The sequence below is a fragment of the Genypterus blacodes genome, unplaced genomic scaffold, assembly GCF_046128005.1.
Source record: "Genypterus blacodes isolate CSIRO-AG114 ecotype Tasmania unplaced genomic scaffold, CSIRO-AGI_Gbla_v1 ptg000143l_1, whole genome shotgun sequence".
Classification (NCBI taxonomy): Eukaryota; Metazoa; Chordata; class Actinopteri; order Ophidiiformes; family Ophidiidae; genus Genypterus; species Genypterus blacodes.
This window is the reverse complement of record NW_027466945.1, coordinates 552,501-607,156: the sequence shown is the minus strand read 5'-3', so window position 1 is coordinate 607,156 and position 54,656 is coordinate 552,501. Positions and strand designations below refer to the sequence as shown.

The 54,656-nt window shown below is 42.5% G+C and overlaps 4 protein-coding genes and 2 long non-coding RNA genes across 11 annotated transcripts; 3 read left to right on the top strand and 3 right to left on the bottom strand.

Annotated features, from left to right (window-relative positions):
• The first annotated feature begins 1,517 nt into the window (after positions 1-1,517).
• hpcal1 (hippocalcin-like 1) lies at positions 1,518-14,833 on the top strand. The gene is made up of 4 exons (XM_076165256.1): positions 1,518-1,753; positions 9,470-9,967; positions 11,999-12,104; positions 13,489-14,833. The coding sequence occupies exons 2-4, from the start codon at positions 9,590-9,592 to the stop codon at positions 13,584-13,586; spliced, it is 582 nt and encodes a 193-aa protein (XP_076021371.1). The 5' UTR covers positions 1,518-1,753; positions 9,470-9,589; the 3' UTR covers positions 13,587-14,833.
• Positions 14,834-14,857: 24 nt separating this feature from the next.
• Positions 14,858-20,457, bottom strand: pdia6 (protein disulfide isomerase family A, member 6). Of its 2 annotated transcripts, none has more exons than XM_076165254.1 (13): positions 20,346-20,457; positions 19,857-19,998; positions 18,910-18,967; positions 17,939-18,065; positions 17,679-17,785; positions 17,432-17,574; positions 17,107-17,221; positions 16,494-16,634; positions 16,318-16,402; positions 16,130-16,202; positions 15,887-16,045; positions 15,711-15,807; positions 14,858-15,560 (listed from the first exon to the last, which is right to left on the bottom strand). In XM_076165254.1, exons 1-13 carry the CDS (start codon positions 20,362-20,364, stop codon positions 15,486-15,488), a joined length of 1,341 nt encoding a protein of 446 aa, XP_076021369.1. In that variant the 5' UTR covers positions 20,365-20,457; the 3' UTR covers positions 14,858-15,485. The 2 variants fall into 2 exon arrangements, with proteins under 2 accessions (XP_076021369.1, XP_076021370.1); XM_076165255.1 differs by having other exon boundaries at positions 17,432-17,571.
• Positions 20,458-21,661: 1,204 nt separating this feature from the next.
• Positions 21,662-41,262, bottom strand: LOC143012219 (hypoxia-inducible factor 1-alpha-like). 4 transcript variants are annotated; one of them, XM_076165257.1, is made up of 6 exons: positions 41,189-41,262; positions 40,018-40,088; positions 39,828-39,922; positions 39,628-39,743; positions 39,258-39,522; positions 39,086-39,174 (listed from the first exon to the last, which is right to left on the bottom strand). In XM_076165257.1, exons 4-5 carry the CDS (start codon positions 39,718-39,720, stop codon positions 39,268-39,270), a joined length of 348 nt encoding a protein of 115 aa, XP_076021372.1. In that variant the 5' UTR covers positions 39,721-39,743; positions 39,828-39,922; positions 40,018-40,088; positions 41,189-41,262; the 3' UTR covers positions 39,086-39,174; positions 39,258-39,267. The 4 variants fall into 4 exon arrangements, 1 of the variants encoding a protein (XP_076021372.1); XR_012965022.1 differs by lacking the exons at positions 39,086-39,174; positions 39,258-39,522; positions 39,628-39,743; positions 39,828-39,922; positions 40,018-40,088 and adding exons at positions 21,662-22,109; positions 25,593-25,857; positions 26,095-26,190; positions 26,286-26,356 and having other exon boundaries at positions 41,189-41,254; XR_012965024.1 differs by lacking the exons at positions 39,086-39,174; positions 39,258-39,522; positions 39,628-39,743; positions 39,828-39,922; positions 40,018-40,088 and adding exons at positions 25,407-25,509; positions 25,593-25,857; positions 26,095-26,190; positions 26,286-26,356 and having other exon boundaries at positions 41,189-41,254.
• On the top strand, positions 27,401-28,569 carry LOC143012221 (uncharacterized). The gene is made up of 3 exons (XR_012965027.1): positions 27,401-27,641; positions 28,059-28,174; positions 28,432-28,569. It is a non-coding gene; the product is annotated as an uncharacterized LOC143012221 (long non-coding RNA).
• Positions 28,033-31,731, bottom strand: LOC143012220 (uncharacterized). 2 transcript variants are annotated; one of them, XR_012965026.1, is made up of 4 exons: positions 31,583-31,731; positions 30,938-31,040; positions 29,391-29,535; positions 28,033-29,136 (listed from the first exon to the last, which is right to left on the bottom strand). It is a non-coding gene; the product is annotated as an uncharacterized LOC143012220 (long non-coding RNA). The 2 variants fall into 2 exon arrangements; XR_012965025.1 differs by lacking the exon at positions 28,033-29,136 and having other exon boundaries at positions 29,304-29,535.
• A 2,462-nt stretch (positions 41,263-43,724) lies between the features above and the next one.
• Positions 43,725-45,916, top strand: LOC143012235 (voltage-gated potassium channel regulatory subunit KCNF1-like). Its single transcript, XM_076165272.1, has one exon. It carries the CDS (start codon positions 43,971-43,973, stop codon positions 45,480-45,482), a length of 1,512 nt encoding a protein of 503 aa, XP_076021387.1. The 5' UTR covers positions 43,725-43,970; the 3' UTR covers positions 45,483-45,916.
• The last annotated feature ends 8,740 nt before the right edge of the window (positions 45,917-54,656 follow it).

The window sequence follows — 54,656 nt, the reverse complement described above, 5'->3', positions numbered from 1 at the left end:
GTCCATCTATTAGTATTTTTTACTTTTCTTTTCTGGACCAAATAGGACTTTATTCCATGAAAGGAAGTTCCATGACAAAGGCAACAAGACCAATTTTACACTGAATGAAGATGTGATAACATCACCGTCACATTGGTGGATTTGATGCTGCACCTACTGCAAGCAATGAGGATGAAAACCTGTGGCCTTATTTATATCCAATGGTTTTGTGTTACAGGCATCAGAGTTTGCTCCTATTGTTCTGTTTTCTTAAAGACATTGTGTCCCGCACAACTCATGCAGGTCCTACATTCGTATTCAACAGGGGCCTTTCTCTTAACATATGCACATCTTCCTCCATGTGCAGGTTAGATGACTGTATGTATGTATAGTAAATACTGAACAACAAGTGGATTCATACAAAGTCACCAATTGGGTTTAACGATGGAAGAAACCACAAAGATTCAAAGTTCACATAGGAGGTGGCCATTTCTTCGTGTTCGTAGGAGAGTTGTATCAGCTTTTTCCGTCCGCATTGCTCCAGCAGTGACAGCTGATAGCAGCCTCAGACTACTTTAACTATCACTGACTTTACTCCCCCGGCCTGTCATTGTGCTCACTCTTTGGTCGAGATAAAAACTGTGCTGTGTGCTTATAGAAACAGGTGTCAGGCTTCAGGAAAGACAGACACGCACACACACAGGAGAGGAAAGAGAGAGAGAGAGAGAAAGAGAGAGAGAGTTAATTATTTATCCACTCTCTGAAGTACTGACATACACACCACTCTGCCTGCAATACTTACTGTCACAGAGATGACCAACAGGTATGCATATTTGGAGGAGATGACACAGATGTTGACATACTTGGAGAGAAAGATGGAAATATGTTCATTTGATGAATTTTCTTCCACAAAAACACAGGAAAGTGTTAGAAAATATCAGTAGGTTGTTAACTGTGGTTGTCGTATGCACCTTATTGTTTTTCTCATGTAATGGGCTCAGTAAATAAAGCACTGTTCCTCTGAAGGTTTGTGGAACTAGTGTGTGTTTTTTTCTCTCTTTAATCTTCTCACTCATATTCCTCTTAAATCATGGCCTAAATGTGATGTTTATTTTAAGTAAAATCCCAAAAAAAATGTTTTTGCATATTTGGTGAAGAATGTTATTGTTTCCAATATTAGATCTTATATTTTCCTTCAAACCCCAACTGTTTATTTAAGATGTTGAGCTAATAATAGTCTAATGATAATTTTCCACAAGACTCTGATGCCAGTGTTACTACGATGGAAGTGTGGAATGGTCCACCTCTGTTTAAGTATGGGGGGGCAACATCCCAGTCACGTAAATGTGAGGAAAGCATGGTAAATTATACGTGAGCTACACGTGTTCTGAGCTTTAGTTGTCTTACTTTGTACCACAAACTACCTCCAGTGACTCATAAACCCGTCTCTATAAATGTATTCACCTTCGTATGACAATGCACCCCTTTGGTTTTAACTTGGGTTAGTCGGATGAAAACCGAGCTGTGTGCCACATCCTCCGCTTAAGCCGCTACACCGGGAACAGGAGCCAGTACCATCCCGATAAAAGCTTACAATTTGAGAATACTTTCAGCCTTTTGAAATATTTGTCATATCCTTCTTTTCATTTTCGTGTGTTCTCAATAAGAGAAGGTGGTTCGGGTCAGAATAAGTTGTGTGTTTGTGAAGCCATAAAGTAGGAAAGTGGTCTTAATCAAAGTGGACTTGAGATCCGGATCACTGAGAAACGAGCCGGTAAGTTTCCATGAAGTCTTTTAATTTTAACAAACATATACACTCGGGATGCTTAATTCAGATCAGACTGCACTGCTATGGCTGCTGTGCGGGTTCCACCCTAAACTACATTTCACCTTCACTTCACAATATAAACATGTTTCTGATTATAACCCATCATACGCGATGTCAAATTAGGGGAGAGAACGAACCTAAAACAAGCGCTGATTTTGATAGATTTTGGCAAAAGCACAGAATATCCTGTATATTTAAAACTAAAGTAACTGCGTTTTCACATTGGGGTAGTTATTATGACAGTGGTTCTCAATCTGAGGTTCGTTTACCATCAGTAGTCCTAGTAGAGTGACGCCCCCTGGTTGTATGTCAGTATACTGACTACCACCAGGGGGTGCCATAACGTCGCTTACACTGTGGAAGGCAGAGCTTTGTTTTGTTTTGTCATGTTAGTAGGTCTATTAGTAGTAAATTGTAGTAGTAAAGTATATAGATTAGTAAAGTATAGTAATTTCAGTAGTAAATTGCATTTTTAATCTAGTTTTTTCTTTTTTCTCTCTTGCTATTTCTTTTTGAGAAAAAAAATTAGCAGGCACAATAGAGCATCTCCGGCATCTTTGCGACACACATGCAGTTTTACAGGTGCAGGTTTCACAGGATGACAGCATTCCAGCGTACGAGCAGTTACAAATGGCATCATGGGCTGTGGGAAGACAAAAAGGGGGAGACAAAGGTTCAAGAAAGAGAAAAGAAAGTAGTGGAGAAACCCCATCCTTCTTAGTGGTGTCCTGAACGTGAGCAGACCCTCCCACATTAATTGAGGAGGAGGGAAAGCATCTGCAGGCAAGATATACAGATCTATAAGATACAGACTAAAAAAGCTGTTACTGTCATCTGAGTAAAATTCAAGAAATATTGTATACCTTTATGATGACATACTGAGAAGGAAGAGTCCAAAAATGAGAGACAAATTGAAAGTATTGAGAATCAGAGGGTTTCGGTGAACTTTGGGGAGGAGGACGCGGTTGAGGTTCCAGCGTACACCAGGCTAGGTCAGGGGAACCAATCCAGTAGCGCTGTCAATGCTTTGTTAAGTTCCACATCCATATTGTGTATAATCAGTGAACAAGCACACGCGGGTGGCGTTCTGTGGCTGCAAAAAAAGAATCTGTGGTGTATTAGCACCTTGCACTGTCAGGCAATAGCGTGACACACTGTGAGCTCAGGGCTTGTACTCAATATTGTAGCCGAAAATTTGAAGGTGTGCGTATTGTCATAAAAGACATAGTTTTGTTTTTGTTTGCAGGAAATATTGAAAACGTTTGGTGGCCAAAAGCAAATTCTATGTACATAATTTGAAATGTCATCTGCATATCAGTGGCCTTTTGATTTGAACTTTATTTCAGTTTAATTATGACCTCGCTACAGAAGAAGTATCAGGCTCATCTACATACATGCTATGGGACAATTCACTCGTTTCAACTTTTTTGTGATGATTTTGTGATAATTTTTTGACTCTCCGCTCTTTCCACGCTCTTGATGCTTATTTAATCTCACACTTGACACCAAAGACAGCCTAAATAAATAAAAAGATATGAATCCAAAGTTAAATAAAACCATTCAAACTCACCAGCAGAAATATTTCTAACAAATATCTTTTGCAAACAGACGGCTTGGATCGCTACGAAATTAACTAATTCTACTAAAATATGTGACTATAAACTTCATACAATACTGCTCTATACTGGGGAATTATTTCTGCATAATGATGCAGCAGGGCTGTATTCTCTTCTATTCTCAAAGGCTGTGTGTCTCCTGAGGCTTGACTTGTGTTTCCTGCTCTTCATGTGCCCCAGACCTGATCGTTATACAGCCTCCCTCTGATTAAGCCTTACCACTACTCTCCTGTTGCCTTGACTACTGGTGTGGCTGAGGGACTTCCCATCCTGATAGGATGATTTCTCTGACACTTCTTCAGAATCCACCATGAAGCAATGGTAAAAGCAATTATAGCTGGAGAGCTCAAATTCATTTTTCCTTCTGACCAACTGCCAACCTACCTGACACAGTCCTGCCATCTCCTCTCATTGGACAGCCAACTTGCAATGCTGTTCTGCTCATTTGTCACTCAGCGGGTGAACTCACCAATAACATGTGATGTCTGCTTTCTCAAGCAGAATGATACAGATACAGACACAGAGGTGTAAAGGCTGAGTGCACAATGGGAAATGTTTGCCCTGTATTCTAGTATGATTGAGACAGAAATAGTGGAAAATAGTTCAGTTGGGAGAGCGTTAGACTGAAGATTTAAATGTCCTCGGTTCAATCCCAGGTTTTGGCAGAAATCACCTTTGTCACAAAAATGTCATAGTAACCATGGACCAGATGGATCATTTTTGTCAAAGGCCCATATCTTAGACAAGGAAAGAGCGAGAGCTCCAGAATTTCAACCACATCATCTATGTGGCACTAGGATCATTTGCTGCAAGTTTGGGGGAAATTGCATTTGAGAGAGCGCATTTCTCTCTGTTGAATTAATATATTTGTAAATCTGACTTTGAAAGAGTCAGTGCTTCCCCAGCCACAAACCTCACCGCACGTCACTGAATAGCTTAGAATTGAATGCACCATAACAGGGTAGCTATGTTTATACGTCGCACTAGGCCCAGTTTGATATAAAACATAATTTTATACAATATATAAAGAAGGGGATCCCTGCTCCATCTCTCGATCAGTTTGGGGTTCCTTGCCCTGAAAAACGATGAAGACCCTCTAGACGATCACTCTGGAGGGTTAAACTCAAAGGATCTATTTTTAACCTGGATTTGATACAAACCAGAAGTGAGTGGGACCTAAACCATCAGTAGACATGGAGACATGGATATCCTTGGGTCTGGTTTCTCTCTTTGATTGTTTGCTGTTGTTACAACAGCAGCCCTAGATGCACATTGCACTTTTTATTATCCGCGCCATATTAGACGCCACATTGTCATCGTTCCAAAGAGGTTGATGCCCATAGAAATCCATCCAGTTAAACAAACCTGTAGCTCCTGAAGTGACCCAAAAGCTTTTGATTGGTCATTACTTCTGTGACATGTTGACATTCGCCGTCTGCAGTGTTTGGCCAGCATCTGTGTTTCACAGTGTGTGTGTGTGTGTTGTCAGTTTAGACACAATGCAGCTGACCAATCAGAGTTTTGGCTTTCCAGTAGGGTGCCTTAAAGAAACAGCAACTAAAACAGCTCATTTTCAGTAAGTGTGCACAAAAGTGCTGCAGCAAAAGAGAGTAGAAGTGGATCACTGTGTTTTTGTTGCAAATGTTTTAAAATAGAACATGGAAATCTGTCTAATACTCTACATCCTCCTGAAACATATTCAGCATTGCAGAACAGGAAAGGTTTTGCTGGTTGCTTTTAATTTTGTTTGCATTGGAAATAAACAAATATTGCACTAAACTGTGCGCTCATGCACATATTTGTTTACATACACGGTGTGTAATCTTGTGTTAGGCACGCACACTCACAGACACACACAAATGCACACCATCTGTCAGTCTTTCGATTTCTTATTTTGCTGTGTATATATAGTAACGAGAACATCTGGGAGTGTGTCGACATGTAGAAAGAATAAAGGATCCCTTTGTCATGACAAGCTATCACACAGGGAAGCAAACAGCAGTGAGACTCTCCTGATCAGAGGTTTGCGGGAACCTCAACTCGCCCTGTGATGACGGGGTGGGGGCGGTTCAAGCAAAGACGCCTGGTGCCTGTGTGAAACAGTCTCATTAGTCTCATCACTAGACACTCGTTGGAAAAAGCAGAACATATCGGCCTGGTTTGAGGGGTTGGGGTCGGGCAGCAGGGTGACAAGGTAGAGACTGTTACTGTGTAAATCGAGGGGGAATTGCAAACATCAATTGCGGGAGGAGAATCTCAAGGGGCTGCCATGCATCAAGCAACACTCAGACACTGTGTTCCTTTCACAAACTAATACAGCTACTTCAGCAGCTGGGGCTGGGAGTGTTCCGAGACAATGCACAATTTCATGCGGTCTTCACTGAGTGACGGAGGTCCATCTGTTATTTCAGACCTTATTTCAGTCACTGTGCAGTAACTAACCAGGATTGTTAAAGTCTCCAGTAGTCTGAACGCACTGCAGGTCTGATTGTGTTTGTTGGTATTGCTGATATTGCACGTGCACATATGGAATTGAATACAGCTTTCATTGTCCACGGTCAGTTAAGGTGATCAAGAGCAGTTGTAAGAGAGGAAATGATCCTCGGGCAGTGTATAATTGGCAGTGCTCTCTGCAACAAGCAGCAATGGCTACCACAGGTACAGGAGTCAATTCAACATGTTTCCTGCAATGATAGTTTCCCCCTCTGAGTAACACAAGTATGATTGAACACTTTTTACTTGATTATATTGAATGCACTAAATTGTCTTATTAGCCTCAACAAGGTCTTGTACGAACCTGTTGGTTTTTGCTTTTTGTCAGACATTTTAGGAACATTTTGCAGAAAGCTGGAAGTTGTGTCAAGAAGGAATTGTTTAGGTCAATCATAATGACAAATTCAGGCATGTGTATCATATGATGGATGGATTATCAACAGATACAATTTAGCCTAGGTCTAGATGGCCAAAATACTCTTGAATTTGCACAATGAATCTTTTCACACTTCAGATTTTTAGTAATTATGAAAGGTGAGAGGCTTTTTGCTGCTAAATCAAGTTCTAGTAGGTATTCAACACTTTTACTAGCCTAGACTCTGAATGCTGAAATAATGTGAAAATTAAGGACAACCGTTTGTGTGTCACGAGTTTCAGCAGATTGTGTTTGAAGGAAAACTTTGAAGGATTCTCTATGTTTTGCACACCACTCTAAGTCTACATATGTTGTTATTTTTACTCACTGTTTTCTATTCTCTCTCCCAGATGTCGGCTATCTAATTTTAGAGGCAAACCTTTATTTAGCCTCAGCGTCAGGGAGCACTCGTCAGTCTCCCAGCATGGAATCTTTTGGATTTCATGAGGGTTTTGTGTGTTGGGGGAAAAAATAACAACGCCCATATTTATGCCGGCCCTGGAAAAGTCCATGTGACTCAGCGCTAAAGCGGCCCTGCTACCCCCTCATCCTGTTGTATGTGAGAGAGGAAGGAGAATCATCCGGTCTTTAGGTCCGTCTGTCTCAGTTATGGTTCAGTTCAAGTTAGAGTTGACAAATAATGACAATGTTTCAGTGGAAATGAGTGAACCTGCAATTTTGCTTTTCATTTCAATTGGCTATAAAATATTACATAAGCAATTGTAAAGGCATCAAAGGTCCCATTTTACCACCTTGTACTAAAATGAAATCTCTGTTTCTCGCTATAGAGGGCAGATCTGTACAAAAATTGATATGAATGCAAAACGCACATGTGGTGGCACATTTGAGATGAGTGTAAAGTTTGAGTTTTCTTGTCGTGCCTTTGGTTGAGCACAGGCAGTCAACTGTGTGTCCAGGTGCTAGTACCCATTCATGGCAAGTCGCAACCCCGGCTATAAAATCGTTTCAACCAGAGCCACAAATGCTTCCCAGCTGCTGTTTTGACTGAGCACAATATGAACCAGACCAGTTCCATATGTGCTTATATTGCATTTCTTTTGCAATATATTCTGTGTGCATTTATGCCATGAATTACCTTTTTTTCCCCCTTTTCTGATCAATGTATCTTAATACGAAATGCATTTTATTGCAAATTCGGAGTAGGACCACAAAGTGTGAAAGACAAGAGTGAAGGTGTGACATTAGTTTTGGTTTGTTGACGTCTGAACAACATTGACATTGAATTCTCCATCTTCCCTCCTACTCTGATTTGTTGCCTCTAAATAAACAACAACCACAGGTAATGCCTCTCCACTGTCAGTTGTAAGACTCTGTCCTTGCCACCTCTGGGACTTTTATTTAGCAGGGATCATCGCTGCACACGCCAAAGTGTTGTAATCCTTCTTCTCCACCATACAATACAATTACATTGATGTGGAAAGCAACCGCTTGTGTCCAGCATGTTGTTGACGTCCGTCTCTCGAGCTTGTAGGTTATTCCAGGTTCCAGACTGCGTAAACAAGGGTATTGAATATAGGCCTAGCAAATCAAATCAGGTATTGGCAAAAAAAGAATCTAATCAGAACCGGGTATCAAGCCTACTGAATGTAGCAGACTGTGTGAGCTCGCGTCATTGTTTCCTCTGACCTGCCTGTCTCTCGGGTTACAAGCCTACTGCCACTTCCATTTATAAAACTGCAGGAAATTACACCCTCGTGAAAATGAATGTCCGTGTGTTGTGAAGACTCCATTCAGATCACACACAGCTCTCGTTTCTCCTCTACACCCGATAGAATTGTGTTAGTTTTAATCCATCAGCGGCGAGATTTCAACAATTGAAAAAGACAGAACGGGGACGGAAACATTTTTCTTATATCACTTGTGGAGTGTGTGGAGGCGTTCGTCATATGAATATGTAACTTAACCACTGGTATTAGAAGACCTGCTCACACAGTATGGCTGGAAATACTTTTCTTTTCTATGTGTCATACTTTTTTCCATTCTTTGGTGCTCCCTACCCCCGCTCATCTCTCCCTGTGTCCCTCCCACTCACACAGCCACAGATACATGCGGGAAAAGATTCAGTGTGGGCCTCAGATTTCCTGTCAAAAAATATAGAAACAGTAGTCATTGTTTTATATTCTCTTAAGAGTCATTGTGCTTTTAAGCTGAATTCTGTGTTGGGTTTTATATTCTAATATATTCTAATAAGAAGATACATTTATCTTTACGTTGTGTATTCTCTGTAAATTATTGAGATACAACCTGGAAAAAGACATGAGTTTGCGGCAGCCATTGTTGACAAAAAGGTACAAACACACACACACACACACACACACACCACACATTACATTCACTCGTGTCATAACCTTTTTGCTTAGTAACACGGCTATGTTTGTCTCGGCTTCACGAGTGATGCATGCACCAAGTATTTCATCCAATAGTTATTATGCTGTTGTGGGTTTACACTCAGTGTGCCCTCTGAGTACATGAATAAACAAATCATGTCAAAAATTACCATGGAAACTGGTTTAGGCAGCCTGCCTAAATTCTAAGGTGAGTGGGTTATGGTGTTTACAGTTTCCTCCTTGGTTTGAGATAATGTAGCCATCGTGTTTCTGCTGCTGTAATATGAACTTCATCCTCTAAAAAACAATCATCCTAAATAAATATTTAACAATGTATTTCTCATGGTTATTGTCTGGTCATCACAGTTAGAAACACAATATTTCCCTGCCCTTTTAAAAAGCACCTTTTTTTTGAGAATTACAATACCCTGGGACAGCAAGGGGTTGATAAACGATCACCATGCCAGAGGATTAATACTGTATCCACGGAGACCAGTCCAGCAGTCATCCCTCTCTCACACACACACACGTACAAACAGCCTCATCCTGGTCCCTCTGAGAGACTTGAGGTTCTCATAACATTTGACTTGTATGCTTAGCGCTATTTTTTCCTCAGACTCTTGTGTTATCCGTCCAGATTTAACAGCTTAACCACTTGGCTGCCTTGAGAAAGATCCCGGACGCAAGTTTTATTATAAACACTGCTGCATGCTGGGAGGATTTATTGAACTAATGAATCATTTATGTAATTCACACAAGGATATTAATGAGGGTTGTTGGTCTCCTGCAGGAGCAGAGGAAGCTGGGGAGCCGGTGACGTTGGGAGAGAGGAGAAGTGAAGGGGAAGGTAGAAACGCCAGCTGAAGTATCTGCCTGTATATCTTGTCGGTGACGGCAAAAGTGCCCTGTCATGGGGAAACAGAACAGCAAGCTTAGACCTGAAGTCCTGAACGACTTGAGAGAAAACACAGAGTTCTCTGACCATGAGCTCCAGGAGTGGTACCGTGGTTTCCTAAAGGACTGTCCCACCGGCCACCTGACTGTGGAGGAGTTCAAGAAGATCTACGCCAACTTCTTCCCATACGGAGACGCATCGAAATTTGCTGAGCACGTCTTTCGCACCTTCGATACCAACGGCGACGCCACCATCGATTTCCGGGAGTTCATCATTGCCCTGAGTGTGACGTCTCGCGGAGGTTTGGAGCAGAAGCTACGCTGGGCCTTCAGCATGTACGACCTGGATGGTAACGGGTACATCAGCCGGGCCGAGATGCTGGAGATAGTCCAGGTAAAGGGTCTTATGAATCTTAAGAAGAAGAATTTGTCGATCAACTATACAAGGCTCTTCTCTAGTTAGGATCAGCTGATATTTACAAAATGTTTCTTCAAGGCAAGTTGACTGTTATCAAATTTGGGAAAGGTTGCACTTAAATTCTAAAGGTTATTCCCCCCTCATTGGGATCGCTGGCATCTATGTCTGTTCGTCCAACCGTCTGTCCATCCCTCCGTCTGTCACAGTGATAACTTAGACGGCGGTAATCCGTTTTGGATCAGATTTGGCAGGTTGCTAGAGATTAGGGTCAGGACGTTTGCTATTGATTTGGTTTTCATTCGGCCCGGTGACGGTGTTGCAATAAGAACACCGTCACCGTTTGACATTTTTTCACAATTTCTTTTCTGATGTTCCTTACCGTTTTGTTACTGAGTGGGCGTGGCTCATCCTATAAAAACTGCTATGTCTCATGACGGCATTAGTCTGCTGGGATTACATTTTGTGTAAAGTGAACTCACACTATAGACATTAGAAGAAGATTTTTTATTGATTTATACATACAAAAGAAAAGTAAAAGAACAGAACAAAACCAATTAAGAGAGCAAAATTTGCTGCACACGTAGCATCTTTGAGCGCATTTATACTTTTTAATGTAAAATACTCTGGGTTTGTGTTGACACCAATAGAAATACATCCAGTAAGTCAAATCTGCTTCATTTTGGTTTGTCCTACTTCTTTATTATGGTTAAACGCCCTCAAAGTGTTTGGTCAGAACCTTCTTCAGCCTTCTTTCACTCCATGACTTCACTTAGTAGAGAGTTGAAGTGGATCTGCGTGTTGTTCGCACATTAAAGCATTTAAAAGGATTAAAAATTGAACCCTATATTAAAAAAAAAGTATGTGGAAATATTTAAAATCTGACAAAATTACATAAATGCTTCAAAGTGTAGAATTCAAACGTGGCAAAGAGGAAATTTAGATAGATTGTTTGGTTGTTTGGATCATTATAATATCTACAATGCAATTACATAAGAAAACGACAAATTGTTTCTCGTTGAACTAATCTAATTGTTAGTGCATTTTTAGCTTTTCGTCTAATGACTTGTCCAGATCTGATTAATATTTTCCTCCCATCATGACTGCACACTGCCCTTTCAGTTTCTTCCTTATCTGTGTGGCTATATTTACTCTTCCAATACGGTGAGCTCAGCGGCCTGCTCAGCCATATCAATGTAAGCTCCTCTGTCTGTTGTGTTAGAGAATAGAAACGAACGTGAACAAATCCGTGTTTTGGTCGCTTGCTTTCCAGTTTTCTTCTGGATGGATTTTCCTCGTCATAGCTTTTGAGATTTTGAGATCATTTGAGATGTAGAAATATTAATAGTATGAACTTTTGTATTCTGGGTATTATTTTCTCTTTTATGTAGAAGTAAGAAGTATTGCGTAACAACCTGGGTTAATGCATACATTACTGTCACGCATCCACATTGTGTATAATCAGTGCACAGCTCACAGTGGGTGGAATTGAGTTCAGTGGACATTAAATCAATTGCTTATGTGAAGATGTGAGGATCATTACTGACATGCTGTTACCTGTTACATGGTCTTACTGTTCATTAGTTAGTGCTAATTGAAGTTGATTCCAAAAGTCAGTTTGTGCCATAAAGTGTTTGGGCATCAGCCGTTATTTTTCAAGAACACAATCACACGACACATGTAGTTATTTTTGTGCTTTGGTGTGCAGGCCTACTTTATGTAATCCTGCCACTTGCAAGACATTGAAAACTACTCTGACTATGCCTTATTATGTTGTGAATTTAAATGTTTGGTAGACAACTCAATTTTAAAAAATTGCAAATACTCAAATCAAGTTTATTTGTATAGCCCAAAATCACATTCAATGTCCCTAAGGGCTGAGGAAAAAGGGCCAAGGGTCCTGGATGTAACAAACATTAACAGTGGGAACAATTATTCTTAATTTTAACTGCATATCAGCTGTATGTGACAGTAGTATCATGTGTTTTGGTCTTTCCATTCTCTCTGCAGGCAATTTACAAGATGGTGTCATCAGTAATGAAGATGCCTGAGGATGAGTCCACGCCAGAGAAACGAACAGATAAGATCTTCAGACAGATGGACATTGACAATGATGGTGAGACTGATATGACGGTGTAACTTTGTGATTACCTTTGAGCATGCATATGATTAGAGCTCACATACAGACCCGTCACTATTAATAGGAAATCCAGCAGGACGCCAAGATGGCCTCTTGTGATGAGTCAGCAGTGAACTACGTAGCCCTTTGAAAGGCTCCTTAATATGAATGAAGAGAACTCATTTGTGGTGGACAAGAGTGGTTCTTTGTTAATCCACAAGGAGCCACTTCAAATCACTTCATCTTTGACTCACCACTGGTCAGACTCATGACAATGTTGTCAAAATGAATCAAAGTAGCCAGACAGCTTGGCTCAGGAAATTTGTCTCAGTAATAATAGAAATAATTATGAACTTTATTTATATAGCCTTTCATACAAGATTGAAATACAGCTCCAAGTGCTTTACAATAAAGAAATAAGATGCACCAAGTGCTTTAGCTAAAGATAGATATGGATTGAACATAAAAACAGGGATAGAGTGCCATAGTTAATGTGAAATAAGAGAAGATTAAAAACCCACTTGATGATGATAATAGAAATAAGATTAAAAAAGAAGATTAAGATGAAAAAAAATATTAAAAATACATTCAAGAAGATGGGAGGTAAAATCCATTAAATAATAATTCAAAAATTAAAATAATTGTGATACATAGAATGAAACCAAGTAAAACCATTGACATTTGGTGGAGAATTGATCAGCAGCATCAATTGGTTCAGCAGAGATGTACAGTTGCGTGTCATCCACATTACTATGGAAACATACATACGCAACAACATGCGCCCTCTAATGATGTCACCAAATGGCGCTTTACAGTATAGTGAGAATAGTAGTGGACCAAGGCAGCTGCCCTGTGCAACCCCATAGCAGATGTCATGTTTCTCAGACACATGATCTCCAAGTCTGATGTAAAACTTTCCCCCCATGTTCTGAACCAGTCAGATTCTGACACACCCGATGAAATGCTGATGGTGAAACAGTAAGAGGTGCATTTATTGATCTGTTTTATGCTTTAATCCCAAGCAATTTATGCATCAGTGATTGTAACCAAAACAATTATTGCTTCTAGAAAAGTCTGTATTTACAGTTTGATCCAAGAATTTAATTTAGGCCGATGAAAAGGGAAAGAAATTCAGTCAGGGGAAAATAAAATCTTTTTTCATTTTATAAAATTCTTCCTTCCACTCCTGACGTGATCCATTCTGGAATCCTTCTCTTTGTAAACAACTTTTATGTTTACAGAGAAAATAAGCAATTGCTGTTCAGTCTAATAATGTATTTTTGTGGTTCAGCTCATTTCGGAGGCTCTTTTCCACAAGATCTCACTGCCTCACATGTGGAGGACATCGCTGGTAAACTGGCATTGTGTCTCTGTCTCACAGGTCGATTGTCTTTGGAGGAGTTCATTAAAGGTGCCAAGAGTGACCCATCCATCGTCAGACTACTGCAGTCGGATCAGGGGACATCTCGCCAGTTCTGAGGTGGACAGAGACAGATAACACATGCACGCCCACAGCCATGCAGCTTCTGGTGTTTCACTCAATAGAGGCCCCGGTCATCGTCACACCCCTCACCACTTTACCATGTTGTCTTTTGAGCAGCACTCCATGTCTTAATGTTTACATGAATGAATACTTCTCTAATTGATGTGGCTCCTTTTTCTGTCAGGTCAGTGGACTATGATGTGCTTCGTAGTGGAAAGTATTCCGTGTATATGCTTTTCTCCAAAGCATTATAGCTTTGAAATGGGTTTTCCATAAGTGAAGTGCCATATTATATATTTATACTGACTGGATTATTACACATGCAAGTATTATGACGCTTCACATGTTACTCTAAGAGGAAATTAATTAGACCAATATCACTTGGTAGAATTTCCAATCTACGTATATTACACTGCTGAAAAGTAGGGATGGCAATTTCAACACCTTAGATGTTCTGAAAATGCTAAACACTTATGATTAGACACAAGGTGGAACTAACCAGAGACCTCCTGATTTGATTTAACCATATTTAGTTGCCAATTGAATATGTATTGTGATTGAAAGTTTACAAAATATCTAGCCGTACTTTACTTTATGTATGTGAATCTTCCACAGCAATGTGAATTGAAAACAACTATTGTTGATATTTGCCATCTTTTTAGCTCTGTAACACAAAAGGTCCAGATGAACAGTTGAAGTCTGCATTGACATGGAAATGAAATCCGTGTGTTGACTAGCTTTGGACTGGAGTGTTTCTGTATGAAAATAACTTTGCTAATGTTCATTTAAGACAGATGACGTTCAAAAATTTTACTTTCATAGTCCAGCGGTCTCAAAACCTCGATTGCAGTTCAAGCCCTTCAGTCAATAACAGGGCAGTACTCATTTAAAAAGAGGGAGTTCAGTGTATGACAAATTGTGTAAAACTAAAGTAATTTCATTGTTTCTCACACACAAGAAATTTTTAATAAAATACAATCGTTTGTAGTGAAAACAGCTGTAACTGTACTGATCTGTTGCCGAGGCTGAATCTGCAACATATGCTTTATTCTCACTTTCAACACTTTGAACTTGAGACAAACTTTCCAAAGATTTGAAATTGCCATCTCTATATACAATTGGCTTGTTGTTGTTCAGGATATCAGCATTAGCTCTAGTTGCATAAGATGCTGTTCTGATCAAACTCTCTATGCCTTCATCATTGCATGTGCTCGGTGATATGCGTTTCCTGATAGTGTAACAGTTTTTGTGAATAAGGAGACAGTGATTATTTTTATTCCTTTTTATTTTTGTAACAAAACTGTAATTTTGTCTTCACATAATTGAAATAAAGTCGTGTAAGAAAAATCTACACAAGAAGTCCCACAGTATCCCTTTGTCCTGAGGAGACAGGACGCAAAACCCACCCAGATTTTTCTTATCCCCTGAATTTACGAGAAAAAAAACAAATATATATTGAGTTGATGCGGTCTGGACGATGAACTTTTACTTGACAAGTCGATATCTTAAAATAGGTGCTTTGAGGGGGAGGCTGAAGAGGGAAGAGGGTGGTTGAAAAGATGGTTGAAATACCACGTTCAGAATCTCTTCCCTCCTCAGCCCAGTGGGGGGCGCTGGTATAAATACGCGGCGTCTCGTGTTCAGCAGGCGAGTGAGGCAGAGTTCACTGCAGGGGCACTCTGCTCTGTTGGCGCCCTCTCGTCCCTGCGACTGACAAAGATAACGTGAGAAACTGCAGGTGTCCCCTCATGTCTTTTCTGGAGTATTTCAGTAACTGAGCGACCCCGGCCTCCCGTTCGTCCACGGGAGAAGGGAGGCGGGAGACGCAGGACCAGTCCAGACCAGACCAGATCCTTCCAGTCCAGTCTAGTTCACATCCTGCCTTGGTTTTGGGCTTATAGCTCATCCTTCTCAATGTCGTCACCATCCAGGTCAACATCACTGAGGTCGTACTCTTCCTCCTCTGGAAGCTGGAGGGGGGGGGAAGCAGTATAAAAATCTTAACGCATGGAAAACAGGAGGATTCACTCCCTCTCACTTAAATGAACTGTATTTACATTCCCCAAGACAACTAAGCCCTGACCAGAGAGACAACAGTAGCACTCGGACGTCCCACTCACCTGTCCATCTTTGCCGTCCCAGGGTTCAACAGAGTGGATCTTTGGCATGTTCCCACCTCCCAATGTGGCGGTTGATCCGCGGCCTACAGAAAGTTCCCTACCAAAAAGACATATCTGGTGAACTGCCTGTTTGTTTACTCTTCATGTTTGAAAAGGTAGACAACAGCGCCCCCTACCTGAGAAACTCATGAATGCCCGTCTGGCTGAAGGAGCCTTTGAGCAGAGCAAACTTCATCTTGCGGGTGTTGATGGCGGCCATGGCGGGGTAGCCGAACCCTCCGATACCCAGAGCCGCCTCCAGGTCCATCTGAGTTCCGGCCTCGGCCCACAGCCAGCTGGAGAACGGAGAGCGAGAGAGTTACTCGGGGGCCGTGACGGGTCATTGGGTCACAAAGACATCAGCTGCCTGTCATTCTTACCCCCACATCTTCTTCTTGTGCTTCTCAGCCATGGTCATCATCACCTCCAGATAGCCGTTTCTACCAGCTGCCCCTGTTGAGGTAAACAGGAAGGGACGGTGATGAATGGAGGAACAATACAACGCAAGTAAGTCATTTTTGAAGCCTCAAGATATCAGCTATGAGCCGGCGGTGGTTGCTTGTCTCACCGGTGTCCAGGATGTGGGGCAGCACACCAATGACACACAACTGGCTGTCCTCACAAGTCTTCTTCAAGACGTCTTCATTGATGATCTGCGACAGATTAAATGCTTTGTGAATCACCTTGCTACAAACTCAATTGCTCAACACGTCTGTAGTTATGTTGCCGTCGCACAGTTCTGACCTCCTGCAGCTCAGGCGGAGGTGCGTTGTCGGAGAACAGATCCAGAGCCCTCTCGATGATGTCGCCACGGGAGCGGCCTCCTTGGTAGTCCTCTGGCTGCTCACCTTTGCGGAAGACCTTGATGGTGGGGAATCCACGGATCTACGAGCACAAACACACATAACCTTCATCTCTTTGTGGGAAAGTGCAACAAAGAAACTTATTGATGACATGGATTTCTCTATAAGTCAACATCTGCCATGTTGACTTTAGAGCTGTGTGCAATTTGTGTGATCGTGTCAATCTAGTGTAAAGTGGACATGATCTCTAAATCCACTTTCACTTGATTTTACCAGCAATGAACCGCTTAGGGCTCAAAATTATCAACTATGCTATCAAAAGGCTGCAGAGAATTTAGGTCAGTTCCAAATTCCACTAAGCAGAGAATGTGACTGCATGACTTTGGCTCCTTCAGATGTCCAAATATGGCAGCTGGACGGCTGGATTCCAGACGTTTCTTGTGACGCTTACACAGACGTGATGGACATTTTGACCTTCCATTGTTTAATAATCCCCACTTTTGAACGACACCTCTGTTGTGCTGTGGAGACTTCTGCGTTTGTGTTTCTCTTACCCCGTAGCGTCCAGACACAACCTGGTGTACAGTGGCGTCCATTGCCCCGAGGCGAACTTTGCCCTTGGTTTGCTCCTTGACAACTGAGGCTGCGGCGGCCCACTCAGGCTCCAGGCTGGTGGAAGGGGAAGGGGAAGGGAAAAGGCCGGGGTTCAGAAACAGAACTGACTGTAACAAATGCATAATTTAAAGTACAATATTTAAAGCATGTGTTGACAATGTGTCTAACCCCAATGTGATGGCTGTAATGAAGGTTTAAGAAGTAAAATTAAGCGCCTTTCCACCTCAGGCTTAATCAAAGTGGCTCAAACATATGGAAACTCACTTCTTGCAGTGTCCACACCAGGGGGCAAAGAACTCCACCAGCCACGTCTCATCACCTTCCAGCACCAGCTTGTCAAAGTTGTCATCTGTGAGCTCCACCATGTCCTCCTTGCTGCCGCCGCCGCCGCCGCCGCCACCGCCCTGCTACAGAAACAGTTATAAAAGCTTATTACCCCGTGATTACTGTGACCCATCCAGTGAGTACAAAGACAAAGACGTAAAAATGGGGTTCTAACAACTTCCTGTACCTGTTTGCTGTATCCAGAGCTTCCAGCCTTGCCGCTCAGCCTGTCCTTCACCAGAGAGCGCAGAGCGTTCAAGGCTCCGTCCACGATGGCCTGGCTACTGCGTCCACCTGAGGGACATTGACGCGACAGTCGTGTCAGCATAGGTCCATAGGTACGTTACAGCTAAAACAGCATTTGACTACAGAGCCTCAAAGAAAACAAACTAAATAATTTGATCAAAATTCACAGTATAGAAAGAATGCAGTGCTCTTTTGACTGACCTTGGTATTCCTCTGGCTTGTTCTTATTGGCTCCAAAGATCTTGATGGTGGGGAAGCCTTTAACTCCATACTGGCCGCCCAGTGAGTTATGCTGATCTGCATCCACGGCACCGATCTTGACAACACCCTGAAGAAAACCAAAACATTACAGATTCATTACACACAAGGTGAAACATTTCAAGCCTTTATTTGTTTTAATGTTGATGATTATGGCTTACAAGCTCATGAAAACCCCAAATTCAGTATCTCAGAATATTTGAATATTGTGAAAAAGTTCAATACTGTAGCCTCACAGTGTCTCACTCTAATCAGCTCATTAACTCAAATCACCTGCTGAGGTTTCCTGAGCCTTTAAATTGTCTCTCAGTCTGGTTCAGTCGGCTACACAATCAAGGGGAAGACGACCAGATTCTAATTTAACGAGACGCACCTGTGTATATTGCACTATTTTGCCACAATTTCACTCGGGGTAAGCGATGATGTGGCATTGTCAGCTGTGTGATGCATACAGGATGTTTGTTCATGTGCTACAGCCGTGTAAACAACATCAACTCTTCAAATATTGAGACGGGAGACGGCTAGGATGAGTTCTCACTGATGTCCGTTCTTGTGGAACGTTCCGGAAAAATTCACAATACAAAATTTAAAAAAATGAACCGTTCCTCCACAAACCTTTAACTAGTTGCTGTTAAAGAAGTTAAAGATGGGATTTCACATTTGGAAACATTTTTAAACCATGACCCAGTGAACTGGATCAGGTCATCTAGTCATGTATCCTCCTGTTATTTTGATGCTACAGGTGCTCCAGAGGAAACTGTGATTTGTGGATGATTAACAACATCTTTTCATTTCCTCCAGATGTTATTTTGGCTGATCTGATGACATCACCTCTGGCCCTACCTACCCATGTTTCTCTACGACAAAACGCCTTAAAAAAAGTGTAAAAATAATCCCTGAGACATTATGTTTACCTTAAGGGCAGCGGCTGCTTTCTTCCAATCAGGGGCCAGATTCCGACAGTGACCACACCTGTAGTGACAGAGATACAGGCATAAACATTTAAATCTCTAAACAGCAAGAACAATAATGTGACCACTCAGTTTACAAAACAGTATGAAAGAAGTGGACAGGCTGTATGAGGACTGGAATGCATCACCATTGAATGTGTTTAAAACGTGTTAAAGTTCAGTGTATGATTATCTCATGTTTATTCCTGTGCTGATTTGCAAGGTTCCATCTGGTGCATGGATTACCATTAAGTTGATTATTAATAAAAAGATGTGAGAAGAAGTGATATAACACACAGGATATTACTTTAGTTTTCACACTATTGATGTGCTAAGCAAACAATCTTGGTGAGGTTCCTCCAACTTCCCGAGTCGGAAAGCCACCTTCAGGAGTGTTCCGGTTAAAAATTCCGGCTTTTCGAGTTCAAATAGAAAACATAATATTGTATTGCCTCAAGATGGCTGATGTCATATGTGATGTCATACTCCCACTACTATAATTGTGTTCATCATTCATGTTGTGTTCATGTCTCCCATTATTACAATTAACTCACTAATATAATAGATAAGGCAAGTAAAATGTGATGTTAAACACTGTTGTGTTTCTTTTAGGGTCAGTACACACACACACACACACACACACACACACACACATTTTGCCAAGGCTTGTTCACCCTTGGTGGAGCTGAAGTATGAAATACCATCACATCCATGTATGCGTATCCTTCTATGCATGTGTGTCATGTGTAACAAACAATATCAAAGTAACACATCTGACTGAAAACAGAACATTTGTGTAAAGGCGGAGCTGCCATATTTACATACAGGTCATCTCATCTGACCATAACAGAAGGACTTGTGTAACCATGACTACATGGCGGTTCTGTTCTGTCTAAGTTCTATAGACTCACCAGGGCGCGTAGAACTCCACCAGCCACAGACTGTCACTCTGGATCACTTCCCGGTTGAAGTTAGAGGTGGTCAGCTCAATGACATCATCACCGGCTGAGTAGAGGCCGTGGACAGTGAGGACCAGGGAGCAGCCCAGAACTCCTGGAGGAACACGACAACAAAACACACGCACACACACGTTTCACTCTGCTGGGAGACTCACACATGTACAATTAAACACTCGGAAAAGCCACTGCAAACTCACAACAAAGCCAGTTTACAAAGTACTTTAAAGGTATCGGTGATATTGTAAAGCCAGGCCAACTGGGGTTTGATATTCTATCCATTCATTGGTTTAGTTAACGATAATAGAGGCCTTGGCACTGCGAGTACCAAGGCTCATTTCGCCACTGTAGCTAACCTGACGTGCAAACAAACAGTTAAATTAAGACACCAATGGCTACAGATGTGATTCAAACAGACAAACGATGTCTTGTGTCCTTACTCACCGAGTAAAAGCGCTCTCATGTTTCAGCAGTTCTCTGCACGTCTCCTCAGTCAGCGACACACACAGTCCGCGGTTCCTGCGCCACTCACAAAACTGACCGAGTGGCTCACCGTGGCCCACGCTGATTGGTGCGCTGGAGACGACGTGACGGCTCCGCCAATCAGAGCACGCCGTGTAGTTTAATGGTGCCGGTAGGCGGAAGAAAGGACTCGAGGAGAGAAGAAAGCTCTAAATGCCGCCTTCACTGGCTATCGGAATTTTTAAGTTGTACCCGCGAAAAAGACAAAATAAATTGGAATTTTCAACGCGAAAAGGAGGTTTTAGTGTGGATTTTCTATGTTAGGCAAGTTGCTGAGCTGGCAAGTTCGGAAAAATAATGAATCGGCCAGGTGCAACCAAGTGCGACTGAATGATTGGCATGTTGTAGTGAAAATTTCTGAATTGGCTAAATGAAATTTACAAGGAGCTCATGAAGGCAGCAAAAAAAAGCAACAAGAGGAGCAACATTGTGTGTAAAACTTAACATGTTGAATATTGTCATTACGTGAACTACTGATGGGCGATACCAGATTTTTTGATCCGATACGATACCGATTACTTTTTTGGCAATTTTTTTTCGATACCGATACCGATTACTTTGGGTGATTTTTTTTACCCCAATAAAACACATGACAAATACTCGCAATTTAACAACTTAAATGTGTATTTTTCACAACATATGAGTCATAACATATTACATCACTGTATTTTTACACAATGAAACCTAAATAGTTTAATTGCTACCCTTAAGGGACAAAGATGTCCTCTTCAAAAACCATAATAATATTTTTAATAAATATTGATGAACTTCAGTCTTGATTATGATGGTTAGAATATTTGAAATCAAATATTTCCTATTAAATATCAAAACTGAAGTTGACTGACATATTTATGTATAAAAAAGTGGGTTACACCGTGTAAAAATAGAGTAATATGTGATTTGTGCTTGAAACATCACAAGCAGCAGTCTTGTTTTGTCGTGTCGTGAGCCTCGGGGTGCGCATTTACGGAAATGACGTTAGTTCCGGACCTGCGCAGAAAAAGTAAATCAGGGTATACGCAAGTTTGGACGAGGCAAGGACGTTATTCATACATTACGATCATTTGGCAGACGCTTTTATCCAAAGCGACTTACATTACATTACCACCCTTCGCAGAGGGGGGAGCAATGTAGGGTTCGGTGCCTTGCTCAGGGGCACCTCGGCAGGGACTCGAACCGGTCAACCCTCAGGTTCGCAAGCGGAAGCTCTACCCACTGAGCTACTGCCTCCCTCATAGCACACACATTCTTTGTTATGGGGCTTTCATAACATTACATTAACATTAACAACAATATTACTATAAATAACTACATCTAAATGTTAATAACACACCAAACTTAAACACAAATTATTTACTTAGTTTAGTGCTGCCCGACAGACGACTCGCCCAATCTGAAAGAGATGAAAACACCGATCATCACTGCGATTCTTCAAAGCTTTGCTGAAACATTGTCAGGACGATGGGTTACTTCAAAATCTTCTTGTGCTTTTGTTGGTCGTTGAGCAATGCTCCCTGGAGAAAACATCAAACACAGAGGCCCAAACCCTGCATGTGTAGATGTAAAGCCTGATGTGTGAACAATGTCTGGCTCACCTGTCCAAGACTTTCAGACAGTTTTATTTTGCGCTGTAGGTTCTGAGCTGCCAAGGTCCTGCGTGCCGCTTCTCTGTTTAACTGCGAGACCCTGCAACACAGTAACAGTGACTTAGCAACATAAATTAGATCTGCCGCAGGAAATGCACTAAAGTTTGTTGACACCTACAAATGACAGCCGCAATCATTGCGGCTGGATCGGGAACATACATCGACTAAGGCGGCGCCTGGCCGGTGATGCTGCGCCACTGCTTTGTCCGCTGAATGGCGAGCTGGGATAGGAGCTGTGAGCAGGAGAGATTTAAAAAGATAAGTGTCCACACGACATGGGCTCCTCCGGTGTCGGGCTGCGCAGCTGGAAGTCATCGTACAGGCATGTACTGGACTGTTACACAATTCAATGTCTTTACTCAGACTGATAACTGTTAAATGGAGAGAACATTCGGACCACTCAAGGTTTAAACAATAAGTTTATAATTGTGGAGTAAACACATTTGTTAAGAACAAGTACTACAACATACAATTACGAGGAAAATAAAATAAAAAGCTTGATATAAATTGCTGGTAATAGTTTTCTTTTTATGAAAATAGCAATTGTGAGACTTTAGCTTACAATAGATTGCTGTCAGCAGCCCCAGACTCAGTGGTGACCTGCTGGAAAAAGGAATCCTTGGCACCAAAACCCAAGACACTGCTGTAGCGTTTGTACCGTGGAATGCTGCAGATATCACATGAAGTGCACAAGCGGCAGCCAAACTAAGGTCAGACTCATACAGATACATAAATAAGGGGCGGGGCCTTAGAGAGGGACTGAGAATGTCAGGGAGAAACTGTAGTGTCCAGTCTGGTCCAGCAGTGAGCAGGCTGAGCATCGACTCAGTTAACATGGGCTCCTCCAGTGTCAGGCTGCGCAGCTGGAAGTCATCGTCCATGGGGATGTAGGGAGCCAACGTGTCCAGGTCCAAGACTCCAATTGCCTTTGAGACACAGACAAAGATACAATGAATGAATGAGGGATGAGGAATCCTTCCCTACATTAGATCAAGGATGTCCTCAGTACAGTAGTCTTAACAAGGAACAAGGAACAAGGGAAAGAAATCAAAGACAATATAGTCGTAACAGTGTAAACACATGGTAATATACATGAAAGAAACAAAAAAGCAATAGGTATAAGATACCTGTGTGGTGACTGGCGTCCTGGGTTGTGTATCAATGGCAAACAGCTTCTCAACAGGTCTAGTTGGAAATCTGAGCTCATGTCTGAGTCCATAGGCAGAGGTATATGCCACTGTAGGCCTAAAGGGCAGAGATGCTCACGTTAACAAATCTGTAAACATGCTAACCTGTTGGCTGGAGAGCCCATCATGACCCTGTGGATCAGGATGCTGTGAGCCACGTCCGGGAACATCGGGTCTCTCTGCTTTAGTTCGGTAACAATGCTGGAGTGAAATGACAGACACACAAAGCGCATCAAAGCTGATGGTGAGATATTGTGCAGCTCAGCCACCAGACGGCATGACTTCTAAGCATTTACCTCTGTGTCAGCGTCAGCACCATCACACCGATATACAGCCGCTTAGTCCCTGGGTCACCGAACCACCAACCCTGGAAAATGTGAAGAAAACAGACAGATGTCAGCAAAATGATCTGGCTTTATGCCAAAGCAGAGAATTTCAAGCTCAACATGCCACATGAAATGAAATAAATTTAATGAAAATAGTTATTTGAATGCAATTTCATCTAATAAAAGAAATTTAACTTAACACAAGTTTATACAATAAATTAAATTTAAGTTATAAATATATAAATAAATAAAAATAAAACAATGACATAACATTTTCTCCTTTGGATTTAGACCCTAAACACACACCGTATTTACAGGCACACACTACTAGACCGTCATGGAGCAGATATGTTTATGTTGTAGAGCAGGGCATGAATCAATGGTATTATACTGACCACCATTAACTGAGCAACTCACAAACGCTACTTAAGAACCGGTTCCCATCAGGGCTGCGTTCGACATCCACCCCGAGATGTCTGCCAGGCAAGCAGCGATGCGCGTCTCCACTTGGGTGTCAGAAGGAGGAAACGACAGAATCAGCTGGGTGTCATCAGCATAGCAGTAAGAACCGGTTCCCATGAGGGCTGCGTTCTCTCTCCTTTGCTCTTCTCCTTATACACCAACGCCTGCAGTCATGTGTCGGTTCAGCTCCTGAAGTTCGGGGAAGACATCACGCTCATTGGACTCATCTCTGATGGGGACGAGTCCGCCTACAGGCGGGAGATTGACCGTCTGATGAATTGGTGCAGGCAGAACAATCTGGAGATAAATGCTCTGAACACAAAGGAGGTGGTTGTGGATTTCTGATTCAACGCAGCCCCGCCCGCTATCATTCTGTGTGACTCCCCAGCTGACACCGCGGAGTCCTTTCGATTCCTGTGATCCATCATCTCCCAGGACCCTGAGCTCGACATCAGCTCCCACTTGCTGAAGAAGTTCAACCTGCCAAAGACAATGATGGTGCACTTCTACTCTTCCATCATTGAGTCCATCCTCACCTCCTCCATCACAATGTAGTTTGCACACAAGTAAAAGATGAATGAACTATGTACAGCAACACACTTACAGTAATGTAATAAAGAGACATGTACTGGACTGTTACACAATTCAATGTATTTACCTCAGACTGATAACTGTTAAATAAAGAGAACATTCAGACCACTCAAGGTTTAAACAATACGTTTATAATTGTGGAGTAAACACATTTGTTAAGAACAAGTACTACAACATACAAGTACGAGGAAAATAAAATAAAAGGCTTGATATAAATTGCTGGTAATAGTTTTCTTTTTAAGAAAACAGAAATTGTGAGACTTAAGCTTACAATACATTGCTGTCAGCTTGTATTGTAAGTGCACAAGCGGCAGCCAAACTAAGGTCCGACTAATACAGATACATAAATAAGGGGCGGGGCCTTAGAGAGGGACTGAGAACGTTGGGGAGAAACTGTAGTGTCCAGTCTGGTCCAGCAGTGAGCAGGCTGAGCATCGACTCAGTGAACATGGTCCAGAGCAGCAGCAGCTCCTCTCCCAGCAGGAGGTACTGCCGGCCCTGCAGGGGGGCGATGACCGTCGCGGGTGAGGTGCGGCAAGGTGAAGAGGGAGCTGCTCTCTGACGTGCTGCCCAGCAGACGACTCGCCCAATCTGAAAGAGATGAAAACACAGATCATCACTGTGATTCTTCAGAGCTTAACTGAAACATGTAAAGCGTTGTCAGGACGATGGGTTACTTCACTTGTGGGCAGCAGAAGCATGGTCCGATTGAAAACTTCAAACTCAGAGGCTCAAACCCTGCATGTGTAGATGCAAAGCCTGATGTGTGAACGATGTCTGGCTCACCTGTCCAAGAATTTCAGACCGTCTTTTGCGCTGTAGGTTTCTGAGCTGCCAAGGTCCTGAGTGACGCTTCTTTGTTAACTATGACACCCTGAAACACAGTAACAGTGACTTAGCAACATAAATTAGATCCGCCGCAGGAAATGCAGTAAAGTTTGTTGACACCTACTTTACCTCTTAGCGATCATTGCGGCTGGATCGGGAGCATCCATCGACTCGGGCGGCGCCTGGCCGGTGATGCTGCGCGACTGCTTTGTCCGCTGAATGGCGAGCTGGGATAGGAGCTGTGCACCTCCTGTGTGCTGTGAGCAGAAGAGCTTTCAATAGATGTGAGTGATCCACACGACATGGGCTCCTCCGGTGTCAGGCTGCGCAGCTGGATGTCATCGTCCATGGGGATGTGGGGAGCCAACATGTCCAGGTCCAAGCCTTCCATTGCCTTTGAGACACAGACAAAGATACAATGAGTGAATGGATGCCGGCGTCCTGGGTTGTGTTTCAATGGCAAACAGCTTCTCAACCAAGTCTAGTTTGAAATCTGAGCTCATGTCTGAGTCCATGGGGAAGCAGAGGTCCTGTCGGCCTAAATGGCAGAGATGCACACGTTAACAAATTAACACGTTAACAAATCTGTAAACAATCTAAACAATCTAAACAAATCTGTAAACATGCTAACCTGTTGGCTGGAGAGCCCATCATGACCCTGTGGATCAGGATGCTGTGAGCCACGTCCGGGAACATCGGGTCTCTCGGCTTTAGCTCGGCAACAATGCTGGAGTGAAATGACAGACACACAAAACGCGTCAAAGCTGATGGTGAGATATTGTGCAGCTCAGCCACCAGACGTCATGACTTCTAAGCATTTACCTCTGTGTCAGCGTCAGCATCATCACACCGATGTACCGCCGCTTAGTCCCTGGGTCACCGAACCACCAACCCTGGAAAATGTGAAGAAAACAGACAGATGTCACCAAATGATCTGGCTTTATGCCAAAGCAGAGAATTTCAAGCTCAACATGCCACATGAAATGAAATAAATTTAATGAAAATAGTTATTTAAATGTAATTTAATCTAATAAAAGAAATTTAACTTAACACAAGTTAATACAATAAATTAAATTAAAGTTATAAATATATAAATAAATAAAAATAAAACAATGACATAACATTTTCTCCTTTGGATTTAGACCCTAAACACACACCGTATTTACAGGCACACACTACTAGACCGTCATGGAGCAGATATGTTTATGTTGTAGAGCAGGGCATGGATCAATGGTATTATACTGACCACCATTAACTGAGCAACTCACAAACGCTACTTACATTACATTACATTACGATCATTTAGCAGACGCTTTTATCCAAAGCGACTTACAATAAGTGTGTTCAACAAAGGTGGATAAAAGAACTTCAGGTCACAAGAAATCGTAAGCGCATTTCCTTCCTAAACCAACAGCTAAGAGCATAACTAGAGCTAGAGTAGAAGTGCAATAAGTGAGGTACTGTGATGAATGAGAAAAAAGGACAAATTGGAAATGAAAGAAAAAAGGACAAATTAGAAATGAAAGATTAGAAAACAAGAGCATCAGAAGAGCTAGGACAGAGTAGGTGATGTCCTAAAAGGGAGGATCCGGGTAGTGTTTCTTGAAGAGATGGGTCTTCAGCCTGTGGCGAAAGATGGGCAGCGACTCCGCTGTCCTGACATCAGTCGGGAGATCATTCCACCACTGAGGTGCCAGAACAGAGAAAAGCCGTGACCGCATCGATCGCAAGCAGGGGCCGCTGAGCGCCGGGGCAGCCAGTCGCCTGGAGGCAGCAGAGCGAAGTGGTCGGCCGGGGGTGTAGGGCTTGACCATAGCCTGGAGGTACGGTGGCCGAGAACCGCCACCGCTGCAAATAAAAGAAGCGCTGCAAAAATAAAAAAGCTGGTGTGCAAAAATAAAAAGCTGGTGCAAAAATAAAAAAGGCGATGCAAATAAAAGAAAGTCTGCAAAAAAGAAACGCTACTGCAAATAAAAGAAAGTCTGCAAAAATAAAAAAGTCGGTGCAAAAATAAAAACGGTGATGCAAATAAAAAAGCCACAACGGAAGAGGGTTACCGGGGACTGTTTTTGCCGATGCACCTGTGTGAGTAGAAGACGACGCCGACGCACCTGTGTGAGGAGAAGAAGACGGCGACGACGACGAGAAGAAACTACGAATAGGAAAACGAACTAGAAAGTAAGTGAACATGATAGTGTTTAATGTCGCTACGTGTACTTTTTAATGTGTTATTTGGTTAGGCCAGGTAACCCCAGGTTTGAAGTTGAACTGGAGAATGCCGGTGTATTGTTAGCTTCGGCTAACACGGGGAGACCACTAACGAGAGTGGAAGCAACTGACGGCTACAGCTTATTACTATCGTTGTTGTTGTTGCTTGTATCATTAATAGTCATGCTAACAATAATCTAAGGCGTGGGTAACAATAGTTATTTGGATGAATGTGAAGTTTAAGCTGTGTGAGGTGGCCAGGGACTTTTGTGAAAATACCATGACCATAATGTCAGATTGAGGTATTGAACTGACGGCTAAAATGTTCATGCAATTTAAGTCCAAAGCAACCTAATGATACTTGTTTTTTTTGTTTGTTTTTTGCAGATCATAATGAATTGTCCTTTTTGTGGACACCAGCAGCCTCCGAAACTACTTTGTCGGATTCAGAGGTGATCATCATGAGTCCAAGCTCTGCAGAATTCAGTGCAGCTGATACATTGGTGAGTGCCACATTTGTTGTGTCTTACATTGATTATATTGTAAGTTCTGTCTGAAAATGAAAATGTTTCTAGATTTTACATAGAAGCCATGTTTCTGATGAAACGTGCCAAAATAGCATTTTAAATTACAGTAAATGTTGCAGTGTCCTGGCCTACACATATTTTACAAACTTCAATATTTATGTTCAAATTTGTTCAGCTCTAGTTCTGTCAATCAAATTTGAAGTGCTCACTGATATATTGTTTTTTACTTCCAGATATGGGAACCTGCAGATGGAGAGTCAAGCACTGATTCAGCAGCTCTGGTAATTGTAGCTCCGAAACATAGTCTATCGTTCACACTTAGCCTTGTCTGAAAATATTGTCACACAATCAAGGCTTAAACTACTTAAAAGAATGTGTCACGCTCTGACCTAGAGATCCATGTTTGTGTACATTATATTAAACATTTCATTTTTAGACTGTTGTCAAGACCGCACATTTTTATTGTATTTGATATCAGGAATGTGCTTGCAGCTTCAGCTTGTTTCTTTAAATAAAAAATAAATAAAAAAACTACAGACTGTTCTTTTTTTTTTTTTTTAAGATTTTTTCAGGCATAGACAACTTTATTACAGACATTTGTACGTTGCTTTGGACAAAAGCCTCTGCCAAATGACAGGGGAGAGAAGAAAATGACAGCAGCAATATACAGCAGCAGCAAATACAACACATAAAAAGAAGTTTGTTTTGGTGTTGTCACAACACAAATATGTCCCTAAAATTTTTACAGACCAGCCATGTTTTTCAGGGTGATGTAGTTCTCTACAGCTGATTCCCACTGCAAAGGAGCTCTTACACCACTCTGTCGTTGCAGTTCTCCAAAAAGAGTTTCATGCTCATCCCCAGCAGGAGTTGCTGGCACTGGCATGATGCTGGTGATGTGGTTCAGGGTTTGGGCAGATGCTGGGAAACCACAATTGCTAGGAGCAAGTACAGGAAAGTGTTCACACTGAGCAACACATCAATTAAGTTTCACTTTCATGGTCATTACAATTATCTCCAGAGTTTCTTACAGGACAAGGATGCAGAGACCCAAAGACAAGCAATGATCTTAGGTTAAACTAAGTATCAAATATTAGAGAAAGCATTGCACATGAGGGAAAACTTTATTGTGAATCTTAAATTTTATAATCAAAATGTTACAAAATATTTTCAAGTGCAGTTAAGTACCCACATTTTAGAGCACCACATTATTTCAGTTTTTACGTAATTAATAATAAATAAGGTGACTCCAGGAGGTGAACTTTGTGTTTGCAGGGCTGCCATTGAAGAGATGCCTCTCCCTCAAGTCACTGAACAGATCCATCCAAAATTGGCTCCTAGATAGAAAACACAAATTCATCCAGGTCATCGTTCTTCAAGAGGTTTAGATTAATGTACAAGTCCACTTACTACTGACTCATGCCTTTTGGAGATTTCACTACAATATACCCTTTCCTTTAAAAAGCACAGCAATATACATTAAACTGAGAAATAATATAAATGCATACAGCAAATACAATAATCCAGGGTCAAGTAAAACATAAATGAATTAAAAGTGACAGAAACCTTTGTTTCCGGAACCAGCTTTCAATCCGCTGGTTGGATGTTGAAGTGCCATACATGTGGCTTTAAGCTCCTGCAAACTCGTCTGCATGCTCTGATCTCATGGTACATTGAATGGCGGCCATTATTCCATTTTCAGTGCCGCAATCTGTGCGGAGCCGCTTTGGAAAAACTCCATGCTCAACTACACAGTTGATGTAGTTTTGAGCAATTACTGAAGGGTCGTTGTTCGTCTTTCCACAATTCAGCCACATAATTTTTCTGGAGAAGCCATCAATGCAGCCACTTATGCCAATTCCAAAAGGTTTTAATTTATTATACCCATCAACGTGCCAGGTTTCGTTTGGTCCCATTGAATGATATGCCCTTCGAACAAATCTACGTCTGCAGCGATTCTCTGTTCCACATGGATCCAGCTCTGCCATTAGGTGCATCGTCTTGTCTGACGACAAGAGAGTGTTTCCGTTTCAGAATCTGCAACATCGCTCTATACCCTAAAAGCTGGCCTGATCCCTTTAGCTCCTCGGAAATAGCTGCCTGCACAGTAGCAATTGGAGTGTAGTTGATCCTTCTGGTCAGGCTTGCATGTTTTAGTCTTTTTTGTAGATTGCGAAAACTGACTGATGTGTTGTGTTTGGTTTTCAGTAAGTCCACTATTATTTCATAACTATGGCCCTCTGTGAAATATTTTTGGATAAGTTCATCCACTGGAGTACTAGCTTCAGGACCTGAGGGGTAGGACGGAGGACACTATATTAGAGGCTAAATGATGAACTGCATAATGAACATTTTCAATTTTTACAGAGGTGAATAAATGAGATTGTTAAGATTATCATGTGTGGGTGACATGGTAGTTAGTGATTAGTTATTGAGGAATCAAGCTATTCAATGCACTCGTTAAAGTTAATTAATTGAAAATGTCTTTATATAAAAGTAGCATAGTGCAAAACACTCAAAATTGTTGCATAGGATTTTTTTACAGGGATCAGTAGCCTACTAGACTAAGAAACTTTCTTAATTTTTCATGTCTTCAAATTCATTGTATTCCACATGCCTCTGTTATGGATTTCACCATATGAAGTGGTATATTCATGACTAACAGACAGTATATTCTCTGAAAAAGCATAGCAATCCATCATGTTTAAGAACCTCATTAACTGTCAGAAAGAAATGTACCTTCATCTTGAAGACTCCTTAGGAACCTGACATTTCTACAGCATGAGCCACAATATACCAGGACGGATGGAAGGTTCACCCCACAGAATGGACAAAACATGACCTGGTAAATGACAAAGCAAAAACAGTCAAGTTTAGGATTCAATCTGACATTATGGTCATGGTTCTTTCTCAAAGGTCCCTGGCCACCCCACACAGCTTAAACTTCACATTCATCCACATAACTTCTGTTACCCACGCCTTAGATTATTGTTAGCATGATTATTAATGATACAAACAACAACAACGACAGTAATAAGCTGTCTTCACTGTAGATAGTCACCACAAAACGAGCTCACTCACAGAGTCACAGTCAGATGTTGGTCCAGAAAGTGTGTCTCCAATGCTGCTGAAGCTGTTTGAATCTGAAGCTACTTAAATAAATGAGTGTGATGGCATCACGCTAACAAAACGATGTCATCCAATAACTCAAACTCCAGCTATGATGTCAAACTGACATCTGGTTAGTGGTCTCCCCGTGTTAGCCGAAGCTAACAATACACCGGCATTCTCCAGTTCACCTTCAAACCTGGGGTTACCTGGCCTAACCAAATAACACATTAAAAAGTACACGTAGCGACATTAAACACTATCATGTTCACTTACTTTCTAGTTCGTTTTCCTACTCGTAGTTTCTTCTCGTCGTCGTCGTCGCCGTCTTCTTCTCCTCACACAGGTGCGTCGGCGTCGTCTTCTACTCACACAGGTGCATCGGCAAAAACAGTCCCCGGTAACCCACTTCCGTTGTGGCTTTTTTATTTGCATCACCGTTTTTATTTTTGCACCGACTTTTTTATTTTTGCAGACTTTCTTTTATTTGCAGTAGCGTTTCTTTTTTGCAGACTTTCTTTTATTTGCATCGCCTTTTTTATTTTTGCACCAGCTTTTTATTTTTGCAGCGCTTCTTTTATTTGCAGCGGTGGCGGTTCTCGGCCACCGTATGGAGGTATGAAGGAGCTGTTCCTTTCACTGCCCTGTAGGCTAGCACCAGAGTCTTAAACTGGATGCGAGCAGCTACAGGGAGCCAGTGTAGAGAACGGAGAAGGCAAGTTGTGTGGGAGAACTTGGGAAGGTTGAACACCAGACGAGCAGCAGCTTTCTGGACGAGCTCCAGAGGTCTGATGGCGGAAGCCGGGGCGCCAGCAAGGAGGGAGTTGCAGTAGTCCAGGCGGGAGATGACAAGAGCCTGGATCAGCACCTGCGCTGCCTTGTCGGTGAGGAAGGGACGAATCCTCCGGATGCTGTAGAGGAGGAATCTGCAGGAACGCGCCCCGAAGCGATGTTTGCCGAGAACGACAGTTGGTCGTCCAGGGTCACACCCAGATTCCTCGCGGTCCGAGTAGACGTCACCACGGAGTCATCTATGGTGATGGCCAGGTCTCGGTGCGGGCAGCCCTTCCCCGGGAGAAACACCATCTCAGTCTTGTCCAGGTTGAGCTTCAGGTGGTGCTTCGACATCCACCCCGAGATGTCTGCCAGGCAAGCAGCGATGCGCGTCTCCACTTAGGTGTCAGAAGGAGGAAATGACAGAATCAGCTGGGTGTCATCAGCATAGCAGTAAGAACCGGTTCCCATGAGGGCTGCGTTCTCTCTCCTCTGCTCTTCTTCTTATACACCGACGCCTGCAGTCATGTGTCGGTCCAGCTCCTGAAGTTCGGGGAAGACACCACGCTCATTGGACTCATCTCTGATGGGGACGAGTTCGCCTACAGGCGGGAGATTGACCGTCTGATGAATTGGTGCAGGCAGAACAATCTGGAGATTAATGCTCTGAACACAAAGGAGGTGGTTGTGGATTTCTGACTCAACGCAGCCCCGCCCGCTATCATTCTGTGTGACTCCCCAGCTGACACCGTGGAGTCCTTTCGATTCTTGTGATGCATCATCTCCCAGGACCCCGGGCTCAACATCAGCTCCCACTTGCTGAAGAAGTTCAACCTGCCAAAGACAATGATGGTGCACTTCTACTCTTCCATCATTGAGTCCATCCTCACCTCCTCCATCACAATCTAGTTTGCACACAAGTAAAAGATGAATGAGCTATGTACAGCAACACACTTACAGTAATGTAATAAAGAGACATGTACTGGACTGTTACACAATTCAATGTATTTACCTCAGACTGATAACTGTTAAATAAAGAGAACATTCAGACCACTCAAGGTTTAAACAATACGTTTATAATTGTGGAGTAAACACATTTGTTAAGAACAAGTACTACAACATACAAGTACGAGGAAAATAAAATAAAAGGCTTGATATAAATTGCTGGTAATAGTTTTCTTTTTAAGAAAACAGAAATTGTGAGACTTTAGCTTACAATACATTGCTGTCAGCAGCCCAGTGCGCAAGCGGCAGCCAAACTAAGGTCAGACTCATACAGATACATAAATAAGGGGCGGGGCCTTAGAGAGGGACTGAGAATGTTGGGGAGAAACTGTAGTGTCCAGTCTGGTCCAGCAGTGAGCAGGCTGAACATCGACTCAGTTAACATGGTCCAGAGCAGCAGCAGCTCCTCTCCCAGCAGGAGGTACTGCCGGCCCTGCAGGGGGGCGTTGACCGTCGCGGGTGAGGTGCGGCAAGGTGAAGAGGGAGCTGCTCTCTGACGTGCTGCCCAGCAGACGACTCTCCCAATCTGAAAGAGATGAAAACACAGATCATCACTGTGATTCTTCAGAGCTTTGCTGAAACATGTAAAGTGTTGTCAGGACGATGGGTTACTTCACTTGTGGGCGGTAGAAGCATGGTCCGATGGGAGACTGCAGCCGGTGCCTCTGACTCGGAGACCTTCAAAATCTTCTTCTGCTCTTGTTGGTCGTTGAGCAATGCTCCCTGGGGAAAACATCAAACACAGAGGCTCAAACCCTGCATGTGAAGATGTAAAGCCTGATAAGTCGCTTTGGATAAAAGCGTCTGCCAAATGATCGTGATCGTAATGTAATGTAATGTGTGAACAATGTCTGGCTCACCTGTCCAAGAATTTCAGACAGTTTCCTTTTGCCCTGCAGGTTCTGAGCTGCCAAGGTCCTGAGTGACGCTTCTTTGTTTAACTGCGAGACCCTGCAACACAGTAACAGTGACTTAGCAACATAAATTAGATCCGCCGCAGGAAATGCAGTAAAGTTTGTTGACACCTACTTTACCTCTAAGCGATCATTGCGGCTGGATCGGGAGCATCCATCGACTCGGGCGGCGCCTGGCCGGTGATGCTGCGCCACTGCTTTGTCCGCTGAATGGCGAGCTGGGATAGGAGCTGTGCACCTCCTGTGTGCTGTGAGCAGAAGAGCTTTCAGTAGATGTGAGTGATCCACACGACATGGGCTCCTCCGGTGTCAGGCTGCGCAGCTGGATGTCATCGTCCATGGGGATGTGGGGAGCCAACATGTCCAGGTCCAAGCCTTCCATTGCCTTTGAGACACAGACAAAGATACAATGAGTGAATGGATGTCGGCGTCCTGGGTTGTGTTTCAATGGCAAACAGCTTCTCAACCAAGTCTAGTTTGAAATCTGAGCTCATGTCTGAGTCCATGGGGAAGCAGAGGTCCTGTCGGCCTAAATGGCAGAGATGCACACGTTAACAAATTAACACGTTAACAAATCTGTAAACAATCTAAACAACCTAAACAAATCTGTAAACATGTTAACCTGTTGGCTGGAGAGCCATCATGACCCTGTGGATCAGGATGCTGTGAGCCACGTCCGGGAACATCGGGTCTCTCGGCTTAAGCTCGGCAACAATGCTGGAGTGAAATGACAGACACACAAAACGCGTCAAAGCTGATGGTGAGATATTGTGCAGCTTAGCCACCAGACGTCATGACTTCTAAGCATTTACCTCTGTGTCAGCGTCAGCATCATCACACCGATGTACCGCCGCTTAGTGCCTGGGTCACCGAACCGCCAACCGTGGAAAATGTGAAGAAAACAGACAGATGTCAGCAAAATGATCTGGCTTTATGCTAAAGCAGAGAATTTCAAGCTCAACATGCCACATGAAATGAAATTAATTAAATGAAAATGAAGTAATTTAAATGTAATTTAATCTAATAAAAGACATTTAAGTTAACACAAGTTAATACATTAAATTAAATAAAAAAACATTAAAATACATTCAATTTAAGCTATAAATATATAAATTAAACAATGACATAACATTTTCTCCTTTGGATTTAGACCAAAAACACACACCGTATTTACAGGCACACACTACTAGACCGTCATGGAGCAGATATGTTCATGTTGTAGAGCAGGGCATGGATCAATGGTATTATACTGACCACCATTAACTGAGCAACTCACAGCTACTTAAGAACCGGTTCCCATCAGGGCTGCGTTCTCTCTCCTCTGCTCTTCTCCTTCGACACCAACGCCTGCAGTCATCTGTCGGTTCAGCTCCTGAAGTTCGGGGAAGACATCACGCTCATTGGACTCATCTCTGATGGGGACGAGCCCGCCTACAGGCGGGAGATTGACCGTCTGATGAATTGGTGCAGGCAGAACAATCTGGAGATTAATGCTCTGAACACAAAGGAGATGGTTGTGGATTTCTGACTCAACGCAGCCCCGCCCGCTATCATTCTGTGTGACTCCCCGGATGACACCGTGGAGTCCTTTCGATTCCTGGGATCCATCATCTCCCAGGACCCCGAGCTCAGCATCAGCTCCCATTTGCTGAAGAAGTTACATTACATTAGTCATTTGGCAGACGCTTTTATCCAAATAGACTTACATTACATTAGCACCCTTCGCAGAGGGCGGAGCAATTGAGGGTTCGGTGCCTTACCCACTGAGCCACTGCCTCCCAAGTACTCGCACACAAGTAAAATATGAATGAACTATGTAGTTACACACTCACAGTAACGTATTAAAGAGGCATGTACTGGAATGTTCCACAATTCAATGTATTGACCTCAGACTGATAACTGCTAAATGGAGAGAACATTCAGACCACTCAAGGTTTAAACAATAAGTTTATAACTGTGGAGTAAACACATTTGTTAAGAACAACTACTACAACATACAAGTACGAGGAAAATAAAATAAAAGGCTTGATATAAATTGCTGGAAATAGTTTTCTTTTTAAGAAAATAGAAATTGTGAGACTTTAGCTTACAATAGATTGCTGTCAGCAGCCCCAGACTCAGTGGTGACCTGCTGGAAAAAGGAATCCTTTGCACCAAAACCCAAGACACTGCTGTGGCGTTTGTACGGTGGAATGCTGCAGATATCACATGAAGTGCACAAGCGGCAGCCAAACTAAGGTCGGACTCATACAGATACATAAATAAGGGGCGGGGCCTTAGAGAGGGACTGAGAACGTTGGGGAGAAACTGTAGTGTCCAGTCTGGTCCAGCAGTGAGCAGGCTGAGCATCGACTCAGTTAACATGGTCCAGAGCAGCAGCAGCTCCTCTCCCAGCAGGAGGTACTGCCGGCCGTCGCGGGTGAGGTGCGGCAAGGTGAAGAGGGAGCTGCTCTCTGACGTGCTGCCCAGCAGACGACTCGCCCAATCTGAAAGAGATGAAAACACAGATCATCACTGTGATTCTTCAGAGCTTAGCTGAAACATGTAAAGCGTTGTCAGGACGACGGGTTACTTCACTTGTGGGCAGCAGAAGCATGGTCCGATGGGAGACTGCAGCCGGTGCCGCTGACTCGGAGACCTTCAAAATCTTCTTCTGCTCTTGTTGGTCGTTGAGCAATGGTCCCTGGGGAAAACATCAAACACAGAGGCTCAAACCCTGCATGTGAAGGTGTAAAGCCTGATATGTGAACAATGTCTGGCTCATCTGTCCAAGAATTTCAGACAGTTTTCTTTTGCGCTGTAGGTTCTGAGCTGCCAAGGTCCTGAGTGACGCTTCTTTGTTTAACTGTGAGACCCTGCAACACAGTAACAGTGACTTAGCAACATAAATTAGAACTGCCGCAGGAAATGCAGTAAAGTTTGTTGACACCTACTTTACCTCTTAGCGATCATTGCGGCTGGATCGGGAGCATCCATCGACTCAGGCGGCGCCTGGCCGGTGATGCTGCACGACTGCTTTTGTCCGCTGAATGGCGAGCTGGTATAGTAGCACGTATATTCCACTGTCGATCTAAAGGGCAGAGATGCACACGTTAACAAATTAACACGTTAACAAATCTGTAAACAATCTAAACAATCTAAACAAATCTGTAAACATGCTAACCTGTTGGCTGGAGAGCCATCATGACCCTGTGGATCAGGATGCTGTGAGCCACGTCCGGGAACATCGGGTCTCTCTGCTTTAGCTCGACAACAATGCTGGAGTGAAATGACAGACACACAAAAAGCGTCAAAGCTGATGGTGAGATATTGTGCAGCTTAGCCACCAGACGTCATGACTTCTAAGCATTTACCTCTGTGTCAGCGTCAGCATCATCACACCGATGTCCCTGGGTCAACGAACCGCCAACCCTGGAAAATGTGAAGAAAACAGACAGACGTCAGCAAAATGATCTGGCTTTATGCTAAAGCAGAGAATTTCAAGCTCAACATGCCACATGAAATTAAATTAATTAAATGAAAATGAAGTAATTTAAATGTAATTTAATCTAATTAAAGACATTTAAGTTAACACAAGTTAATACATTAAATTAAATAAAAAAACGTTCAAAAACATTCAATCAAAGCTATAAATATATAAATTAAACAATGACATAACATTTTCTCCTTTGGATTTAGACCCAAAACACACATCGTATTTACAGGCACACACTACTAAACCGTCATGGAGCAGATATGTGCATGTTGTAGAGCAGGGCATGAATCAATGGTATTATACTGAACACCATTAACTGAGCAACTCACAAACGCTACTTAAGAACCGGTTCCCATCAGGGCTGCGTTCTCTCTCCTCTGCTCTTCTCCTTATACACCAACGCCTGCAGTCATGTGTCGGTTCAGCTCCTGAAGTTTGGGGAAGACACCACGCTCATTGGACTCATCTCTGATGGGGACGAGTCCGCCTACAGGCGGGAGATTGACCGTCTGATGAATTGGTGCAGGCAGAACAATCTGGAGATTAATGCTCTGAACACAAAGGAGATGGTTGTGGATTTCTGACTCAACGCAGCCCCGCCCGCCATCATTCTGTGTGACTCCCCAGCTGACACCGTGGAGTCCTTTCGATTCCTGGGATCCATCATCTCCCAGGACCCCGGGCTCAACATCAGCTCCCACTTGCTGAAGAAGTTCAACCTGCCAAAGACAATGATGGTGCACTTCTACTCTTCCATCATTGAGTCCATCCTCACCTCCTCCATCACAATCTAGTTCGCACAAAAGTAAAATATGAATGAACTATGTACAGGAACACACTTACAGTAATGTATTAAAGAGGCATGTACTGGACTGTTACACAATTCAATGTATTTACCTCAGACTGATAACTGTTAAATAAAGAGAACATTCAGACCACTCAAGGTTTAAACAATAAGTTTATAATTGTGGAGTTAACACATTTGTTAAGAACAAGTACAACAACATACAAGTACGAGGAAAATAAAATAAAAGGCTTGATATAAATTGCTGGTAATAGTTTTCTTTTTAAGAAAACAGAAATTGTGAGACTTTAGCTTACAATACATTGCTGTCAGCAGCCCAGTGCGCAAGCGGCAGCCAAACTAAGGTCCGACTCATACAGATACATAAATAAGGGGCGGGGCCTTAGAGAGGGACTGAGAACGTTGGGGAGAAACTGTAGTGTCCAGTCTGGTCCAGCAGTGAGCAGGCTGAGCATCGACTCAGTTAACATTGTCCAGAGCAGCAGCAGCTCCTCTCTCAGCAGGAGGTACTGCCGGCCCTGCAGGGGGGCGTTGACCGTCGCGGGTGAGGTGCAGCAAGGTGAAGACGGAGCTGCTCTCTGACGTGCTGCCCAGCAGACGACTCTCCCAATCTGAAAGAGATGAAAACACAGATCATCACTGAGATTCTTCAGAGCTTAACTGAAACATGTAAAGCGTTGTCAGGACGATGGGTTACTTCACTTGTGGGCAGCAGAAGCATGGTCCGATTGAAAACTTCAAACTCAGAGGCTCAAACCCTGCATGTGTAGATGCAAAGCCTGATGTGTGAACGATGTCTGGCTCACCTGTCCAAGAATTTCAGACAGTCTTTTGCGCTGTAGGTTTCTGAGCTGCCAAGGTCCTGAGTGACGCTTCTTTGTTTAACTGTGACACCCTGAAACACAGTAACAGTGACTTAGCAACATAAATTAGATCCGCCGCAGGAAATGCAGTAAAGTTTGTTGACACCTACTTTACCTCTTAGCGATCATTGCGGCTGGATCGGGAGCATCCATCGACTCAGGCGGCGCCTGGCCGGTGATGCTGCGCGACTGCTTTGTCCGCTGAATGGCGAGCTGGGATAGGAGCTGTGCACCTCCTGTGTGCTGTGAGCAGAAGAGCTTTCAATAGATGTGAGTGATCCACACGACATGGGCTCCTCCTGTGTCAGGCTGCGCAGCTGGAAGTCATCGTCCATGGGGATGTGGGGAGCCAACATGTCCAGGTCCAAGCCTTCCATTGCCTTTGAGACACAGACAAAGATACAATGAGTGAATGAGGTATGAGGAAACCTTCCCTACATTAGATCAAGGATGTCCTCAGTACAGTCGTCTTAACCGTAACATACCTGTGTGGTGACTGGCGTCCTGGGTTGTGTATCAATGGCAAACAGCTTCTCAACCAAGTCTAGTTTGAAATCTGAGCTCATGTCTGAGTCCATGGGGAAGCAGGGGTCCTGTCAGCCTAAAGGGCAGAGATGCACAAGTTAACAAATTAACATGTTAACAAATCTGTAAACAATCTAAACAAATCTGTAAACATGCTAACCTGTTGGCTGGAGAGCCATCATGACCCTGTGGATCAGGATGCTGTGAGCCACGTCTAGGAACATCGGGTCTCTCGGCTTAAGCTCGGCAACAATGCTGGAGTGAAATGACAGACACACAAAGCGCGTCAGAGCTGATGGTGAGATATTGTGCAGCTCAGCCACCAGACATCATGACTTCTAAGCATTTACCTCTGTGTCAGCATCAGCATCATCACACCGATGTACAGCTGCTTAGTCCCTGGGTCACCGAACCACCAACCCTGGAAAAGGTGGCGAAAACAGACAGATGTCAGCAAAATGATCTGGCTTTATGCTAAAACAGAGAATTTCAGGCTCAACATGCCACATGAAATGAAATTAATTAAATGAAAATAAAGTAATTTAAATGAAATTTAATCTAATAAAAGACATTTAAGTTAACAGAAGTTAATACAATAAATTACAAAATACATTTCAATACATTAAATACATATAATTGAAGTTATAAATATATTAATAAAACAAAATAAAAAATAAAAAACAATGAAATAAAATCGTTTGGATTCGGCTCCGTCATGGAGCAGATATGTTTATGTTGGAGAGCAGCAGGGGTATTCAACTACAATTTAAAAGAGCGCATTTCTCGGAGCAAAGGTCTGGAAGATCATAATGTCTAACTATGTAGCGTGATATTTAAGTAGCCCGTTGTATCAACATCCGCTTGTAATCAATACCTGACTGTCAAATCAAATGAATTTAGTACGATTCAAAAACGTTTTGACAATATTCATTGTCACGTAACAGAACATATATGTACCAAGTTACCGAGGGCTGCATTTCAAAATATAATTCAGCATGTTCAAATAAAATGCCCAACTTATATAAAATAAAGGAAGCAAATGCTTGAATCTCCCATTTTCTGTTTCACATCTTGACAACTGATTTCACAGATAATAAATCTCAACACAAAACGAGGAAAGAATAATACCAGCAGCTCTGAGGGAACATTGAATGTGCGGATCCCGGTGGACTCGCTCACTCGCTCCACTGTTCATATTGGGCTCTAAGACCACTTGTTTTCTACGATCTCACTTCAGATTTTAGCGGCTATATTTGTTCAAAACCCTAATGCTTTGTCTCATGAGGCTGTTTCACATTGGTACTTTTAATACGGAACACCGATTCTGAACAAGTATGTCGACTACACAATTTTGGAGAGCACCATTTTGTCTCCCTTTCTCTGCCTCACTCCTATTTCTCAACTTTCTCCGGCTCAGTCGTCTGTATATATCTCTTAGTTTTAACACACGTCAGCAAAATGTTCCGACTTTATGCTAAAGCAGAGAATTACAAGCTAAAGCACAACAACATTTTCACTTACCTGTGTCGCTCTTTCTTTTCCGCTTCCGTCTTCAACTTGGCTCTCTGACTCAGCAATCACCTGTCTGCTTGGAGAGTCACACTTTTTACCGCCAAAAGGCACAAACCTGATTGGCTTGAGTAGTATGACGTGGGATGGCTTAACTCGCATGCAATTGGTCTCTGAGTTTTTCCTCGCTAAACCATTACCGTAGACGTCACCTGTCTGCGTGGAGCGTCACAATTTTTTCCCGCTAAAAGGCACAAACCTGATTGGCTTGAGTAGTATCACGTGGGATGGTTTACACTCGCATGCAATTGGTCTCTGCGGTTTCATCGCTAAGCCATTACCGTAAAAACTGTAAAAGCGGCGCAGGTCATAATAGAAGAGCCCCGTCTTTTAAACCATAGCCTTGATTAGATTCAGGAAGCTTGTTACGCTAAATGTAACAACAGTAATTTGTTAAATGAAATATAAATGGTGCCTCATTTACATAGAATAAGATACATAGAATAAATCTGCAATCAAAAGGAATCACAGAGAGTTTCAGTCAAAACAAGAGACAAGTCAATACTTGCGCGCGCGCGCGTGTGTGTGTAAATCATCCAGAAATGCAGTATATAGTCTTCAATTTCTAAAAGAGAAATAGTAAAAGGTTGTCAATAACTTCAGAACTTGCCACGATGAACTTACAGATCTTGGGGCTCGGTGTCACATTTCTGCGTTTGTTATGCGTTTCCCCACACAAGCAACTACCCGTTTTTCAGACATGCAACAAATCATATTCTCACAATCCTCACAAAAGATTTCACGGTCATCCTAGAGAAATACACACACATACAGTTAAGACAGTTGGATTAAATATGGATTTATTGTTCAAATAGCTGGGTAAAATGTACATATATCTGTACTACAGACGGTCCTTTGGGGAGAATGACAACACAAGACTCAAATGTCATGATCTGTCCTTGTTACTTTACTATCTAATGTAGATTTAAAAAATAAAAAAGGTGAAGCACAGAAAAACATTCAAAATGTGCAGTTTTCAGACAAAGACAGACAGACATTGTGCCCCTCTTTGAAAAAATTGTAGAAATTAGTTGAGAACTTAAGATTAGAGTGCTGGGCAGTATGAAAACAAATACTTCTTTGTGGGTCTCACCGTCGAGAGAGAAATGATCTAAAAATACAATGATTCTCACAAGGGTGACACAATGCACCAATGTGAGACTTGAAACTAACAAAAGACATCAGGGAATCACAACTACCATCCAACTGACAAATGTAGATCTGTGCTCAAATGATAGTATACAGTGACTCGACTGAAACCTCTCTTTCAGTTCTGTGGCTCCTGAGCTGTCCCTACGGTAGACGGCCTCTGGCCAAGAGGGACACCAGGTGTTTCCTCTCTGCCATCTGCTTACCATGGCTTACCATTTCCTAATGCATGACTGTTTGGGTTTACTGCTCTTCATGCTTTATTGTACTTCTGTATAATCCATCTGGAAGTTCCTATTGCAGGGGGAACCTCTCTTGGTATTGCCTATCCTGAGGTTTCTTCCTTTTTTCCCCCTCATACATAAAGGTTTTCTTTGGAATATTTCCTCGTCTCCCATTGTATGTGATATTACTATGACTTCAGACTTCTTAAACAACGAAACCCCTGCTAATTGGGCTGCTGTAAAGTGAGGCTATTACCACTAGGCGGAGACAAATAATAAGGTAAAGGAGCTGCTGTATGATGAGTCCACACCATAATAATTCACCTCGCAATCAATATTTAATTAACATAGGTGTTCAGTTAAACCTAAATGCAGACGTAAACCACCTCATTCTGCAAATTACTATTTCATTGATTAACACAGACAAAGAAACCCAATAATAATTGCACTTGGTGGAGAGCTTATTGATTTATATGCAATCCCCATGGGCATGATTATAAGATTAATACAAATACTCTTTGTAGATTGTTAGTTTAAATAATACGTATAAGGTTTTAATCTGTCTAACCCGAAGTCATTATCAGCCTCAGCCAGGGTTAATTGTACATGCAATCAACTTGAACGCCTTTAATAGATCTAGATTGATTATCTTTAACATACTGTTGCTCTTTGGGCTGCAGTGAAACTCCACAGGAGAGGGGGTTCCTGATTCACAATTCATCACACAATGTGATTTACAGTTCGATATGCTGCGCCCAGTACACTGCGCTGCATCAAGGCAGCTAAAAATTTACACAGCTCAAACGGAAACCAAAGAAAATGCTTTAGAAAATAAAAGCTGAGTACTGTAAGTTTAGATTGTAAATAAAAGAACTAAAAAAATAATAGCTCCGCTCATGCACATCGATATTTCGAAATATTAAAAGGACTTCATAATTTGTAGCAATGTGATGGTAATAGTAAAAACAGCTACAATGTAGTCTGGAGGTTGTATGGTTTACAGAACAGTTGATATTCATCTAAAATGACTGAATCGTTAACGTCTTATTTTGAAAGTTGTAACCAGAAGTGCAGTGCTTTGATTCTGGACTAACTTGCCTTTACGCGCTCTTCAACGGCAACTTTCTACAGAACGCACAGGCGCATTGTTCGCTCCTAATAACGGCTGTAGAGAGCCGAGACCACTTCACACTGTAGTGACCTCTTAGCAAATCCTTTTATTTTCACATCTAAAACTCAGGAAGACGGAACAATTGTGCGGTTTTACGCGCGGCACCGGAGCTTCTGATGACTTGCGCTAAAAACTCTAAAACTCTGCTGCATAGTGTTTCGTAAAAGGCTCGATCAGTGTCAAGGAGACAATGTGGGGGATTCACAGGACTCGGTACGCTGACGGTAACGGAACCGAAGCCAGCGAAGAAGCGGAGATTGTTGTCAACATCGGCGGGGTGAAACAGGTGTTGTATGCGGACATGCTGAATCGCTTCCCGGACACTCGGTTGGCGGAATTGGCGAACTGTTCAAATGGAAGTTTGGATGAAATCTCTTTACTTTGTGACGATTATGACCCCGACAACGGAGAATATTATTTTGACAGGGATCCCGAGGCGTTTAAGTGTGTAGTTGAGCTGTATTATTACGGGGAGATACACATAAAACGAGGCATCTGTCCAATTTGTTTCATGAAGGAGATGGAGTTCTGGAAAATCAGCTCGGATTTCCTTGACGATTGCTGTAAATGCCACCTGAATGAGGTAGAGGACGAACTTGCAGAGATTGCCGAGAAAGTCAAAACTATCCTGGTAGACCGAGAGGGCGACCCGTCTGCCAGAGGTTGGCAGCGCGTCCAGATGTGCCTGTGGCGGCTGATGGAGAAGCCGGAGTCCTCTCTACCCGCGCACATCATCGCAATAGTTTCTTTCATCTTCGTCCTCGTCTCCTCCGTGGTGATGTGTGTCGGAACCATCCCCGACTTGCAGGTAGAAGACGCGGAGGGTAACCTTTCGGAGCATCCGACTTTGGAGGTCATTGAGACGGTGTGCATTGGCTGGTTCACTATAGAATATGTCTCACGTCTGATGTCATCCACGAATAAAATCAAATTCGTCCTGTCTTTCATGAATATCATCGACTTCATGGCCATCATGCCTTTTTACGTGGTGCTGATTTTGATCTCCTTTGGTGCAGGAGTGATGGAGCTGGCAAACGTGCAGCAGGCAGTGCAGGCTTTACGCATAATGCGCATTGCGCGCATTTTCAAGCTCGCACGCCATTCCTCTGGTCTCCAGACCCTCACATCTGCCTTAAAGAGCAGCTTCAAAGAGCTCGGGCTGTTACTCATGTATATGGGCGTGGGGGTCTTTCTTTTCTCTGCTCTGGGCTACACTATGGAGCAGAGCCACCCGGACACCCTGTTCACAAGCATCCCACAGTCCTTCTGGTGGGCGGTGATCACCATGACCACAGTGGGATATGGCGACGTTTACCCTAAGACCACTTTGGGTCGGTGCAACGCAGCAATCAGCTTCCTTTGTGGGGTGATCGCCATAGCGTTGCCCATACACCCCATCATCAACAATTTTGTCCTGTTCTACAATAAGCAACAGGTTCTGGAGACTGCGGCCAAGCATGAGATTGAACTGATGGCCTTGCGATCTGGTGAGGGCGAGCTGAACGCAGCACTGGGCTCCCATAAACCTGCTGCTGCTGCTGGTGGTGGTGGTGCTGGAGTGTGTTACGGCTCTGGGCACCTCTGTCACAGCGACGCTCACCTGCCCCTGCTGAAGGACACCAGGGACAGGGCAGGAATCCAGAACCCCGGCATGGACACCAGCTTTGACAGCACGGCACAGCGGAGCCCCATAAATACTTAATCTCATGAGCACCGAAGACCTAAGATGACGTAAAGAATGAAAAGAAATGTAATCAAGTGAAGGATCCATTGCAGATGTGTTTAAATTTAGCCTGTAGGGTTAAATACTGATATCCAGTGAGATGTTTGTTTATAACCTCATTGAAATAATAGGTCCACAGTCACGGTCTCAAGGGGCCTTACATGCATTTTGAAGGATTGCAGCTATTAAATGGATGTACAGTGAGATATTGACTCGATGAACTCTGCCTTTCTGCAGTTAGTCCCTGTTGACTGACAAGTTCTGCAGTGATTCCCCCATGTAGGTTCCTTATATAACACCCCTTCCTCAATCCTCACACTCGTACACCATAGATCACATTGTAGCTTGTTCCTCTGTACATAAATCACAATGAATGTTTATTACACTGTTATGGCAAATGTCTCATGAAAAAGAAAATAGAAATGCAGTGAATGTGTTTTCAGCGTGGATAAACATCACATCTGAGGAGCCAAAACATGCCACAGATCAATTGAGTGCAATCAAATACAACCGCCTTAAATTTGTGAAGCTTTGAAATGTGTAGTTTTCTTTGTGTTGTTTTTTTTGTCACATCTCATGCGTCCCATCATGTCCCAAAGAGAAGAAATGACAACAACAGGATTTCACTGCATTATTGAAGAACTTTTTAAGTCATCCTGCTAACTAACAATGACACAGGCAAAGAAACAAACAGTTGTAGTCCAATAAAGCAGCAAAATCTCTCTGATATGAACTACAACCACATGATTGACCTGTTAAATTAAGCTCCACAAACAACATTAAGATGGTGTGGAATTAACAAGCTGGCTGAATGTTAGGATGGCCTTTAGCGCTTGGACTTGAAACAGGAGGATTAGAGGCAGAGGTTAGGCGACAACTCCAACAATGATAACCAAAATACAAGTAACTAAACATTTCCCAATTTACACAATACTGAGGCTCTCGGGCCTTTCACATGTCACACACATCTAGCAATCATGAGCCAACTAAATTTGTGTTTGTCTTTACAGGACATGTTCCACCATCTCCAGCTGAGAGGGAACTGCAATTCTTCCAATAAACGAATTGGCCTGTGTTTGTGTGTGTGTATGTGTATGTGTGTTCCTTTAACCAGACTATCAATTCTATTGTACATGCTAGTGATGAAGCCGACCTTCATCACAGTGAATTAGTGGAAATATTGAAATAAGTCCTGTAAATTATATTCAGCTTCCTTTTTTCGGGTTATATGGGATTAGAGCGGGTAAGTTAAGTTTGAATCTACTAGTGATCTTATTGGTAACAAGAATAACAACAGTGGTCTAGAGTGTTTTCTCTTCTTCCTAGGTGGGATCAGGCCCTCGGCTCCCTCGGCTGGAGGTACAGGTTTATGTGCCTGAAAGGGGCTTACATTTAACAGCAGCCGAGGAGTCGCTTGATTGCCAGGTTGGAGTTGTGGGGAAAAAGGGACGGAGCAACATGCTGGAGGTTAAACACAAACAATCCTCATAGCCGAGTTCTTACACATCAGAGACAAAGACGTAATGCAGTGCAGTCAGGAACATCTGAACGGAAAAGAAGGGGCCAAGGTCCAAAAAAACCATTAGTAGAGTCATTTTGATGAAACTTGTGAGTTTACACTTTCACATGATATTACAACATTTTATTGTTAATTGGTGCTATATTTCATAATATGAAATGTTTAAGCTACATACACCTGAATACCTGGTACAACTTCAAGTTTGAACAGCTGGAATGTGAAGTAGGGAGGTCATCAAAAATGCTCATGAACAAAAAGTGCTGGTCATCCCACCACAAAGGCAAACATGTATATATGATAATAAAATAAATAAATTACTTTAATGTGTTATTTTATTCTCAAGTTTTTGAAGATATATTCAGTTTATTTTTTGAACAATTTATATATTTCATTTCAAAATATATTTTTTAAGTGTCTTGCTTTTTTGAATGTAACGACAACAGAAAACTAATTGTGGAACATGTTGTGTGGAAATCCGTGTTTTTGTTTCTCATTTGCATTTTAGGGCTCCTTCAGGATTGGAATCACATGGCAACCACTATTAGAGAAGTTACTGACGCAGAGGGTGTCATTCACGGAGACATGTTGACTTGTTCCCAGCAGTACTAAGAATACATTGCGTCATGTTAAGTATCTGCTTGTCTTTCCATTGAACTTGACTGCAAACTTTAGCATGACAGAAGGATCAGGAGGGAGGTCAGGACAGAAGCTTTGTGCTGTCCACCCACGCATGCAAGACTCTGCTATCTCTGCAGGCCAGCAGCAGAGTCACACACATGTCAGAGCCTGGGAGAATGGCTATTGTCCAGACTGACAGGTGGAGCCGGAATGTCAAAGGCGCACATTGTCTAACGGAACAATGTTCGTCCAGCAGATGCACATGCAAATACACATGTACCTTCACGTTCAAATTTAGATTTTACAAGCACACATACAGCACTGGCATATACAAACATCCCCCTCCTCTCTGCCGCCTACCTACAAGTACACACAAATGACTGCACACACATATACACACGCACATTTCTTTCTGATGCTCCTTCACCCATATCCCTACAGCCATGTGTGCGCTACTCTGCTGTGACCTCGTGTGATCCTTTGGCTAATCACCAGTTTTTACACCCACAGGTTGGCCATTTGTGCCATCAGTGGGTGTTCAGGAACAACAGGATTTGTGAGCCATTTAAACACACAAATTGTGCTAATTATGCACAACACAAAATAATGACACTACCAAGTAGCAGTTTGTTTTGTTACCAAATGAGTACATCAGGTGCAGTGTTGTGTTTTAGCTATTAGTTTAGTTTGTTTAGTTAAAGTATTCCTGCAGTGTTTCTTAATGCTCATGATAGATCAAATGTTGAGGTGCATGATGGGAAGGAATTTCTCCCCCTTTTCCATTCTGACAGTGTTTAACATGTTTTATGTCTCGCTGACATTTCCATCTATAACTACATGCAGTAAATGTAAACAATCAGCAGTGACAAATCTGTAAGAGATCCTTGTTTCTTTTATCACCATTCTGCTTGGCTTACACTTTTTTATGTTATTGCCGCAGTGACGTTATAAATCATGCTTGTGGGATGCCGTAAATAAAAATATAATCTATATATCTTTTGTTATATCTTCGTGGGGCACCCGGCCTCAAACATCACCGTGGAGAGGAATGGCCTATGACTTCATGGTGTAGACATGCTCAGATAGATCAGTGTACAACACAGGGCTGCGCCAACTGACTCATAGCTGTTATTGTTGTCTTGTGACGTACTGGTATCGAGTTTCACCAGCCATTTTAATGCAGCAACAGTAACACACAGATACCCTCCCCCCCTCCCTCTGTCTCCCCTCCCCAGTCTCCTTCCCTCTCTCCCCCAGCCTTTAGAACAGGCCGTCTCCAAGGTCCCTCGTCTTAAAATAGGACAGGAAAAGTCTGTAGACAAACAGCGCAGACAAGATGAAGTTTGAGATGAATGTGCAAAGCAGCGCTCAGCAGTTGTTTGGTTGTGACAGATTGTTTTGAGGAACTTGATTTCACAGGTTCTTCCTATGTATTCATACTCTCCAAGAGCAGAGTTTACTTCCATATACTTTGCATCCTCATATTTATTAAAGAAAACAGATGCTGTTTGTGGAGAAAAAACAATAAAGCCACATACGACCACCAAGGCACCAAGGATCTTCCACTCAGATTGGGCTCCAGTGAAACCAGACATGTCGCTTCAATACTTTCAAACAGTGATGATGTAATGGATTCATTACATCATCAGGTGATGATGTAATGTATTCATAATCATCAAAAGGCTTCATCTACCCATTTACCTACACTGCTTAGCCCCCCCCGCCCCTCACACACACACACACACACACACACACTCCTGTTTGAGAGATATTTTCAGCTGCAGCAGCGGGAACGTAAATTCCCTGATGTCCTACCCGGGAAAAGAGGAAAAACATGTTCCGGGGTGTTATTGAGTATCAAATGATTTTAATTTGTTTCAAAGGGGGGGATGATGCAGAGCCGCATGAAATTGTAAGACAATAATTACATAGATTAACTGTGACCTTCTCAAAAATAGCAGAATGAGATGATGTTCCGAAGCCAAGCGACCTCTTAACAGCCATTATTTTACAAATTATTTCTGGATCTTTTTCCCCTTCCTTCTCTATATACGACTACATTCACATCCTATCTTGTCTTTTCTCTCTTGTATAAATCATCATGTTTAACCCCTGAGCTTCTGAGATCTAGGATTAGAAATAGCTGGTGGAACATTTATGCAAAATTGATGGAAGCTGCAGAATACAATGCTTTTGTTTGGAAAAGAAACGCTCATATGTGCAGTGTGAAAAATGAGTTTATTCTCTCAAGACTCATACGGCTTTGCTGGACAAATAAAAAAAGGTCAACAAATACATAACTGCATGTGAATACAAACACAGTATGCTGCTCCACCAAGCATGAAAAATATTACGATGAGTCAAAGCTGATTTGCCTGCAACGCGGTCCTGACTGCTGTACCGGTTACTGTTCATCAGCCAGACTCATCAGAGGGGAGATGTGGCCTGATGACATTACTGCTGAAGTGTGGAAGAAGAGTCACACACACACACACACACACACACACACACACACACAGAGGTGCAGCATGGGGGCAGCTGCAGGGGAAGAGTGGAATAACATACAAGCCGTACCTTCACACACACTCACTGAAACTGTGATTAAGGCAAAAAAATGCAGAGTTTGCACAAGAGTTAGTATGGAAACTGATATATAATTCTGTTGACTGAAGCCTTTATGTAATGCATGCAGGCTCTGCTTAAGCTGATTGGAAACTGATGGAACATTTTGACAGGGATGTATGCAATGTGAAATGTGCAGGCAAGTACATCTGCATGTCAGGGAAGTCAAGGATGAATTCCTATCAAAGCTCAGGACCAATGGGTTGATCTTACTGGATGCATTTATATCCTGTGCCAAGTCGTCCTCCCTGCTGAATTTCAGCTCTCTACACACCTTTGGTCCCTTTTAAATGTACTTCAGCCTGATTGATACACCAGATAGAATCACCACAAAGTAAGACATTGGTATTAACTCACCCGATATAAAAGAGAATAAGGCTTTAGAGATGTTATCTAACCAAGATGTCTGTGAAGCCTTTAACCAGCAAGTCCAGTTGCCTAAGATTTACTTTACTTGGAAACAACAAAAAGCATAATAAACCCGTTTCAAAGTAAATGAGTGATTTTGTATTTTATCAATCACAATTCCAGGCTTTGATTTTCAAGTTGCACTGCCAACTGGAGAAGAAAACGCAGCTGTATTTGATTTTTCATTAATGAAAGTAACTCTGTAATGAAATGAAACACACTGTTGAGCGGAAGAATAAACCGTAAACAAGCCACAAGCCACAAGCCACAAACAAATATGGCTGCAGTAACATCACAGGCCTTCAAATCCAACACGTTTGCAGGAAAATATGTGAAGAGGGAGAGGAAGAGGAAGAGGAAGAGGAAGAGGAAGAGGAAGAGGAAGAGGAAGGGGAAGAGGAAGAGGAAGCCATTGTGTTCTCCGGCATTGAACTCTGCCTTTAGCCAGCATGGAAACTCAGCGTCCTCAGATGGGCAGGGAAGTTATGGCTTCATTCTTCCAGGATGTTATCAGAGGGGTTTTTATTACATCTTTTATGTCGAACGGAGGCTGGATGGTATTGGAATAACAGATTAATGTCTTCAGTAGGTGTTGTGATAAAGAAAAGAAAAACATATGTGGAGGCTACGACACAATGAGCTCAGAGACAGACATCCTCTTCAAAACTCATCTGCTGCTGTAAGAAGTGTGTACGGGCTCAGGGGCGCAGTTACAGCAACATTACCTAAAAAAAATTGCATTTCTATACTGATATAAGGTATCTAACTCTGCTGTGACTGTTCTGAGATAATTAAATAACTGTATCTAGTACATGATGTAATACTGACCCCTCACCAGGTTCTTATACAATCTATAAGGGCATCAGCATCCATCATATCTGTCTCTGGCGCTGAATTCAACCTAACCAAAGAACACGTTTGTGCTTTTCCCCGAGTGCATTTTCTAACCGACGCTGCCATAGCAATAACGCAATAAAGCAATAAAGACTTAATGATGATTTTATTACCTTGGATTTGATCTATATTATATTTTGGCTCATTATTCTATTGTGGGTTCATTAAATTGTTTTTGAGGGAATGAAGTTACACTGATTGCATGAATTTATGTTTGTTCTCTTCTTTTTAATCTACACAACTAATTCAAATATTGTTTGGTGTTTATTATTCATCAATATGATTCACATGAGAGCTGCACTTAAAATATATAATATTGCTCCCAGGTTGAGCCTGCAGTTAAAGTCGGGAGCGTTCGTCTCCTCCTGATACATCTGAATATCTTCAACCAGGTCAGGGAAATGCTTGAAATCCCTGTTTTACATTTCATCATTAGTTTGAGTTTCTCTTTTTCTGTCTGACACTGTAAGGTTCCCCAGTGTAAAGAGAGCAAACACTCATTAGTCAGAAATATGAATATGGAAATCATGATTCACTCCCCTGGTCTACGCTGTTACTCAGTTGTGATGGGTTGTAAACGTGTCAAAAGATATATTGATTATTGGTATGGCCACTGGAAGAGGTTATGCTTTTGTTGGTTTGTTTGTTTGTTTGTTAGCCAGATTGCTCACAAAGTTCTGAAGTGATTTAGATGAGACTTTGTGGGAGGTTGTGGCAACTCTAACCCTAACCCTAACCCTAACCCTAACCCTAACCCTAACCCTAACCCTTACCCACAGGAAAGAATCCATTACATTTATTTGAAGATATAGATCTAAATTAGATTTGGTCAATACTCGGCCTTGGCAGAGGTATCCACCTTACTAGTGTTGCATCTCCACAGCGCTGTTTTGATCAGATTTGGACAATATAAGTCTAAGGATAGGGATTTATACTACAGAGTTTGTGGCCCACATGTATTGGAATGTGTAGGCGGAGTAGAAGAGTGCTGCAGTTTGGGATCTGCAACTAAAAATGGCAAAGAAACTCTGGAATTCTGTGTATAAACATCACACATTGGCAAATATCCAATATCTGAATGAAGCCACTTGTACAGTACTCTCTCCTCTGATGGCGTTATGTTGAGTGTTCCAAGGTAAAGTGTGTTAACCATGTTGAGTCTAAAGAATAGAATATTACCCTAAAAAGCTATACACTGTAAAAACAGCATGAGACAAAATGACAAAGTTGTATTTTAGTCTAGTTTTGCGGACATTTCTTATTATAAACCACAAACAAAGACCTTCAAATGGCAGAAATTGTGTTTTTGAGTCAATCCACTCAGTCGACCTTCTGGCAAATGAACCCAATGAGAAGCTTATAAACAGCAACACATAAAAGAAAGAAGACACTCTTCTGTGTCGTGCCTCCTGAATAACAAAGAGCTCCTGACATTAGCTGTTCTATCCATCCTCACACTCACTTCTGCTTCTGCTCTGGCTAACAAAGAACACCTTTCATGGCATCAGCTAGTTTCTATTGCCCCGGTGTCACTTCAGCTGATAAATGGATGAAAATCTAATTATAGAAATTAGCCTTCAGAGACAAAAAGGCGCAGCGATTGATCTGTCCAGCCGGCTGATATACCTGCCATCTCTGATTATCTCATTTAGAAGACAATGATTATTTTATAGAGTTCAACAGTGGCTCACTACAACGATGAGCATTAATTTAAGCCACCCGGTTATAAAAAACAATATTTAGTGATGGCTTCGGTTCTTCTGGAACATTTGTCTCTGCTGCTGGCCAACGCACATTTTCCATATGGCGAAATATGATGGCGATGCATAATTAATGCAGGTAATGATCTAAATGAGGCTTTGGCCACACACAGAAGAATGATTGCTGCCATGAAGTCCATATAGATTAGAATATTAACGTCTCAAGTTATATTGCAATGGCATTGTTTACAAAATAAGAACAATATAAAGGGGCTCTGATTGGCCGACTGTGTCAGGCCTGAGCTGGTAACAGCACCCTCCAGCCTCTTACTTGGTGTGTGTGTGTGTGTGTGTGTGTGTGTGTGTGTGTGTGTGTGTGTGTGTGTGTGTGTCCTACCAGGTTTGTGGGCGAGTAAGTTGACCTATTGCATGTTGACACACACACACACACACACACACACACACACACACACACACACACACACACACACACAGACATGTTGTATGGAAGTAAAGAACCAAATGAAAACAAAACTTTTAAAGTATTTCAGAATCAATGAGGTTGTCTTACTTGGTGCATTTTCTCTTGGCATCAACCTCAAGTTTTGACTAAATTCAACACAAAATCACCCCAACATTACGCCAGAAAAATTGGAGATAAACATGCAGTGTATGTCTGCTTGTGAAGGCAGGAGGAATGCCAGCTGAATATTGAAAAACGCACATTTTCCTAACAATATTACACAAAATAAAACTCTCGCACCAACAGGTCAAACAGAGTTGGTGGTGAAATAAACGACAGCTGTTTCTGAGGCACTTCATCCCCTCAGAAGCATTTGGCCTGACCTTCAATCAGTGCCCATGATGACACATGATCTTCCTCCGCAGCCTTAGTCTTGTGTCTTCATGCTAGGCTTTTAAAAGCATGTGTAAATGGCTGCAGGCACCTCTGAGTGGCTACATACTGACCATAGCAGCAACAGGTGAAGGCTCCATTATGTGAACCTCATAAAGCCTCTCAGCACAAATGGAGCCAGGCGAAGTAGAGAGATGACCCACATGAGCGTGATATGAAATAGAAAAAGAAATGAATTTACCCGGGGAAGCCAACATGAGAACTCGCATGTCAAAGGATGTGAGGAGTCACAGAGGAGACTTAGACATCAAACAGTAATGGAATGCAGCGTCCTTGTCTCTGTATTCAGTGGTAATTAAACTCCCTCAGCCTGCGTGGGTCAGTGTGGGTGATCACAGATGGACGGCAATGTGGAAAACAATCTGCCATCTCTTCTATAAGCTGAATGATTCACTTCTGACACAAAAACAACAACAGGAGAAGGATTTATTCTCCTTCAACCAGAAATCACATGTAGATATGTAATAGTCAGATCA

Bases quoted from the DNA above. Each gene is read 5' to 3' on its own strand.
- hpcal1 (XM_076165256.1), top strand. From the start codon at position 9,590: ATGGGGAAACAGAACAGCAAGCTTAGACCTGAAGTCCTGAACGACTTG. The intron at 9,968-11,998 runs GTAAAGGGTCTT...TTCTCTCTGCAG, and splicing joins AGATGCTGGAGATAGTCCAG to GCAATTTACAAGATGGTGTC. The intron at 12,105-13,488 runs GTGAGACTGATA...TCTGTCTCACAG, and splicing joins GATGGACATTGACAATGATG to GTCGATTGTCTTTGGAGGAG.
- LOC143012219 (XM_076165257.1), bottom strand. From the start codon at position 39,720: ATGGACTCAGACATGAGCTCAGATTTCAAACTAGACTTGGTTGAGAAG. The intron at 39,523-39,627 runs GTATGTTACGGT...TGTGTCTCAAAG, and splicing joins GGACGCCAGTCACCACACAG to GCAATGGAAGGCTTGGACCT.
- pdia6 (XM_076165254.1), bottom strand. The intron at 16,203-16,317 runs GTGAGACAAGCA...TTACCTCAACAG, and splicing joins GCCCCACATCCTGGACACCG to GGGCAGCTGGTAGAAACGGC. The intron at 15,808-15,886 runs GTAGGGGGCGCT...TCTTTTTGGTAG, and splicing joins GGCATTCATGAGTTTCTCAG to GGAACTTTCTGTAGGCCGCG.
- LOC143012235 (XM_076165272.1), top strand. From the start codon at position 43,971: ATGTGGGGGATTCACAGGACTCGGTACGCTGACGGTAACGGAACCGAA.